At 46.2% G+C, this 71,345-nt stretch overlaps 2 protein-coding genes and 1 long non-coding RNA gene across 6 annotated transcripts; all 3 read left to right on the top strand.

The window, feature by feature from the left end:
* The first annotated feature begins 44,660 nt into the window (after positions 1-44,660).
* On the top strand, positions 44,661-45,026 carry LOC139544669 (uncharacterized). Its single transcript, XR_011668915.1, has 2 exons — positions 44,661-44,754; positions 44,857-45,026. It is a non-coding gene; the product is annotated as an uncharacterized lncRNA (long non-coding RNA).
* Positions 45,027-48,629: 3,603 nt separating this feature from the next.
* LOC139544113 (tubulin-specific chaperone A-like) lies at positions 48,630-58,971 on the top strand. Its single transcript, XM_071350880.1, has 4 exons — positions 48,630-48,966; positions 55,118-55,244; positions 57,605-57,691; positions 58,576-58,971. The coding sequence occupies exons 1-4, from the start codon at positions 48,914-48,916 to the stop codon at positions 58,654-58,656; spliced, it is 348 nt and encodes a 115-aa protein (XP_071206981.1). The 5' UTR covers positions 48,630-48,913; the 3' UTR covers positions 58,657-58,971.
* A 5,116-nt stretch (positions 58,972-64,087) lies between these two features.
* On the top strand, positions 64,088-70,180 carry otpa (orthopedia homeobox a). Of its 4 annotated transcripts, none has more exons than XM_071350878.1 (3): positions 64,088-64,236; positions 64,801-65,222; positions 68,695-70,180. In XM_071350878.1, exons 1-3 carry the CDS (start codon positions 64,200-64,202, stop codon positions 69,220-69,222), a joined length of 987 nt encoding a protein of 328 aa, XP_071206979.1. In that variant the 5' UTR covers positions 64,088-64,199; the 3' UTR covers positions 69,223-70,180. The 4 variants fall into 4 exon arrangements, with proteins under 4 accessions (XP_071206979.1, XP_071206980.1, XP_071206978.1 ...); XM_071350879.1 differs by having other exon boundaries at positions 64,089-64,236; positions 64,801-65,201; XM_071350877.1 differs by having other exon boundaries at positions 64,089-64,275; positions 64,801-65,201.
* Positions 70,181-71,345: the final 1,165 nt, after the last annotated feature.

Raw genomic sequence — 71,345 nt, 5'->3', positions numbered from 1 at the left:
AGCAGGGGCCTTACCTCTCAGGGTAATGTGTGTATCAGCAGGGGCCTTACCTCTCAGGGTAATGTGTGTATCAGCAGGGGCCTTACCTCTCATGGTAATGTGTGTATCAGCAGGGGCCTTACCTCTCAGGGTAATGTGTGTATCAGCAGGTGCCTTACCTCTCAGGGTAATTTGTGTATCAGCAGGTGCCTTACCTCTCAGGGTAATGTGTGTATCAGCTGGAGCCTTACCTCTCAGGGTAATGTGTGTATCAGCAGGGGCCTTTACCTCTCAGGGTAATGTGTGTATCAGCAGGTGCCTTACCTCTCAGGGTAATGTGTGTATCAGCAGGGGCCTTAACTCTCAGGGTAATGTGTGTATCAGCAGGGGCCTTTACCTCTCAGGGTAATGTGTGTATCAGCAGGGGCCTTACCTCTTAGGGTAAAGTGTGTATCAGCAGGGGCCTTACCTCTCAGGGTAATGTGTCTATCAGCAGGAGCCTTACCTCTCAGGGTAATGTGTGTATCAGCAGGAGCCTTACCTCTCAGGGTAATATGTGTATCAGCAGGGGCCTTACCTCTCAGGGTAATGTATGTATCAGCAGGAGCCTTACCTCTCAGGTTAATGTGTGTATCAGCAGGGGCCTTACCTCTCATGGTAATGTGTGTATCAGCAGGGGCCTTACCTCTCAGGGTAATGTGTGTTTCAGCAGGGGCCTTACCTCTCAGGGTAATGTGTGTATCAGCAGGGGCCTTAACTCTCAGGGTAATGTGTGTATCAGCAGGGGCCTTTACCTCTCAGGGTAATGTGTGTATCAGCAGGGGCCTTACCTCTCAGGGTAATGTGTGTATCAGCAGGAGCCTTACCTCTCAGGGTAATGTGTGTATCAGCAGGGGCCTTACCTCTCATGGTAATGTGTGTATCAGCAGGGGCCTTACCTCTCAGAGTAATGTGTGTATCAGCTGGAGCCTTACCTCTCAGGGTAATGTGTGTATCAGCAGGGGCCATACCTCTCAGGGTAATATGTGTATCAGCAGGGGCCTTACCTCTCAGGGTAATGTGTGTATCAGCAGGAGCCTTACCTCTCAGGGTAATGTGTGTATCAGCAGGGGCCTTACCTCTCAGAGTAATGTGTGTATCAGCTGGAGCCTTACCTCACAGGGTAATGTGTGTATCAGCAGGGGCCATAACTCTCAGGGTAATATGTGTATCAGCAGGGGCCTTACCTCTCAGGGTAATGTGTGTATCAGCAGGAGCCTTACCTCTCAGGGTAATGTGTGTATCAGCAGGGGCCTTAACTCTCAGGGTAATGTGTGTATCAGCAGGGGCCTTACCTCTCAGAGTAATATGTGTATCAGCAGGGGCCTTACCTCTCAGGGTAATGTGTGTATCAGCAGGGGCCATACCTCTCAAGGTAATGTGTGTATCAGCATGGGCCTTACCTCTCATGGTAATGTGTGTATCAGCAGGGGCCTTACCTCTCAGGGTAATGTGTGTATCAGTAGGAGCCTTACCTCTCAGGGTAATGTGTGTATCAGCAGGGGCCTTACCTCTCAGGGTAATGTGTGTATCCGCAGGGCGCCTTACCTCTCAGGGTAATGTGTGTATCAGCAGGGGCCTTACCTCTCAGGGTAATGTGTGTATCAGCAGGGGCCTTACCTCTCAGGGTAATGTGTGTATCAGCAGGGGCCTTAACTCTCAGGGTAATATGTGTATCAGCAGGGGCCTTACCTCTCAGGGTAATGTGTTCATCAGCAGGAGCCTTACCTCTCAGGGTAATGTGTGTATCAGCAGGGGCCTTACCTCTCAGGGTAATGTGTGTATCAGCAGGGGCCTTTACCTCTCAGGGTAATGTGTGTATCAGCAGGGGCCTTACCTCTCAGGGTAATGTGTGTATCAGCAGGAGCCTTACCTCTCAGGGTAATGTGTGTATCAGCAGGGGCCTTACCTCTCATGGTAATGTGTGTATCAGCAGGGGCCTTACCTCTCAGAGTAATGTGTGTATCAGCTGGAGCCTTACCTCTCAGGGTAATGTGTGTATCAGCAGGGGCCATAACTCTCAGGGTAATATGTGTATCAGCAGGGGCCTTACCTCTCAGGGTAATGTGTGTATCAGCAGGAGCCTTACCTCTCAGGGTAATGTGTGTTTCAGCAGGGGCCTTACCTCTCAGGGTAATGTGTGTATCAGCAGGGGCCTTACCTCTCAGAGTAATATGTGTATCAGCAGGGGCCTTACCTCTCAGGGTAATGTGTGTATCAGCAGGGGCCATACCTCTCAGGGTAATGTGTGTATCAGCATGGGCCTTACCTCTCATGGTAATGTGTGTATCAGCAGGGGCCTTACCTCTCAGGGTAATGTGTGTATCAGTAGGAGCCTTACCTCTCAGGGTAATGTGTGTATCAGCAGGGGCCTTACCTCTCAGGGTAATGTGTGTATCAGCAGGGGCCTTACCTCTCAGGGTAATGTGTGTATCAGCAGGGGCCTTACCTCTCAGGGTAGTGTGTGTATCAGCAGGGGCCTTACCTCTCAGGGTAATGTGTGTATCAGCAGGGGCCTTAACTCTCAGGGTAATATGTGTATCAGCAGGGGCCTTACCTCTCAGGGTAATGTGTTCATCAGCAGGAGCCTTACCTCTCAGGGTAATGTGTGTATCAGCAGGGGCCTTACCTCTCAGGGTAATGTGTGTATCAGCAGGGGCCTTACCTCTCAGGGTAATGTGTGTATCAGCAGGGGCCTTACCTCTCATGGTAATGTGTGTATCAGCAGGGGCCTTACCTCTCAGGGTAATGTGTGTATCAGCAGGTGCCTTACCTCTCAGGGTAATTTGTGTATCAGCAGGTGCCTTACCTCTCAGGGTAATGTGTGTATCAGCTGGAGCCTTACCTCTCAGGGTAATGTGTGTATCAGCAGGGGCCTTTACCTCTCAGGGTAATGTGTGTATCAGCAGGTGCCTTACCTCTCAGGGTAATGTGTGTATCAGCAGGGGCCTTAACTCTCAGGGTAATGTGTGTATCAGCAGGGGCCTTTACCTCTCAGGGTAATGTGTGTATCAGCAGGGGCCTTACCTCTTAGGGTAAAGTGTGTATCAGCAGGGGCCTTACCTCTCAGGGTAATGTGTCTATCAGCAGGAGCCTTACCTCTCAGGGTAATGTGTGTATCAGCAGGAGCCTTACCTCTCAGGGTAATATGTGTATCAGCAGGGGCCTTACCTCTCAGGGTAATGTATGTATCAGCAGGAGCCTTACCTCTCAGGTTAATGTGTGTATCAGCAGGGGCCTTACCTCTCATGGTAATGTGTGTATCAGCAGGGGCCTTACCTCTCAGGGTAATGTGTGTTTCAGCAGGGGCCTTACCTCTCAGGGTAATGTGTGTATCAGCAGGGGCCTTAACTCTCAGGGTAATGTGTGTATCAGCAGGGGCCTTTACCTCTCAGGGTAATGTGTGTATCAGCAGGGGCCTTACCTCTCAGGGTAATGTGTGTATCAGCAGGAGCCTTACCTCTCAGGGTAATGTGTGTATCAGCAGGGGCCTTACCTCTCATGGTAATGTGTGTATCAGCAGGGGCCTTACCTCTCAGAGTAATGTGTGTATCAGCTGGAGCCTTACCTCACAGGGTAATGTGTGTATCAGCAGGGGCCATAACTCTCAGGGTAATATGTGTATCAGCAGGGGCCTTACCTCTCAGGGTAATGTGTGTATCAGCAGGAGCCTTACCTCTCAGGGTAATGTGTGTATCAGCAGGGGCCTTAACTCTCAGGGTAATGTGTGTATCAGCAGGGGCCTTACCTCTCAGAGTAATATGTGTATCAGCAGGGGCCTTACCTCTCAGGGTAATGTGTGTATCAGCAGGGGCCATACCTCTCAAGGTAATGTGTGTATCAGCATGGGCCTTACCTCTCATGGTAATGTGTGTATCAGCAGGGGCCTTACCTCTCAGGGTAATGTGTGTATCAGTAGGAGCCTTACCTCTCAGGGTAATGTGTGTATCAGCAGGGGCCTTACCTCTCAGGGTAATGTGTGTATCAGCAGGGCGCCTTACCTCTCAGGGTAATGTGTGTATCAGCAGGGGCCTTACCTCTCAGGGTAATGTGTGTATCAGCAGGGGCCTTACCTCTCAGGGTAATGTGTGTATCAGCAGGGGCCTTAACTCTCAGGGTAATATGTGTATCAGCAGGGGCCTTACCTCTCAGGGTAATGTGTTCATCAGCAGGAGCCTTACCTCTCAGGGTAATGTGTGTATCAGCAGGGGCCTTACCTCTCAGGGTAATGTGTGTATCAGCAGGGGCCTTACCTCTCAGGGTAATGTGTGTATCAGCAGGGGCCTTACCTCTCATGGTAATGTGTGTATCAGCAGGGGCCTTACCTCTCAGGGTAATGTGTGTATCAGCAGGGGCCTTACCTCTCACGGTAATGTGTGTATCAGCAGGAGCCTTACATCTCAGGGTAATGTGTGTATCAGCAGGGGCCTTTACCTCTCAGGGTAATGTGTGTATCAGCAGGGGCCTTACCTCTCAGGGTAATGTGTGTATCAGCAGGGGCCTTACCTCTCAGGGTAATGTGTGTATCAGCAGGTGCCTTACCTCTCAGGGTAATGTGTGTATCAGCAGGGGCCTTAACTCTCAGGGTAATGTGTGTATCAGCAGGGGCCTTTACCTCTCAGGGTAATGTGTGTATCAGCAGGGGCCTTACCTCTCAGGGTAATGTGTGTATCAGCAGGGGCCTTACCTCTCAGGGTAATGTGTCTATCAGCAGGAGCCTTACCTCTCAGGGTAATGTGTGTTTCAGCAGGAGCCTTACCTCCCAGGGTAATATGTGTATCAGCAGGGGCCTTACCTCTCAGGGTAATATGTGTATCAGCAGGGGCCTTACCTCTCAGGGTAATGTGTGTATCAGCAGGGGCCTTACCTCTCAGGGTAATGTGTGTATCAGCAGGAGCCTTACCTCTCAGGGTAATGTGTGTATCAACAGGGGCCTTACCTCTCATGGTAATGTGTGTATCAGCAGGGGCCTTACCTCTCAGGGTAATGTGTGTATCAGCAGGGGCCTTACCTCTCAGAGTAATGTGTGTATCAGCAGGAGCCTTACCTCTTAGGGTAATGTGTGTATCAGCAGGGGCCTTACCTCTCAGGGTAATGTGTGTATCAGCAGGGGTCTTACCTCTCATTGTAATGTGTGTATCAGCAGGGGCCTTACCTCTCAGGGTAATGTGTGTATCAGCAGGGGCCTTACCTCTCACGGTAATGTGTGTATCAGCAGGAGCCTTACATCTCAGCGTAATGTGTGTATCAGCAGGGGCCTTTACCTCTCAGGGTAATGTGTGTATCAGCAGGGGCCTTACCTCTCAGGGTAATGTGTGTATCAGCAGGGGCCTTACCTCTCAGGGTAATGTGTGTATCAGCAGGTGCCTTACCTCTCAGGGTAATGTGTGTATCAGCAGGGGCCTTAACTCTCAGGGTAATGTGTGTATCAGCAGGGGCCTTTACCTCTCAGGGTAATGTGTGTATCAGCAGGGGCCTTACTTCTTAGGGTAATGTGTGTATCAGCAGGGGCCTTACCTCTCAGGGTAATGTGTCTATCAGCAGGAGCCTTACCTCTCAGGGTAATGTGTGTATCAGCAGGAGCCTTACCTCTCAGGGTAATATGTGTATCAGCAGGGGCCTTACCTCTCAGGGTAATGTATGTATCAGCAGGGGCCTTACCTCTCAGGGTAATGTGTGTATCAGCAGGAGCCTTACCTCTCAGGGTAATGTGTGTATCAGCAGGGGCCTTACCTCTCATGGTAATGTGTGTATCAGCAGGGGCCTTACCTCTCAGGGTAATGTGTGTTTCAGCAGGGGCCTTACCTCTCAGGGTAATGTGTGTATCAGCAGGGGCCTTACCTCTCAGGGTAATGTGTGTATCAGCAGGTGCCTTACCTCTCAGGGTAATGTGTGTATCAGCAGGAGCCTTACCTCTCAGGGTAATATGTGTATCAGCAGGGGCCTTACCTCTCAGGGTAATGTATGTATCAGCAGGAGCCTTACCTCTCAGGGTAATGTGTGTATCAGCAGGGGCCTTACCTCTCATGGTAATGTGTGTATCAGCAGGGGCCTTACCTCTCAGGGTAATGTGTGTTTCAGCAGGGGCCTTACCTCTCAGGGTAATGTGTGTATCAGCAGGGGCCTTAACTCTCAGGGTAATGTGTGTATCAGCAGGGGCCTTTACCTCTCAGGGTAATGTGTGTATCAGCAGGGGCCTTACCTCTCAGGGTAATGTGTGTATCAGCAGGAGCCTTACCTCTCAGGGTAATGTGTGTATCAGCAGGGGCCTTACCTCTCATGGTAATGTGTGTATCAGCAGGGGCCTTACCTCTCAGAGTAATGTGTGTATCAGCTGGAGCCTTACCTCTCAGGGTAATGTGTGTATCAGCAGGGGCCATAACTCTCAGGGTAATATGTGTATCAGCAGGGGCCTTACCTCTCAGGGTAATGTGTGTATCAGCAGGAGCCTTACCTCTCAGGGTAATGTGTGTTTCAGCAGGGGCCTTACCTCTCAGGGTAATGTGTGTATCAGCAGGGGCCTTACCTCTCAGAGTAATATGTGTATCAGCAGGGGCCTTACCTCTCAGGGTAATGTGTGTATCAGCAGGGGCCTTACCTCTCAGGGTAATGTGTGTATCAGTAGGAGCCTTACCTCTCAGGGTAATGTGTGTATCAGCAGGGGCCTTACCTCTCAGGGTAATGTGTGTATCAGCAGGGGCCTTACCTCTCAGGGTAATGTGTGTATCAGCAGGGGCCTTACCTCTCAGGGTAATGTGTGTATCAGCAGGGGCCTTACCTCTCAGGGTAATGTGTGTATCAGCAGGGGCCTTAACTCTCAGGGTAATATGTGTATCAGCAGGGGCCTTACCTCTCAGGGTAATGTGTTCATCAGCAGGAGCCTTACCTCTCAGGGTAATGTGTGTATCAGCAGGGGCCTTACCTCTCAGGGTAATGTGTGTATCAGCAGGGGCCTTACCTCTCAGGGTAATGTGTGTATCAGCAGGGGCCTTACCTCTCATGGTAATGTGTGTATCAGCAGGGGCCTTACCTCTCAGGGTAATGTGTGTATCAGCAGGTGCCTTACCTCTCAGGGTAATGTGTGTATCAGCAGGAGCCTTACCTCTCAGGGTAATATGTGTATCAGCAGGGGCCTTACCTCTCAGGGTAATGTATGTATCAGCAGGAGCCTTACCTCTCAGGGTAATGTGTGTATCAGCAGGGGCCTTACCTCTCATGGTAATGTGTGTATCAGCAGGGGCCTTACCTCTCAGGGTAATGTGTGTTTCAGCAGGGGCCTTACCTCTCAGGGTAATGTGTGTATCAGCAGGGGCCTTAACTCTCAGGGTAATGTGTGTATCAGCAGGGGCCTTTACCTCTCAGGGTAATGTGTGTATCAGCAGGGGCCTTACCTCTCAGGGTAATGTGTGTATCAGCAGGAGCCTTACCTCTCAGGGTAATGTGTGTATCAGCAGGGGCCTTACCTCTCATGGTAATGTGTGTATCAGCAGGGGCCTTACCTCTCAGAGTAATGTGTGTATCAGCTGGAGCCTTACCTCTCAGGGTAATGTGTGTATCAGCAGGGGCCATAACTCTCAGGGTAATATGTGTATCAGCAGGGGCCTTACCTCTCAGGGTAATGTGTGTATCAGCAGGAGCCTTACCTCTCAGGGTAATGTGTGTTTCAGCAGGGGCCTTACCTCTCAGGGTAATGTGTGTATCAGCAGGGGCCTTACCTCTCAGAGTAATATGTGTATCAGCAGGGGCCTTACCTCTCAGGGTAATGTGTGTATCAGCAGGGGCCATACCTCTCAGGGTAATGTGTGTATCAGCATGGGCCTTACCTCTCATGGTAATGTGTGTATCAGCAGGGGCCTTACCTCTCAGGGTAATGTGTGTATCAGTAGGAGCCTTACCTCTCAGGGTAATGTGTGTATCAGCAGGGGCCTTACCTCTCAGGGTAATGTGTGTATCAGCAGGGGCCTTACCTCTCAGGGTAATGTGTGTATCAGCAGGGGCCTTACCTCTCAGGGTAATGTGTGTATCAGCAGGGGCCTTACCTCTCAGGGTAATGTGTGTATCAGCAGGGGCCTTAACTCTCAGGGTAATATGTGTATCAGCAGGGGCCTTACCTCTCAGGGTAATGTGTTCATCAGCAGGAGCCTTACCTCTCAGGGTAATGTGTGTATCAGCAGGGGCCTTACCTCTCAGGGTAATGTGTGTATCAGCAGGGGCCTTACCTCTCAGGGTAATGTGTGTATCAGCAGGGGGCTTACCTCTCATGGTAATGTGTGTATCAGCAGGGGCCTTACCTCTCAGGGTAATGTGTGTATCAGCAGGTGCCTTACCTCTCAGGGTAATGTGTGTATCAGCAGGGGCCTTTACCTCTCAGGGTAATGTGTGTATCAGCAGGTGCCTTACCTCTCAGGGTAATGTGTGTATCAGCAGGGGCCTTAACTCTCAGGGTAATGTGTGTATCAGCAGGGGCCTTTACCTCTCAGGGTAATGTGTGTATCAGCAGGGGCCTTACCTCTTAGGGTAAAGTGTGTATCAGCAGGGGCCTTACCTCTCAGGGTAATGTGTCTATCAGCAGGAGCCTTACCTCTCAGGGTAATGTGTGTATCAGCAGGAGCCTTACCTCTCAGGGTAATATGTGTATCAGCAGGGGCCTTACCTCTCAGGGTAATGTATGTATCAGCAGGAGCCTTACCTCTCAGGGTAATGTGTGTATCAGCAGGGGCCTTACCTCTCATGGTAATGTGTGTATCAGCAGGGGCCTTACCTCTCAGGGTAATGTGTGTTTCAGCAGGGGCCTTACCTCTCAGGGTAATGTGTGTATCAGCAGGGGCCTTAACTCTCAGGGTAATGTGTGTATCAGCAGGGGCCTTTACCTCTCAGGGTAATGTGTGTATCAGCAGGGGCCTTACCTCTCAGGGTAATGTGTGTATCAGCAGGAGCCTTACCTCTCAGGGTAATGTGTGTATCAGCAGGGGCCTTACCTCTCATGGTAATGTGTGTATCAGCAGGGGCCTTACCTCTCAGAGTAATGTGTGTATCAGCTGGAGCCTTACCTCACAGGGTAATGTGTGTATCAGCAGGGGCCATAACTCTCAGGGTAATATGTGTATCAGCAGGGGCCTTACCTCTCAGGGTAATGTGTGTATCAGCAGGAGCCTTACCTCTCAGGGTAATGTGTGTATCAGCAGGGGCCTTAACTCTCAGGGTAATGTGTGTATCAGCAGGGGCCTTACCTCTCAGAGTAATATGTGTATCAGCAGGGGCCTTACCTCTCAGGGTAATGTGTGTATCAGCAGGGGCCATACCTCTCAAGGTAATGTGTGTATCAGCATGGGCCTTACCTCTCATGGTAATGTGTGTATCAGCAGGGGCCTTACCTCTCAGGGTAATGTGTGTATCAGTAGGAGCCTTACCTCTCAGGGTAATGTGTGTATCAGCAGGGGCCTTACCTCTCAGGGTAATGTGTGTATCAGCAGGGCGCCTTACCTCTCAGGGTAATGTGTGTATCAGCAGGGGCCTTACCTCTCAGGGTAATGTGTGTATCAGCAGGGGCCTTAACTCTCAGGGTAATATGTGTATCAGCAGGGGCCTTACCTCTCAGGGTAATGTGTCCATCAGCAGGAGCCTTACCTCTCAGGGTAATGTGTGTATCAACAGGAGCCTTACCTCTCAGGGTAATGTGTGTATCAACAGGGGCCTTACCTCTCATGGTAATGTGTGTATCAGCAGGGGCCTTACCTCTCAGGGTAATGTGTGTATCAGCAGGGGCCTTACCTCTCAGAGTAATGTGTGTATCAGCAGGAGCCTTACCTCTTAGGGTAATGTGTGTATCAGCAGGGGCCTTACCTCTCAGGGTAATGTGTGTATCAGCAGGGGTCTTACCTCTCATTGTAATGTGTGTATCAGCAGGGGCCTTACCTCTCAGGGTAATGTGTGTATCAGCAGGGGCCTTACCTCTCACGGTAATGTGTGTATCAGCAGGAGCCTTACATCTCAGCGTAATGTGTGTATCAGCAGGGGCCTTTACCTCTCAGGGTAATGTGTGTATCAGCAGGGGCCTTACCTCTCAGGGTAATGTGTGTATCAGCAGGGGCCTTACCTCTCAGGGTAATGTGTGTATCAGCAGGTGCCTTACCTCTCAGGGTAATGTGTGTATCAGCAGGGGCCTTAACTCTCAGGGTAATGTGTGTATCAGCAGGGGCCTTTACCTCTCAGGGTAATGTGTGTATCAGCAGGGGCCTTACTTCTTAGGGTAATGTGTGTATCAGCAGGGGCCTTACCTCTCAGGGTAATGTGTCTATCAGCAGGAGCCTTACCTCTCAGGGTAATGTGTGTATCAGCAGGAGCCTTACCTCTCAGGGTAATATGTGTATCAGCAGGGGCCTTACCTCTCAGGGTAATGTATGTATCAGCAGGGGCCTTACCTCTCAGGGTAATGTGTGTATCAGCAGGAGCCTTACCTCTCAGGGTAATGTGTGTATCAGCAGGGGCCTTACCTCTCATGGTAATGTGTGTATCAGCAGGGGCCTTACCTCTCAGGGTAATGTGTGTTTCAGCAGGGGCCTTACCTCTCAGGGTAATGTGTGTATCAGCAGGGGCCTTACCTCTCAGGGTAATGTGTGTATCAGCAGGTGCCTTACCTCTCAGGGTAATGTGTGTATCAGCAGGGGCCTTAACTCTCAGGGTAATGTGTGTATCAGCAGGGGCCTTTACCTCTCAGGGTAATGTGTGTATCAGCAGGGGCCTTACCTCTCAGGGTAATGTGTGTATCAGCAGGAGCCTTACCTCTCAGGGTAATGTGTGTATCAGCAGGGGCCTTACCTCTCAGGGTAATGTGTGTATCAGCAGGGGCCTTACCTCTCAGGGTAATGTGTGTATCAGCAGGTGCCTTACCTCTCAGGGTAATGTGTGTATCAGCAGGGGCCTTAACTCTCAGGGTAATGTGTGTATCAGCAGGGGCCTTTACCTCTCAGGGTAATGTGTGTATCAGCAGGGGCCTTACCTCTTAGGGTAAAGTGTGTATCAGCAGGGGCCTTACCTCTCAGGGTAATGTGTCTATCAGCAGGAGCCTTACCTCTCAGGGTAATGTGTGTATCAGCAGGAGCCTTACCTCTCAGGGTAATATGTGTATCAGCAAGGGCCTTACCTCTCAGGGTAATGTATGTATCAGCAGGGGCCTTACCTCTCAGGGTAATGTGTGTATCAGCAGGAGTCTTACCTCTCAGGGTAATGTGTGTATCAGCAGGGGCCTTACCTCTCATGGTAATGTGTGTATCAGCAGGGGCCTTACCTCTCACGGTAATGTGTGTATCAGCAGGGGCCTTACCTCTCAGGGTAATGTGTGTATCAGCAGGGGCCTTACCTCTCAGGGTAATGTGTCTATCAGCAGGAGCCTTACCTCTCAGGGTAATGTGTGTTTCAGCAGGAGCCTTACCTCTCAGGGTAATATGTGTATCAGCAGGGGCCTTACCTCTCAGGGTAATGTGTGTATCAGCAGGGGCCTTACCTCTCAGGGTAATGTGTGTATCAGCAGGGGCCTTACCTCTCAGGGTAATGTGTGTATCAGCAGGAGCCTTACCTCTCAGGGTAATGTGTGTATCAGCAGGGGCCTTACCTCTCATGGTAATGTGTGTATCAGCAGGGGCCTTACCTCTCAGGGTAATGTGTGTATCAGCAGGGGCCTTACCTCTCAGAGTAATGTGTGTATCAGCAGGAGCCTTACCTCTCAGGGTAATGTGTGTATCAGCAGGGGCCTTTACCTCTCAGGGTAATGTGTGTATCAGCAGGGGCCTTACCTCTCAGGGTAATGTGTGTATCAGCAGGGGCCTTACCTCTCAGGGTAATGTGTGTATCAGCAGGGGCCTTACCTCTCAGGGTAATGTGTGTATCAGCAGGGGCCTTACCTCTCATGGTAATGTGTGTATCAGCAGGGGCCTTACCTCTCAGGGTAATGTGTGTATCAGCAGGGGCCTTACCTCTCACGGTAATGTGTGTATCAGCAGGAGCCTTACATCTCAGGGTAATGTGTGTATCAGCAGGGGCCTTTACCTCTCAGGGTAATGTGTGTATCAGCAGGGGCCTTACCTCTCAGGGTAATGTGTGTATCAGCAGGGGCCTTACCTCTCAGGGTAATGTGTGTATCAGCAGGTGCCTTACCTCTCAGGGTAATGTGTGTATCAGCAGGGGCCTTAACTCTCAGGGTAATGTGTGTATCAGCAGGGGCCTTTACCTCTCAGGGTAATGTGTGTATCAGCAGGGGCCTTACCTCTCAGGGTAATGTGTGTATCAGCAGGGGCCTTACCTCTCAGGGTAATGTGTCTATCAGCAGGAGCCTTACCTCTCAGGGTAATGTGTGTTTCAGCAGGAGCCTTACCTCTCAGGGTAATATGTGTATCAGCAGGGGCCTTACCTCTCAGGGTAATATGTGTATCAGCAGGGGCCTTACCTCTCAGGGTAATGTGTGTATCAGCAGGGGCCTTACCTCTCAGGGTAATGTGTGTATCAGCAGGAGCCTTACCTCTCAGGGTAATGTGTGTATCAACAGGGGCCTTACCTCTCATGGTAATGTGTGTATCAGCAGGGGCCTTACCTCTCAGGGTAATGTGTGTATCAGCAGGGGCCTTACCTCTCAGAGTAATGTGTGTATCAGCAGGAGCCTTACCTCTCAGGGTAATGTGTGTATCAGCAGGGGCCTTACCTTTCAGGGTAATGTGTGTATCAGCAGGGGTCTTACCTCTCATTGTAATGTGTGTATCAGCAGGGGCCTTACCTCTCAGGGTAATGTGTGTATCAGCAGGGGCCTTACCTCTCACGGTAATGTGTGTATCAGCAGGAGCCTTACATCTCAGCGTAATGTGTGTATCAGCAGGGGCCTTTACCTCTCAGGGTAATGTGTGTATCAGCAGGGGCCTTACCTCTCAGGGTAATGTGTGTATCAGCAGGGGCCTTACCTCTCAGGGTAATGTGTGTATCAGCAGGTGCCTTACCTCTCAGGGTAATGTGTGTATCAGCAGGGGCCTTAACTCTCAGGGTAATGTGTGTATCAGCAGGGGCCTTTACCTCTCAGGGTAATGTGTGTATCAGCAGGGGCCTTACTTCTTAGGGTAATGTGTGTATCAGCAGGGGCCTTACCTCTCAGGGTAATGTGTCTATCAGCAGGAGCCTTACCTCTCAGGGTAATGTGTGTATCAGCAGGAGCCTTACCTCTCAGGGTAATATGTGTATCAGCAGGGGCCTTACCTCTCAGGGTAATGTATGTATCAGCAGGGGCCTTACCTCTCAGGGTAATGTGTGTATCAGCAGGAGCCTTACCTCTCAGGGTAATGTGTGTATCAGCAGGGGCCTTACCTCTCATGGTAATGTGTGTATCAGCAGGGGCCTTACCTCTCAGGGTAATGTGTGTTTCAGCAGGGGCCTTACCTCTCAGGGTAATGTGTGTATCAGCAGGGGCCTTACCTCTCAGGGTAATGTGTGTATCAGCAGGTGCCTTACCTCTCAGGGTAATGTGTGTATCAGCAGGGGCCTTAACTCTCAGGGTAATGTGTGTATCAGCAGGGGCCTTTACCTCTCAGGGTAATGTGTGTATCAGCAGGGGCCTTACCTCTCAGGGTAATGTGTGTATCAGCAGGGGCCTTACCTCTCAGGGTAATGTGTGTATCAGCAGGTGCCTTACCTCTCAGGGTAATGTGTGTATCAGCAGGGGCCTTAACTCTCAGGGTAATGTGTGTATCAGCAGGGGCCTTTACCTCTCAGGGTAATGTGTGTATCAGCAGGGGCCTTACCTCTCAGGGTAATGTGTGTATCAGCAGGGGCCTTACCTCTCAGGGTAATGTGTCTATCAGCAGGAGCCTTACCTCTCAGGGTAATGTGTGTTTCAGCAGGAGCCTTACCTCTCAGGGTAATGTGTGTTTCAGCAGGGGCCTTACCTCTCAGGGTAATGTGTGTATCAGCAGGGGCCTTACCTCTCAGAGTAATATGTGTATCAGCAGGGGCCTTACCTCTCAGGGTAATGTGTGTATCAGCAGGGGCCATACCTCTCAGGGTAATGTGTGTATCAGCATGGGCCTTACCTCTCATGGTAATGTGTGTATCAGCAGGGGCCTTACCTCTCAGGGTAATGTGTGTATCAGTAGGAGCCTTACCTCTCAGGGTAATGTGTGTATCAGCAGGGGCCTTACCTCTCAGGGTAATGTGTGTATCAGCAGGGGCCTTACCTCTCAGGGTAATGTGTGTATCAGCAGGGGCCTTACCTCTCAGGGTAATGTGTGTATCAGCAGGGGCCTTAACTCTCAGGGTAATATGTGTATCAGCAGGGGCCTTACCTCTCAGGGTAATGTGTTCATCAGCAGGAGCCTTACCTCTCAGGGTAATGTGTGTATCAGCAGGGGCCTTACCTCTCAGGGTAATGTGTGTATCAGCAGGGGCCTTACCTCTCAGGGTAATGTGTGTATCAGCAGGGGGCTTACCTCTCATGGTAATGTGTGTATCAGCAGGGGCCTTACCTCTCAGGGTAATGTGTGTATCAGCAGGTGCCTTACCTCTCAGGGTAATGTGTGTATCAGCAGGGGCCTTTACCTCTCAGGGTAATGTGTGTATCAGCAGGTGCCTTACCTCTCAGGGTAATGTGTGTATCAGCAGGGGCCTTAACTCTCAGGGTAATGTGTGTATCAGCAGGGGCCTTTACCTCTCAGGGTAATGTGTGTATCAGCAGGGGCCTTACCTCTTAGGGTAAAGTGTGTATCAGCAGGGGCCTTACCTCTCAGGGTAATGTGTCTATCAGCAGGAGCCTTACCTCTCAGGGTAATGTGTGTATCAGCAGGAGCCTTACCTCTCAGGGTAATATGTGTATCAGCAGGGGCCTTACCTCTCAGGGTAATGTATGTATCAGCAGGAGCCTTACCTCTCAGGGTAATGTGTGTATCAGCAGGGGCCTTACCTCTCATGGTAATGTGTGTATCAGCAGGGGCCTTACCTCTCAGGGTAATGTGTGTTTCAGCAGGGGCCTTACCTCTCAGGGTAATGTGTGTATCAGCAGGGGCCTTAACTCTCAGGGTAATGTGTGTATCAGCAGGGGCCTTTACCTCTCAGGGTAATGTGTGTATCAGCAGGGGCCTTACCTCTCAGGGTAATGTGTGTATCAGCAGGAGCCTTACCTCTCAGGGTAATGTGTGTATCAGCAGGGGCCTTACCTCTCATGGTAATGTGTGTATCAGCAGGGGCCTTACCTCTCAGAGTAATGTGTGTATCAGCTGGAGCCTTACCTCACAGGGTAATGTGTGTATCAGCAGGGGCCATAACTCTCAGGGTAATATGTGTATCAGCAGGGGCCTTACCTCTCAGGGTAATGTGTGTATCAGCAGGAGCCTTACCTCTCAGGGTAATGTGTGTATCAGCAGGGGCCTTAACTCTCAGGGTAATGTGTGTATCAGCAGGGGCCTTACCTCTCAGAGTAATATGTGTATCAGCAGGGGCCTTACCTCTCAGGGTAATGTGTGTATCAGCAGGGGCCATACCTCTCAAGGTAATGTGTGTATCAGCATGGGCCTTACCTCTCATGGTAATGTGTGTATCAGCAGGGGCCTTACCTCTCAGGGTAATGTGTGTATCAGTAGGAGCCTTACCTCTCAGGGTAATGTGTGTATCAGCAGGGGCCTTACCTCTCAGGGTAATGTGTGTATCAGCAGGGCGCCTTACCTCTCAGGGTAATGTGTGTATCAGCAGGGGCCTTACCTCTCAGGGTAATGTGTGTATCAGCAGGGGCCTTAACTCTCAGGGTAATATGTGTATCAGCAGGGGCCTTACCTCTCAGGGTAATGTGTCCATCAGCAGGAGCCTTACCTCTCAGGGTAATGTGTGTATCAACAGGAGCCTTACCTCTCAGGGTAATGTGTGTATCAACAGGGGCCTTACCTCTCATGGTAATGTGTGTATCAGCAGGGGCCTTACCTCTCAGGGTAATGTGTGTATCAGCAGGGGCCTTACCTCTCAGAGTAATGTGTGTATCAGCAGGAGCCTTACCTCTTAGGGTAATGTGTGTATCAGCAGGGGCCTTACCTCTCAGGGTAATGTGTGTATCAGCAGGGGTCTTACCTCTCATTGTAATGTGTGTATCAGCAGGGGCCTTACCTCTCAGGGTAATGTGTGTATCAGCAGGGGCCTTACCTCTCACGGTAATGTGTGTATCAGCAGGAGCCTTACATCTCAGCGTAATGTGTGTATCAGCAGGGGCCTTTACCTCTCAGGGTAATGTGTGTATCAGCAGGGGCCTTACCTCTCAGGGTAATGTGTGTATCAGCAGGGGCCTTACCTCTCAGGGTAATGTGTGTATCAGCAGGTGCCTTACCTCTCAGGGTAATGTGTGTATCAGCAGGGGCCTTAACTCTCAGGGTAATGTGTGTATCAGCAGGGGCCTTTACCTCTCAGGGTAATGTGTGTATCAGCAGGGGCCTTACTTCTTAGGGTAATGTGTGTATCAGCAGGGGCCTTACCTCTCAGGGTAATGTGTCTATCAGCAGGAGCCTTACCTCTCAGGGTAATGTGTGTATCAGCAGGAGCCTTACCTCTCAGGGTAATATGTGTATCAGCAGGGGCCTTACCTCTCAGGGTAATGTATGTATCAGCAGGGGCCTTACCTCTCAGGGTAATGTGTGTATCAGCAGGAGCCTTACCTCTCAGGGTAATGTGTGTATCAGCAGGGGCCTTACCTCTCATGGTAATGTGTGTATCAGCAGGGGCCTTACCTCTCAGGGTAATGTGTGTTTCAGCAGGGGGCTTACCTCTCAGGGTAATGTGTGTATCAGCAGGGGCCTTACCTCTCAGGGTAATGTGTGTATCAGCAGGTGCCTTACCTCTCAGGGTAATGTGTGTATCAGCAGGGGCCTTAACTCTCAGGGTAATGTGTGTATCAGCAGGGGCCTTTACCTCTCAGGGTAATGTGTGTGTCAGCAGGGGCCTTACCTCTCAGGGTAATGTGTGTATCAGCAGGAGCCTTACCTCTCAGGGTAATGTGTGTATCAGCAGGGGCCTTACCTCTCAGGGTAATGTGTGTATCAGCAGGGGCCTTACCTCTCAGGGTAATGTGTGTATCAGCAGGTGCCTTACCTCTCAGGGTAATGTGTGTATCAGCAGGGGCCTTAACTCTCAGGGTAATGTGTGTATCAGCAGGGGCCTTTACCTCTCAGGGTAATGTGTGTATCAGCAGGGGCCTTACCTCTTAGGGTAAAGTGTGTATCAGCAGGGGCCTTACCTCTCAGGGTAATGTGTCTATCAGCAGGAGCCTTACCTCTCAGGGTAATGTGTGTATCAGCAGGAGCCTTACCTCTCAGGGTAATATGTGTATCAGCAAGGGCCTTACCTCTCAGGGTAATGTATGTATCAGCAGGGGCCTTACCTCTCAGGGTAATGTGTGTATCAGCAGGAGTCTTACCTCTCAGGGTAATGTGTGTATCAGCAGGGGCCTTACCTCTCATGGTAATGTGTGTATCAGCAGGGGCCTTACCTCTCACGGTAATGTGTGTATCAGCAGGGGCCTTACCTCTCAGGGTAATGTGTGTATCAGCAGGGGCCTTACCTCTCAGGGTAATGTGTCTATCAGCAGGAGCCTTACCTCTCAGGGTAATGTGTGTTTCAGCAGGAGCCTTACCTCTCAGGGTAATATGTGTATCAGCAGGGGCCTTACCTCTCAGGGTAATGTGTGTATCAGCAGGGGCCTTACCTCTCAGGGTAATGTGTGTATCAGCAGGGGCCTTACCTCTCAGGGTAATGTGTGTATCAGCAGGAGCCTTACCTCTCAGGGTAACGTGTGTATCAGCAGGGGCCTTACCTCTCATGGTAATGTGTGTATCAGCAGGGGCCTTACCTCTCAGGGTAATGTGTGTATCAGCAGGGGCCTTACCTCTCAGAGTAATGTGTGTATCAGCAGGAGCCTTACCTCTCAGGGTAATGTGGGTATCAGCAGGGGCCTTTACCTCTCAGGGTAATGTGTGTATCAGCAGGGGCCTTACCTCTCAGGGTAATGTGTGTATCAGCAGGGGCCTTACCTCTCAGGGTAATGTGTGTATCAGCAGGGGCCTTACCTCTCAGGGTAATGTGTGTATCAGCAGGGGCCTTACCTCTCATGGTAATGTGTGTATCAGCAGGGGCCTTACCTCTCAGGGTAATGTGTGTATCAGCAGGGGCCTTACCTCTCACGGTAATGTGTGTATCAGCAGGAGCCTTACATCTCAGGGTAATGTGTGTATCAGCAGGGGCCTTTACCTCTCAGGGTAATGTGTGTATCAGCAGGGGCCTTACCTCTCAGGGTAATGTGTGTATCAGCAGGGGCCTTACCTCTCAGGGTAATGTGTGTATCAGCAGGTGCCTTACCTCTCAGGGTAATGTGTGTATCAGCAGGGGCCTTAACTCTCAGGGTAATGTGTGTATCAGCAGGGGCCTTTACCTCTCAGGGTAATGTGTGTATCAGCAGGGGCCTTACCTCTCAGGGTAATGTGTGTATCAGCAGGGGCCTTACCTCTCAGGGTAATGTGTCTATCAGCAGGAGCCTTACCTCTCAGGGTAATGTGTGTTTCAGCAGGAGCCTTACCTCTCAGGGTAATATGTGTATCAGCAGGGGCCTTACCTCTCAGGGTAATATGTGTATCAGCAGGGGCCTTACCTCTCAGGGTAATGTGTGTATCAGCAGGGGCCTTACCTCTCAGGGTAATGTGTGTATCAGCAGGAGCCTTACCTCTCAGGGTAATGTGTGTATCAACAGGGGCCTTACCTCTCATGGTAATGTGTGTATCAGCAGGGGCCTTACCTCTCAGGGTAATGTGTGTATCAGCAGGGGCCTTACCTCTCAGAGTAATGTGTGTATCAGCAGGAGCCTTACCTCTCAGGGTAATGTGTGTATCAGCAGGGGCCTTACCTTTCAGGGTAATGTGTCTATCAGCAGGAGCCTTACCTCTCAGGGTAATGTGTGTATCAGCAGGAGCCTTACCTCTCAGGGTAATATGTGTATCAGCAAGGGCCTTACCTCTCAGGGTAATGTATGTATCAGCAGGGGCCTTACCTCTCAGGGTAATGTGTGTATCAGCAGGAGTCTTACCTCTCAGGGTAATGTGTGTATCAGCAGGGGCCTTACCTCTCATGGTAATGTGTGTATCAGCAGGGGCCTTACCTCTCACGGTAATGTGTGTATCAGCAGGGGCCTTACCTCTCAGGGTAATGTGTGTATCAGCAGGGGCCTTACCTCTCAGGGTAATGTGTCTATCAGCAGGAGCCTTACCTCTCAGGGTAATGTGTGTTTCAGCAGGAGCCTTACCTCTCAGGGTAATATGTGTATCAGCAGGGGCCTTACCTCTCAGGGTAATGTGTGTATCAGCAGGGGCCTTACCTCTCAGGGTAATGTGTGTATCAGCAGGGGCCTTACCTCTCAGGGTAATGTGTGTATCAGCAGGAGCCTTACCTCTCAGGGTAATGTGTGTATCAGCAGGGGCCTTACCTCTCATGGTAATGTGTGTATCAGCAGGGGCCTTACCTCTCAGGGTAATGTGTGTATCAGCAGGGGCCTTACCTCTCAGAGTAATGTGTGTATCAGCAGGAGCCTTACCTCTCAGGGTAATGTGTGTATCAGCAGGGGCCTTTACCTCTCAGGGTAATGTGTGTATCAGCAGGGGCCTTACCTCTCAGGGTAATGTGTGTATCAGCAGGGGCCTTACCTCTCAGGGTAATGTGTGTATCAGCAGGGGCCTTACCTCTCAGGGTAATGTGTGTATCAGCAGGGGCCTTACCTCTCATGGTAATGTGTGTATCAGCAGGGGCCTTACCTCTCAGGGTAATGTGTGTATCAGCAGGGGCCTTACCTCTCACGGTAATGTGTGTATCAGCAGGAGCCTTACATCTCAGGGTAATGTGTGTATCAGCAGGGGCCTTTACCTCTCAGGGTAATGTGTGTATCAGCAGGGGCCTTACCTCTCAGGGTAATGTGTGTATCAGCAGGGGCCTTACCTCTCAGGGTAATGTGTGTATCAGCAGGTGCCTTACCTCTCAGGGTAATGTGTGTATCAGCAGGGGCCTTAACTCTCAGGGTAATGTGTGTATCAGCAGGGGCCTTTACCTCTCAGGGTAATGTGTGTATCAGCAGGGGCCTTACCTCTCAGGGTAATGTGTGTATCAGCAGGGGCCTTACCTCTCAGGGTAATGTGTCTATCAGCAGGAGCCTTACCTCTCAGGGTAATGTGTGTTTCAGCAGGAGCCTTACCTCTCAGGGTAATATGTGTATCAGCAGGGGCCTTACCTCTCAGGGTAATATGTGTATCAGCAGGGGCCTTACCTCTCAGGGTAATGTGTGTATCAGCAGGGGCCTTACCTCTCAGGGTAATGTGTGTATCAGCAGGAGCCTTACCTCTCAGGGTAATGTGTGTATCAACAGGGGCCTTACCTCTCATGGTAATGTGTGTATCAGCAGGGGCCTTACCTCTCAGGGTAATGTGTGTATCAGCAGGGGCCTTACCTCTCAGAGTAATGTGTGTATCAGCAGGAGCCTTACCTCTCAGGGTAATGTGTGTATCAGCAGGGGCCTTACCTTTCAGGGTAATGTGTGTATCAGCAGGGGTCTTACCTCTCATTGTAATGTGTGTATCAGCAGGGGCCTTACCTCTCAGGGTAATGTGTGTATCAGCAGGGGCCTTACCTCTCACGGTAATGTGTGTATCAGCAGGAGCCTTACATCTCAGCGTAATGTGTGTATCAGCAGGGGCCTTTACCTCTCAGGGTAATGTGTGTATCAGCAGGGGCCTTACCTCTCAGGGTAATGTGTGTATCAGCAGGGGCCTTACCTCTCAGGGTAATGTGTGTATCAGCAGGTGCCTTACCTCTCAGGGTAATGTGTGTATCAGCAGGGGCCTTAACTCTCAGGGTAATGTGTGTATCAGCAGGGGCCTTTACCTCTCAGGGTAATGTGTGTATCAGCAGGGGCCTTACTTCTTAGGGTAATGTGTGTATCAGCAGGGGCCTTACCTCTCAGGGTAATGTGTCTATCAGCAGGAGCCTTACCTCTCAGGGTAATATGTGTATCAGCAGGGGCCTTACCTCTCAGGGTAATGTATGTATCAGCAGGGGCCTTACCTCTCAGGGTAATGTGTGTATCAGCAGGAGCCTTACCTCTCAGGGTAATGTGTGTATCAGCAGGGGCCTTACCTCTCATGGTAATGTGTGTATCAGCAGGGGCCTTACCTCTCAGGGTAATGTGTGTTTCAGCAGGGGCCTTACCTCTCAGGGTAATGTGTGTATCAGCAGGGGCCTTACCTCTCAGGGTAATGTGTGTATCAGCAGGTGCCTTACCTCTCAGGGTAATGTGTGTATCAGCAGGGGCCTTAACTCTCAGGGTAATGTGTGTATCAGCAGGGGCCTTTACCTCTCAGGGTAATGTGTGTATCAGCAGGGGCCTTACCTCTCAGGGTAATGTGTGTATCAGCAGGGGCCTTACCTCTCAGGGTAATGTGTGTATCAGCAGGTGCCTTACCTCTCAGGGTAATGTGTGTATCAGCAGGGGCCTTAACTCTCAGGGTAATGTGTGTATCAGCAGGGGCCTTTACCTCTCAGGGTAATGTGTGTATCAGCAGGGGCCTTACCTCTCAGGGTAATGTGTGTATCAGCAGGGGCCTTACCTCTCAGGGTAATGTGTCTATCAGCAGGAGCCTTACCTCTCAGGGTAATGTGTGTTTCAGCAGGAGCCTTACCTCTCAGGGTAATATGTGTATCAGCAGGGGCCTTACCTCTCAGGGTAATGTGTGTATCAGCAGGGGCCTTACCTCTCAGGGTAATGTGTGTATCAGCAGGGGCCTTACCTCTCAGGGTAATGTGTGTATCAGCAGGAGCCTTACCTCTCAGGGTAATGTGTGTATCAGCAGGGGCCTTACCTCTCATGGTAATGTGTGTATCAGCAGGGGCCTTACCTCTCAGGGTAATGTGTGTATCAGCAGGGGCCTTACCTCTCAGAGTAATGTGTGTATCAGCAGGAGCCTTACCTCTCAGGGTAATGTGTGTATCAGCAGGGGCCTTTACCTCTCAGGGTAATGTGTGTATCAGCAGGGGCCTTACCTCTCAGGGTAATGTGTGTATCAGCAGGGGCCTTACCTCTCAGGGTAATGTGTGTATCAGCAGGGGCCTTACCTCTCAGGGTAATGTGTGTATCAGCAGGGGCCTTACCTCTCATGGTAATGTGTGTATCAGCAGGGGCCTTACCTCTCAGGGTAATGTGTGTATCAGCAGGGGCCTTACCTCTCACGGTAATGTGTGTATCAGCAGGAGCCTTACATCTCAGGGTAATGTGTGTATCAGCAGGGGCCTTTACCTCTCAGGGTAATGTGTGTATCAGCAGGGGCCTTACCTCTCAGGGTAATGTGTGTATCAGCAGGGGCCTTACCTCTCAGGGTAATGTGTGTATCAGCAGGTGCCTTACCTCTCAGGGTAATGTGTGTATCAGCAGGGGCCTTTAACTCTCAGGGTAATGTGTGTATCAGCAGGGGCCTTTACCTCTCAGGGTAATGTGTGTATCAGCAGGGGCCTTTCCCTCTCAGGGTAATGTGTGTATCAGCAGGGGCCTTACCTCTCAGGGTAATGTGTGTATCAGCAGGGGCCTTACCTCTCAGGGTAATGTGTCTATCAGCAGGAGCCTTACCTCTCAGGGTAATGTGTGTTTCAGCAGGAGCCTTACCTCTCAGGGTAATATGTGTATCAGCAGGGGCCTTACCTCTCAGGGTAATATGTGTATCAGCAGGGGCCTTACCTCTCAGGGTAATGTGTGTATCAGCAGGGGCCTTACCTCTCAGGGTAATGTGTGTATCAGCAGGAGCCTTACCTCTCAGGGTAATGTGTGTATCAACAGGGGCCTTACCTCTCATGGTAATGTGTGTATCAGCAGGGGCCTTACCTCTCAGAGTAATGTGTGTATCAGCAGGAGCCTTACCTCTCAGGGTAATGTGTGTATCAGCAGGGGCCTTACCTTTCAGGGTAATGTGTGTATCAGCAGGGGTCTTACCTCTCATTGTAATGTGTGTATCAGCAGGGGCCTTACCTCTCAGGGTAATGTGTGTATCAGCAGGGGCCTTACCTCTCACGGTAATGTGTGTATCAGCAGGAGCCTTACATCTCAGCGTAATGTGTGTATCAGCAGGGGCCTTTACCTCTCAGGGTAATGTGTGTATCAGCAGGGGCCTTACCTCTCAGGGTAATGTGTGTATCAGCAGGGGCCTTACCTCTCAGGGTAATGTGTGTATCAGCAGGTGCCTTACCTCTCAGGGTAATGTGTGTATCAGCAGGTGCCTTACCTCTCAGGGTAATGTGTGTATCAGCAGGGGCCTTAACTCTCAGGGTAATGTGTGTATCAGCAGGGGCCTTTACCTCTCAGGGTAATGTGTGTATCAGCAGGGGCCTTACTTCTTAGGGTAATGTGTGTATCAGCAGGGGCCTTACCTCTCAGGGTAATGTGTGTATCAGCAGGAGCCTTACCTCTCAGGGTAATATGTGTATCAGCAGGGGCCTTACCTCTCAGGGTAATGTATGTATCAGCAGGGGCCTTACCTCTCAGGGTAATGTGTGTATCAGCAGGAGCCTTACCTCTCAGGGTAATGTGTGTATCAGCAGGGGCCTTACCTCTCATGGTAATGTGTGTATCAGCAGGGGCCTTACCTCTCAGGGTAATGTGTGTTTCAGCAGGGGCCTTACCTCTCAGGGTAATGTGTGTATCAGCAGGGGCCTTACCTCTCAGGGTAATGTGTGTATCAGCAGGTGCCTTACCTCTCAGGGTAATGTGTGTATCAGCAGGGGCCTTAACTCTCAGGGTAATGTGTGTATCAGCAGGGGCCTTTACCTCTCAGGGTAATGTGTGTATCAGCAGGGGCCTTACCTCTCAGGGTAATGTGTGTATCAGCAGGAGCCTTACCTCTCAGGGTAATGTGTGTATCAGCAGGGGCCTTACCTCTCAGGGTAATGTGTGTATCAGCAGGGGCCTTACCTCTCAGGGTAATGTGTGTATCAGCAGGTGCCTTACCTCTCAGGGTAATGTGTGTATCAGCAGGGGCCTTAACTCTCAGGGTAATGTGTGTATCAGCAGGGGCCTTTACCTCTCAGGGTAATGTGTGTATCAGCAGGGGCCTTACCTCTTAGGGTAAAGTGTGTATCAGCAGGGGCCTTACCTCTCAGGGTAATGTGTCTATCAGCAGGAGCCTTACATCTCAGGGTAATGTGTGTATCAGCAGGGGCCTTACCTCTCAGGGTAATGTGTGTATCAGCAGGAGCCTTACCTCTCAGGGTAATGTGTGTATCAGCAGGGGCCTTACCTCTCATGGTAATGTGTGTATCAGCAGGGGCCTTACCTCTCAGGGTAATGTGTGTATCAGCAGGGGCCTTACCTCTCAGAGTAATGTGTGTATCAGCAGGAGCCTTACCTCTCAGGGTAATGTGTGTATCAGCAGGGGCCTTTACCTCTCAGGGTAATGTGTGTATCAGCAGGGGCCTTACCTCTCAGGGTAATGTGTGTATCAGCAGGGGCCTTACCTCTCAGGGTAATGTGTGTATCAGCAGGGGCCTTACCTCTCAGGGTAATGTGTGTATCAGCAGGGGCCTTACCTCTCATGGTAATGTGTGTATCAGCAGGGGCCTTACCTCTCAGGGTAATGTGTGTATCAGCAGGGGCCTTACCTCTCACGGTAATGTGTGTATCAGCAGGAGCCTTACATCTCAGGGTAATGTGTGTATCAGCAGGGGCCTTTACCTCTCAGGGTAATGTGTGTATCAGCAGGGGCCTTACCTCTCAGGGTAATGTGTGTATCAGCAGGGGCCTTACCTCTCAGGGTAATGTGTGTATCAGCAGGTGCCTTACCTCTCAGGGTAATGTGTGTATCAGCAGGGGCCTTTAACTCTCAGGGTAATGTGTGTATCAGCAGGGGCCTTTACCTCTCAGGGTAATGTGTGTATCAGCAGGGGCCTTACCTCTCAGGGTAATGTGTGTATCAGCAGGGGCCTTACCTCTCAGGGTAATGTGTCTATCAGCAGGAGCCTTACCTCTCAGGGTAATGTGTGTTTCAGCAGGAGCCTTACCTCTCAGGGTAATATGTGTATCAGCAGGGGCCTTACCTCTCAGGGTAATATGTGTATCAGCAGGGGCCTTACCTCTCAGGGTAATGTGTGTATCAGCAGGGGCCTTACCTCTCAGGGTAATGTGTGTATCAGCAGGAGCCTTACCTCTTAGGGTAATATGTGTATCAGCAGGGGCCTTACCTCTCAGGGTAATGTGTGTATCAGCAGGGGCCTTACCTCTCAGGGTAATGTGTGTATCAGCAGGGGCCTTACCTCTCAGGGTAATGTGTGTATCAGCAGGAGCCTTACCTCTCAGGGTAATGTGTGTATCAGCAGGGGCCTTACCTCTCATGGTAATGTGTGTATCAGCAGGGGCCTTACCTCTCAGGGTAATGTGTGTATCAGCAGGGGCCTTACCTCTCAGAGTAATGTGTGTATCAGCAGGAGCCTTACCTCTCAGGGTAATGTGTGTATCAGCAGGGGCCTTTACCTCTCAGGGTAATGTGTGTATCAGCAGGGGCCTTACCTCTCAGGGTAATGTGTGTATCAGCAGGGGCCTTACCTCTCAGGGTAATGTGTGTATCAGCAGGGGCCTTACCTCTCAGGGTAATGTGTGTATCAGCAGGGGCCTTACCTCTCATGGTAATGTGTGTATCAGCAGGGGCCTTACCTCTCAGGGTAATGTGTGTATCAGCAGGGGCCTTACCTCTCACGGTAATGTGTGTATCAGCAGGAGCCTTACATCTCAGGGTAATGTGTGTATCAGCAGGGGCCTTTACCTCTCAGGGTAATGTGTGTATCAGCAGGGGCCTTACCTCTCAGGGTAATGTGTGTATCAGCAGGGGCCTTACCTCTCAGGGTAATGTGTGTATCAGCAGGTGCCTTACCTCTCAGGGTAATGTGTGTATCAGCAGGGGCCTTTAACTCTCAGGGTAATGTGTGTATCAGCAGGGGCCTTTACCTCTCAGGGTAATGTGTGTATCAGCAGGGGCCTTACCTCTCAGGGTAATGTGTGTATCAGCAGGGGCCTTACCTCTCAGGGTAATGTGTCTATCAGCAGGAGCCTTACCTCTCAGGGTAATGTGTGTTTCAGCAGGAGCCTTACCTCTCAGGGTAATATGTGTATCAGCAGGGGCCTTACCTCTCAGGGTAATATGTGTATCAGCAGGGGCCTTACCTCTCAGGGTAATGTGTGTATCAGCAGGGGCCTTACCTCTCAGGGTAATGTGTGTATCAGCAGGAGCCTTACCTCTCAGGGTAATGTGTGTATCAACAGGGGCCTTACCTCTCATGGTAATGTGTGTATCAGCAGGGGCCTTACCTCTCAGGGTAATGTGTGTATCAGCAGGGGCCTTACCTCTCAGAGTAATGTGTGTATCAGCAGGAGCCTTACCTCTCAGGGTAATGTGTGTATCAGCAGGGGCCTTACCTTTCAGGGTAATGTGTGTATCAGCAGGGGTCTTACCTCTCATTGTAATGTGTGTATCAGCAGGGGCCTTACCTCTCAGGGTAATGTGTGTATCAGCAGGGGCCTTACCTCTCACGGTAATGTGTGTATCAGCAGGAGCCTTACATCTCAGCGTAATGTGTGTATCAGCAGGGGCCTTTACCTCTCAGGGTAATGTGTGTATCAGCAGGGGCCTTACCTCTCAGGGTAATGTGTGTATCAGCAGGGGCCTTACCTCTCAGGGTAATGTGTGTATCAGCAGGTGCCTTACCTCTCAGGGTAATGTGTGTATCAGCAGGGGCCTTAACTCTCAGGGTAATGTGTGTATCAGCAGGGGCCTTTACCTCTCAGGGTAATGTGTGTATCAGCAGGGGCCTTACTTCTTAGGGTAATGTGTGTATCAGCAGGGGCCTTACCTCTCAGGGTAATGTGTCTATCAGCAGGAGCCTTACCTCTCAGGGTAATGTGTGTATCAGCAGGAGCCTTACCTCTCAGGGTAATATGTGTATCAGCAGGGGCCTTACCTCTCAGGGTAATGTATGTATCAGCAGGGGCCTTACCTCTCAGGGTAATGTGTGTATCAGCAGGAGCCTTACCTCTCAGGGTAATGTGTGTATCAGCAGGGGCCTTACCTCTCATGGTAATGTGTGTATCAGCAGGGGCCTTACCTCTCAGGGTAATGTGTGTTTCAGCAGGGGCCTTACCTCTCAGGGTAATGTGTGTATCAGCAGGGGCCTTACCTCTCAGGGTAATGTGTGTATCAGCAGGTGCCTTACCTCTCAGGGTAATGTGTGTATCAGCAGGGGCCTTAACTCTCAGGGTAATGTGTGTATCAGCAGGGGCCTTTACCTCTCAGGGTAATGTGTGTATCAGCAGGGGCCTTACCTCTCAGGGTAATGTGTGTATCAGCAGGAGCCTTACCTCTCAGGGTAATGTGTGTATCAGCAGGGGCCTTACCTCTCAGGGTAATGTGTGTATCAGCAGGGGCCTTACCTCTCAGGGTAATGTGTGTATCAGCAGGTGCCTTACCTCTCAGGGTAATGTGTGTATCAGCAGGGGCCTTAACTCTCAGGGTAATGTGTGTATCAGCAGGGGCCTTTACCTCTCAGGGTAATGTGTGTATCAGCAGGGGCCTTACCTCTTAGGGTAAAGTGTGTATCAGCAGGGGCCTTACCTCTCAGGGTAATGTGTCTATCAGCAGGAGCCTTACATCTCAGGGTAATGTGTGTATCAGCAGGGGCCTTTACCTCTCAGGGTAATGTGTGTATCAGCAGGGGCCTTACCTCTCAGGGTAATGTGTGTATCAGCAGGGGCCTTACCTCTCAGGGTAATGTGTGTATCAGCAGGTGCCTTACCTCTCAGGGTAATGTGTGTATCAGCAGGGGCCTTAACTCTCAGGGTAATGTGTGTATCAGCAGGGGCCTTTACCTCTCAGGGTAATGTGTGTATCAGCAGGGGCCTTACCTCTCAGGGTAATGTGTGTATCAGCAGGGGCCTTACCTCTCAGCGTAATGTGTCTATCAGCAGGAGCCTTACCTCTCAGGGTAATGTGTGTTTCAGCAGGAGCCTTACCTCTCAGGGTAATATGTGTATCAGCAGGGGCCTTACCTCTCAGGGTAATGTGTGTATCAGCAGGGGCCTTACCTCTCAGGGTAATGTGTGTATCAGCAGGGGCCTTACCTCTCAGGGTAATGTGTGTATCAGCAGGAGCCTTACCTCTCAGGGTAATGTGTGTATCAGCAGGGGCCTTACCTCTCATGGTAATGTGTGTATCAGCAGGGGCCTTACCTCTCAGGGTAATGTGTGTATCAGCAGGGGCCTTACCTCTCAGAGTAATGTGTGTATCAGCAGGAGCCTTACCTCTCAGGGTAATGTGTGTATCAGCAGGGGCCTTTACCTCTCAGGGTAATGTGTGTATCAGCAGGGGCCTTACCTCTCAGGGTAATGTGTGTATCAGCAGGGGCCTTACCTCTCAGGGTAATGTGTGTATCAGCAGGAGCCTTACCTCTCAGGGTAATGTGTGTATCAGCAGGGGCCTTACCTCTCATGGTAATGTTTGTATCAGCAGGGGCCTTACCTCTCAGGGTAAAGTGTGTATCAGCAGGGGCCTTACCTCTCAGGGTAATGTGTGTATCAGCAGGAGCCTTACCTCTTAGGGTAATGTGTGTATCAGCAGGGGCCTTTACCTCTCAGGGTAGTGTGTGTATCAGCAGGGGCCTTACCTCTCAGGGTAATGTGTGTATCAGCAGGGGCCTTACCTCTCAGGGTAATGTGTGTATCAGCAGGAGCCTTACCTCTCAGGGTAATGTGTGCATCAGCAGGAGCCTTACCTCTCAGGGTAATGTGTGTATCAGCAGGGGCCTTAACTCTCAGAGTAATGTGTGTATAAGCTGGAGCCTTACCTCTCAGGGTAATGTGTGTATCAGTAGGGGCCTTAACTCTCAGGGTAATATGTGTATCAGCAGAGGCCTTACCTCTCAGGGTAATGTGTGCATCAGCAGGAGCCTTACCTCTCAGGGTAATGTGTGTATCAGCAGGGGCCTTACCTCTCAGGGTAATGTGTGTATCAGCAGGGGCCATACCTCTCAGGGTAATGTGTGTATAAGCAGGGGCCTTACCTCTCAGGGTAATGTGTGTATCAGCAGGGGCCTTACCTCTCAGGGTAATGTGTGTATCAGCAGGAGCCTTACCTCTCAGGGTAATGTGTGTATCAGCAGGGGCCTTTACTTCTCAGGGTAATGTGTGTATCAGCAGGGGCCTTACCTCTCAGAGTAATGTGTGTATCAGCAGGAGCCTTACCTCTCAGGGTAATGTGTGTATCAGCAGGGGCCTTTACCTCTCAGGGTAATGTGTGTATCAGCAGGGGCCTTACCTCTCAGAGTAATGTGTGTATCATCAGGAGCCTTACCTCTCAGGGTAATGTGTGTATCAGCAGGGGCCTTACCTCTCAGGGTAATGTGTGTATCAGCAGGAGCCTTACCTCTCAGGGTAATGTGTGCATCAGCATGAGCCTTACCTCTCAGGGTAATGTGTGTATCAGCAGGGGCCTTTACCTCTCAGGGTAATGTGTGTATCAGCAGGGGCCTTACCTCTCAGAGTAATGTGTGTATCAGCAGGAGCCTTACCTCTCAGGGTAATGTGTGTATCAGCAGGGGCCTTAACTCTCAGGGTAATATGTGTATCAGCAGGGGCCTTACCTCTCAGGGTAATGTGTGCATCAGCAGGAGCCTTACCTCTCAGGGTAATATGTGTATCAGCAGGGGCCTTACCTCTCAGGGTAATGTGTGTATCAGCAGGGGCCTTACCTCTCAGGGTAATGTGTGTATCAGCAGGGGCCATACCTCTCAGGGTAATGTGTGTATCAGCAGGGGCCTTACCTCTCAGGGTAATGTGTGTATCAGCAGGAGCCTTACCTCTCAGGGTAATGTGTGTATCAGCAGGGGCCTTTACCTCTCAGGGTAATGTGTGTATCAGCAGGGGCCTTACCTCTCAGGGTAATGTGTGTATCAGCAGGGGCCTTACCTCTCAGGGTAATGTGTGTATCAGCAGGGGCCTTAACTCTCAGGGTAATGTGTGTATCAGCAGGGGCCTTAACTCTCAGGGTAATGTGTGTATCAGCAGGAGCCTTACCTCTCAGGGTAATGTGTGTATCAGCAGGGGCCTTAACTCTCAGGGTAATATGTGTATCAGCAGGGGCCTTACCTCTCAGGGTAATGTGTGCATCAGCAGGAGCCTTACCTCTCAGGGTAATATGTGTATCAGCAGGGGCCTAACCTCTCAGGGTAATGTGTGTATCAGCAGGGGCCTTACCTCTCAGGGTAATGTGTGTATCAGCAGGGGCCTTACCTCTCAGGGTAATGTGTGTATCAGCAGGGGCCTTACCTCTCATGGTAATGTGTGTATCAGCAGGGGCCTTACCTCTCAGGGTAATGTGTGTATCAGCCGGGGCCTTACCTCTCTGGTTATTTGTGTATCAGCAGGAGCCTTACATCTCAGGGTAATGTGTGTATCAGCACTGGCCTTTACCTCTCAGGGTAATGTGTGTATCAGCAGGGGCCTTACCTCTCAGGGTAATGTGTGTATCAGCAGGGGCCTTACCTCTCAGGGTAATGTGTGTATCAGCAGGGGCCTTACCTCTCAGGGTAATGTGTGTATCAGCAGGGGCCTTAACTCTCAGGGTAATGTGTGTATCAGCAGGGGCCTTTACCTCTCAGGGTAATGTGTGTATCAGCAGGGGCCTTACCTCTCAGGGTAATGTGTGTATCAGCAGGGGCCTTACCTCTCAGGGTAATGTGTGTATCAGCAGGGGCCTTACCTCTCAGGGTAATGTGTGTATCAGCAGGGGCCTTACCTCTCAGGGTAATGTGTCTATCAGCAGGGGCCTTACCTCTCAGGGTAATGTGTGTATCAGCAGGAGCCTTAACTCTCAGGGTAATGTGTGTATGCATATTACAGGTTGGATCACTTCTATTTCAACTCAGCCCATTTAGGAAATGAACCGAAATGCAATTCATCAGCTGCAGAGATTGCCCATTATTTTCATTGAGTTTTGTTTTTCAGCTCAGGAATTGGATTTTCATTGTTTGACCCCAAGCCGGGTAGGGAGAGAGCGGGTATGTTAAAGGCCTCAAATTGTAGTCATTACTGAATAGGACTAATTCACAAAAGGTTTTGGAATAATGCCTACCATTAATATGATTTGTTAATTATTCATTAATTGTGACTTTTTTTTCCTTACAAACTTTAGTAGTCGGGGCCTGGGAGTCTTAGTGTACGTCTAGGTGTTTATGTCTATTTATGACATGACCTCTGAAATCCTTATTTGACTCATACTTTGACTCTGTCTATACAGTCATTGGTCACACTCAGACAGAACAGTGACAACTCTTCTGTATGTATAAAAACCCCACTGGGCCAGAGATGACAACATGTCGCTCTGTCCTGACCGAGTATGTGTGTGTCTCAGATCTGGAGCGAGACAAGTGGACGGACACGGACCACTGCACACAGCCCTGTCAATCACACACACATTGCAGAATAACCTTATGACAGAGACAACTGTGTCTGCTTTGGGGTGAAAACTAGACTTGCTGAACAGTTGTTTGACTCTCATTTGCTTGCCTCTCGTGGGGATTTGTATTTTTAAGAAGTAGGCAACTGTTGCAGTCATGATGTCAAATATGTATATTAAATCCACATATTTTTGTAGTCTTAAAAAATACGTCTTTACCTTGTCGTAATCTTGTCATCTGACGTTGCTCTAAAACAGTTTTAACTACAAAATCTAATCATTGTGATGTCTCTTCTGTGTTCCTTCTACCTGCATCATATCCTGTCCCTAGCACCGTCACTTCCTGTCTCTGTCCTGGCACTCTGAGAGGCTCCTTTAACTAACTAACCAGGCTTCTAATAGACACAACCCTATTAGAGACCGGCTGGTTGGCTGGGCCTGAGCGTGTGTGCTAATCAGAAAATGAATTTCCACACACACACCTCTTCCTGTATGAGGGACCTGAAGCAGGAGGATGACCCCCCCCCCTTTTTTCTCCTCCTTCCCACTGGAAAAGAGAAAAGTGAGGGAGTGCAGAGGGAGAGGCGAGGATAACAGGGTGGGAGGGAGTGTAGGGAGTAGAGGGTGGGAGAGAGGGAGCCAGGGAGTGGAGGGAGGGAGGGAGGGAGGGAGGGAGGGAGGGAGGGAGGGAGGGAGGGAGGGAGGGAGGGAGGGAGGGAGGGGGGGGGGAGGGAGGGAGGGAGTGTAGGGAGGGAGGGAGAGAGGCAGTGTAGGGGGGAGGGAGAGAGGGAGACAGTGAGTGTAGGGAGAGAGGGAGTGTAGGGTGGGAGGGAGAGGGGGAGACAGTGAGTGTAGGGTGGGAGGGAGAGGGGGAGACAGTGAGTGTAGGGAGGGAGGGAGAGAGAGAGGGAGTGTAGGGAGAGAGGGATACAGTGAGGGTAGGAGGGAGAGAGGGAGACAGTGAGGGAGAGAGAGAGACGGAGTGTTGGGAGAAAGGGAGACGGAGTGTAGAGAGGGAGTGTAGGGAGGGAGACAGGGAGTGTAGAGAGGGAGTGTAGGGAGGGAGGGAGACAGGGAGTGTGGGGAGAGAGTGAGACAGGGAGTGTAGAGAGTGAGACAGGGAGTGTAGGGAGGGAGGGAGACAGGGAGTGTAGGGAGGGAGGGAGACAGGGAGTGTAGGGAGAGAGGGAGACAGGGAGTGTAGGGAGACAGGGAGTGTAGGGAGAGAGGGTGACAGGGAGTGTAGAGAGCGAGACAGGGAGTGTAGAGAGGGAGACAGGGAGTGTAGGGAGAGAGGGAGACAGGGAGTGTAGGGAGACAGGGAGTGTAGGGAGAGAGGGAGTGTAGGGAGAGTGGGAGAGAGGGAGTGTGGAGAGGGAGAGAGGGAGTGTGGAGAGGGAGAGAGGGAGTGTAGGGAGAGAGGGAGTGTAGGGAGAGAGGGAGACAGTGAGTGTAGGGAGAGAGGGAGACAGGGAGTGTAGGGAGAGAGGGTGACAGGGAGTGTAGAGAGCGAGACAGGGAGTGTCGGGAGAGAGGGAGTGTAAGGGGAGAGGGAGACAGGGAGTGTAGGGAGAGAGGGAGACAGGGAGTGTAGGGAGACAGGGAGTGTAGGGAGAGAGGGAGTGTAGGGAGAGAGGGAGTGTGGAGAGGGAGAGAGTGAGTGTAGGGAGAGAGGGAGACAGTGAGTGTAGGGAGAGAGGGAGACAGTGAGTGTAGGGAGAGAGGGAGACAGGGAGTGTAGGGGGAGAGGGAGACAGGGAGTGTAGGGAGAGAGGGTAACAGGGAGTGTAGGGGGAGAGGGAGACAGGGAGTGTAGGGAGAGAGGGAGAGACGGAGTGTGGAGAGGGAGAGAGGGAGTGTAGGGAGGGCAGGAGCAGCCAGCTGGGTTGTAGGAGTAATAAAGAAGGAGAATCAATAGGCCATGCAATGGAGCCAAGGTGCTGCCATCTATCACGCCGCCTCCCTGACTCCCATCATTCATCATGCTCAATGAGGCAGCAAATAGGAAAATGACTATTTGTATCAAACACATCTGCACTCATCCACCAAGGTATTTCATTCCTATTAACTCCCGGAGTAAAATACGCACACGGTTCAGGCTTTTCTGTGTTCTTGTTGCTTGTGATTGTGATTGTGTGTGTTGGGGTGTGTGTTGTCTTTGTGTTGTGGTGTGTGTTTTTGTTTGTAGAGAAAATGTATCTGGCAAAGAACACATTTATGGCCGCGTAGTTTTTTTGTGTCTTTGTGGAGGTACATTTTTACAACTATCCCTCCCCCATTCCTCCCTCCTTCTTCCTCCCTCACCCCTCCCTTTTGCTCACCCACCACCCAGACCCACCCCCCAGTCATCTCTTATGGCCTGTCATTGGTGAGTTTTTGTGTATGTCTTCATCGACATCTATCCTTTCAACTCCTCTCTGCTTTGTCTTCATGCAGACACACTCACACACACACGGCTGCTCTGTTTGCGTTTTGGGTTTGAGAGCGCTGTAATAAATGTAGGTGGTTGACTGTAAGTATGGCTTGTATTACTCCAGGACAGTGTCTTCATGTCCTCAGCACTATAAATCCCCCAGGCTGCCAGGTAAGACAGAGGTGCTTCTCTTCCCAGCAGCCAAAGGAAGCAGGCAGGATGGGATGCAAATGTGCAGGGCTATCATCATTATAGAGTAATACCCCATGAAATGGCTGGATCATTACTGTCCATGGCAGCATCATTATCATCTACCGGCTTTATGGGCTGCTGGGGAGTGGTAGAGGGCCTGTATAGGAAAGAGAGATGGACGTGTGTGTGTGTGTGCGTGTGTGTGTTACTGTAATCTAGCCCCTCTCTAACTCTTTACATTAAGCCAGTAGTGTTTGTTTGGATGCTTCTCCCCTGGTGGTAGTCCCATCACATCAACAACAGACACTGTTTTAATAACATGTCAAATTCTGATTAATGTGGACCATCTTCAAAACAAAAACATAAACAACTAAATACTAATTTAAAACGGAATTATGAGACTGGAGAGCTTTTGTAATATAATGGAAAGATCAAACAATGCTTTGCTTTGCCAGATAGCCGACACATTCAATCAAAAGCTGTATTCTCAAGTTTCTACCGATTATGCAAAATAAGATACCTCCCACTATTTGACTAAAACAAACATGTTACATTGCCATGTGAGTGTATTTCTGGAGTGCTTTCTGGATATATAATACTGTCAGTGTTGTGGAAGCTACTCTGAAAATATAGTTTACCAAGCTACCAATTACTTCACACTGGAAGAAGTTTTAAGCTACATTAAAGCTACTCTTAAGACAAATATAGTTTACTGAACTAAAGTTACTTTGAAAAAGTAGTTCACTACATCCAAACTACTACGTGATAAATGATCATAGTGTATCTAAATCTGACATGTCATAGACTACAAAATGCAAGAACAGATCCCTCTGGAGTCCGATGTTAACAGAATGTGTAATTTAGCCTAATAATACAAACAAAAACGATTTTTCAAGTGAGAATTAGGCAGGTCTGATGGCGAACAAGAAAGGACATTTTTGCCTACTTCACCCATATTTTATTGTATTTTTACTAAACCCGTAATGTGTAGTTCCTGTAGCTACACCTCTACATGGCAGAAAAGTAAACAAAATAAAAACAAAATAATAAGATTAGAATTGAGTTCAACTACCACTAAGCTACTGCAAAATGTAGTTGAACTACATGTAGTTCACTACTCCCCAACACTGAATACTGTATATATATATAACAGTTTGATCTCAACACTTCTGCTATGTTGCGTGTGAATGGACACACTTCACAATCCAGAATAAACATGTGTCCAGATATGTAATTAAATCATAAAGATAATATATACATCTATTTGTACGATTTGTTAGGCCTTATTACATATCAAAACATGCAGCCTAATTGTTATGTTCGTATATCCAGGCGTATATCAGGTGTTTGGGCTCTTGCTGAAAGATGAGGCAATGTAGTATTTGAATAATACATGTTTTCCTTACAGCTCTCCCTTTAAAATAGTCTAAAAAAATAGCAGGGTACTCTAAACTCAGTGTAAGTTTGCTCTAATTTGCTTGTTGTCAACTAAACATGAGATACAAATACTCCCTCTAAGTTCTAAATCACAGTTGGAGGTAAAGAATGTGTGCATTGCTACAAACCACCACTATCAGTCATTCTTGCATAGAGTGGGAGAGTATTTGCAGGCAAGGTTAATAGCACTGTAATTTAGGATTTAGTTGAACGAAAAATACTGTGATTTTGCAAATGACTGAAATTAGATTCTTTATTACCAATTACCCACACCTCACTTCGCCTCCTATGGCCTCATTCACTACAGTGTCATTCATTGCACTATGTTCATAGCTAATTGAGGTTCCTAAAGACTATTTAGACCATGGCATTGAAGAGGTGACGGTATGGGATTTTGAAACAACTTTAACTGCATTGTAAGTGGCAGTGTGTCTGCTCTGCACCTTATAACCGTATAACGGTCTATAGCCTACCTGCCATCTGGTACATTAACCCTCCAGCAATGTAGCCAGGACTAAATAGACAACATTCAATCGAAAGAGATCCACGAGTTTTTTGGGGTGACAAAAAATAACATTCCTTTGTGCTGCGAGAGAGCATGTTATAATTTTCATATTGACTAGTTTATTTTGATATCACACTATAAACATGAATTGATACATGGACCCCAAAACGTGCATTCCAACACAGAGAATTGCATGAGTCCACGTATCTACAATATAAATCAAATCATGAAACCTAAAATCAATAGGCCCTACTATTTCGAAAGTTCCACCTGACAAGACAGTCTTGGCTTGACGGGAGAAAAGGTCCGTATCACATAGTTGCACGGTAAGCGTGCATTTCCCTCTTGATCGCGAGTTGAAAATGTCATGTTCCACTCTTTGCACTTCTCCTCTCTTCTCTTCCCCCTCTCCTTCTTCTCCTCCACACTTGGCGACGTGCCTGCGCCTACTTTCCAGTTGACTCCTCAGGGATCATTTAGCCAAAGTCACAGGCTACGGGAACAGACCTTTCAAATTCATAAAATTCATAGGATTTTTCACAAATGAATGAACACAATTTTCTACCACTTTCCTCATTATGCAAATATGCAAAATATCACATTTAGGCCAATTACGGTCCCGCACAGTTCCAAATTCACCCGTTTAAGCCTTAATTGCAGAAACTATCAAATAATTACTGAAGCTAATTGGGGATATTTGTGACAGATACAACAAATTCTCCCCCAAATTACATTTTATTCAAGGAGCCACTGAATGACACTGCGATGTTTTATTATCGAAGTCTAATTTAACTTAGCCTACATAACGAAGTGAATTGAGTGCTTGTTATCAATTTTGAACAATTCATAAGTCTCTAATGCGGAATGATGAAATAAATCGGTTCAAGATTCCATACAATATTTTCCTGATCTCTTTCCTCCGCCTCACTATTTGCGGAAAATTAGCCTATCCCCTGCTATGATTTTAGGTGTGATAAAACCTCCCATCTAACTATCGTGAAAGCCGATTAAAGATGATGGCACACATTTCCTTTTATAACTAAATGGTTTCTCCTCTAACTTGGGCTGCGTGGATTTAACTTTGAAACGGCGTTTTTCTACATATTTGGCTCTTTGTTCGTAATAAAAGCAGACCTGATATTGAAGGAAGAAACAAGAGGCAACAGAACATCCCTCTATCATGTCACCACCTCTCTCTTTACCTGAAAGGACCGGTGTTGTGCGCCCGGGAAGGTCATCTTTGGACACGGACATCTATCCCACCTAACCAGCAGCAGACAGCAGCATTTATAACTGTCTGGCTGGTGACCCGTTAGCGGGTTATGGATGTCCCCTCGGGTAGTGATTAGTTTCATCCAGGGGATGGTCCTGGCACTATGTAAACAAGCCCAGGGCGGAATGAAGGTGCCACCCAAGCATAGCGCGGAGGACTATTTGTCAGAGAACCTTCATAAATAGGATTGGAGAGGTGATGTCTCCATTTTTACGCAGAGGTTACTAAAAAGAGGCTCAGAGGGTAGACTGTTAAAGGACAACATTTACCCTGGGGCATATTCCATATCCATTTTTTGAAATAGGCCAAACCGTAAGTTATTGGGAAAAAACAACAACAACAACAATCAAAGTATAGCCTAATGTGATATTAATCCTAAAGTTTGACATGCAGGCCTGTATAACCAAATAAACAGGAGTTTGGATTCGACTGAGGCAAGGCATACTAGGCCAAAGGTTTAGTAACCGCCTAATTAAGAACTCAAAACTTATCAAACAGTAGAAGTATTAATCATCCTTTCACAGCATATGGACATTTAAATGCATGCACGTGCATAAGGTATTTAATTCACAACCATAGTCGGTAAGTAATTTCTAATTAAAAAATTACTAAGTTCTAATAAACTGAAATTCATTCATAATGATTGAAGTGGTTGCGTAGGTTAAGAAATGACTATTTTCATTAGAAGGTCAATTTATTATTTGTTCGAAATGTTCCAGATCTATTCAAATATAACGGCCTATTTGTCACAGCGGCTCACCTTTGACTCGTCTCGCGTTGTTTGGTTTAGCAATTATAAATCCACTTTGATACTAATATAGGAATGATTTGATCTGTAATGATTGTAATAATCTCCTTAATGTTTATTACCAACATCACGTCTCTGCTAATCACTTGCTATAGGATATCTTATATCAAAGCATAAAGTCATGGCATGGGTTATATTCTCCCTGTTTATTCAAAACACCGAAGACATAGGCTATGTATGCCTTTTGTTTGACTTGGTAAAATATAAATGTTCTTGAGACAAGACAATAGGGTACCGATTTTCACCGCATTAATAATTTCTCATTTTTTCATTTGCAAGCCATAGGCCTCTCTCTAGTGGGCCAATATTTTAATGCAAACTATAAACTGTCTGTCTGGACCTGTTCCTCTTCACTTTGTGTTTCATTTTTTAAAGCTCGAGTCCAATCAGTCCGTTACGTCGAAATAAAGTGCATATGCATTTACGTCTTGTCAAATATCTGAAATGACTGTTTCTGAGTCTCTCTCTCTCTCTGTTTTTTGGGGTGTCTGCGTGCAGACTCTATTGCTCCCCGCCCAGTCCAGACCGTATCGCTGGCCCTTGTGGAGAGTCCAGACCGTATCGCTGGCCCTTGTGGAGAGTCCAGACCGTATCGCTGGCCCTTGTGGAGAGTCCAGACCGTATCGCTGGCCCTTGTGGAGAATCATTCTGGGAGTGAATAGAGATGAAGGAAGAGATATTAAGTGACTCTATATAACATCCAGGACACAATGGCGGAGTGATTGATGGCGGACAAAGTGGTAACAGCAGGACAGGAGGGACCCTTGGAGACAGCGGGCGCTGTCAACACGGGGGAAAAAGGAGGAGCGGAGAGAGGAAGGGGAAAGAGGGAGAAAAAACGCATCTCAGAAGGGGCAGGAAGGCAGGTGCGTCCTGGTGGAGTTTGCAGTCTATTTGTATGAGTAATCAGCGGCGCCCCCCCTCTCTGTCAGCCGTGTTTACTCACTGATTTTCTCAACAAGACAGGCAGTGACACTGGATGGATGGGGCTAATCCGCCACAGAGAGAGACGGCTCTGCCGAGGTTACAGGTCTGAGATAGAGCACCACCGACACACTCCCCTCACCTAATCTTCCGGCAAATATTTATCACTATCAATTTAGCTGACTCCCTGACATTAAAATACCGCGTATAGATAACCTCTTGCTGGGAGAATCGATCGGGCTTCAACCAGTCCAGCAGCCAGCCAGCCAGGCGGCTAGCTCTCACTGCCCAGCCGTGGTGGAGGGAGAGAGGCAGGGGAAGAGGGGAAGAAAGAGGTCACTTAGAGAAGCGTGGAATACAAACGCGCAGATGAAAGGCATCCATACGTTGATATTAACAGAGGAAGTAAGAACAGAAAGCCGTGGTCTGCATTTAAATTAGATGGACTGGTCTATGACGTTATAAAGATATAATGTAGCTTACATTTGTATTCAAATGGGAGGCTATCATTATGTATTTTATTTTGTAAAAAGCATTTTAGTGAATAATCCACATGTAAAAAAACAGATGGTGGTTAATAGTCAAATTAACACTTTTTAATTTTCGTGGCAGCCCGTAAGAAATGTCTGTTATTCACCTGTCATATCTTCAACTTTATTTATTTTGAAGTGGATAGAGAGGGAATGAGAGAGAGAGAGAGAGAGCAGTAGAGAGCAGTAGATGAGGGGAGAGAGGGGAGGAGGGAGATAGAGAGCGAGAGAGATAAACGACAGCAGGTGCCAGTGTCCTCGCGGCTCCACCGGCAGATGCGCCATGGCGCGAGCAAACAGCTGATTTGCTCGCCCCTTCCCTTCCATTCCCTCTCTCTCTCTCTCTCTCGCGCGCTAATTGGCCTTCCACGTTCATACACACATTCTCACTAATTTCACATTTGCTATTCCTGAGGTAACTGAGGCACGTCTCAAGGAATATATCCCACCCTCAGTCACCGCAGACTCCATCAACGATTTTTCAGATAAATTAGCTGCTTTGTTTGATAATCAAATCTCCGTGATTCAGTCTAGTTCCCCTTACCGAATGTGTCCCCACGCTAGCAAACGAGAGTGAACACACACACACACACACACACACACACACACACACACACACACACACACACACACACACACACACACACACACACACATACACACATACACCACATCAATATAAACGTATACAATGATAAAAATATATTTCCTTCTGTAACAAACATAAACGTGAGAGTAGACTTATCTTTAGGCCTAGGCCATCATGCATAACCTAATAATTCAGCAGTGTATTGGTTGGAGCTCGTTCGAAAAACCGCTGTCCATGGTGCTGAAATGCTTGGCCGCAATACAGGTAGGCTGTTTTGTTTCAACGCTTGGAGAACAATCGCTAATACACATTCTAGATGATATACCTGACATATATTATGCATTCCGATGATGTCAGGGGTTGTAGGGCTACATTTTTGCTTATATACACACACTATATACTGTATACATCACATCAGTCAACAGTAGGCTAGCATCATGCATGTGGGTGAATGAGTATGCCTAGCTTTTCTTTTTTGCTTTACTTCACATAAATCACGATGGCTAAACACACACACACACACACACACACACACACACACACACACACACACACACACACACACACACACACACACACACACACACACACACACACACACACACACACACACACACACACCGTATTAGAAAACTCCAAAGTCATCCAGTTTGCTCTAATCATTACAATTAGTCCTGAATTATCACCGGACTCTGACAGACGTTCCTTGTAACTCTCTTTTATTTCCACCCCGTGCTAATCAGCCGCTCTCATTACAAACGCTGATTAAACTGCAAATTACCCAGCAGTGGCCTCCATCCGCGCCTACCAGCGCCCCGCTCAATATCAATTAAGTCTAGCAGCCCTTCGGTAGTCTCCCAGCGCTTCTAAATTCTTGATAGCGCCACTTATTAGTTTGGAAAACTCGGAAAATACCAATAATCAACGGTCATGGAGCTAAAGGGAAAAGCGCCAACGGATTTTCTTTCTTCCCCCTTGCAGTTCGAATAGATTAGGCCTACAGTAAAGCCTGGCTCTCTTTTTCGTAGCGCATTAGCATCATGCACCACTATGCTGCAGGCCTCAGTAATAACCACTATCACCTACACTGGCGGGCATGTATGAGTTAGCGCATTCGTTCCATTTTTATTTTTTACATTTTTTTATTCTCCCAAAACGTGTCAGTGGCCATTGCAAAGGAGGAAAAATGTATTCGACAAGGTAATATCTATGGGTTTTGGGAGTCACTTTTGGAATTAATAAATCGTATTAATGCTTGACAAATCTGAAATATTATATAATTAGGGCGTTACGGAGGCAGGGTGAATGAATATATGTGTTTTCACTGGCTTTATTTAACCTCTTTAGTTCGCTGGAACAATCCTGGCTGATTTTATTTATTTAATTAGAGAGGGATTTCATGTTCTTAATATGACTACAATTATTTCTCTCTCTCTCTCTCTCTCTCTCTCTCTCTCAATTCAATTCAATTCAAGGGGCTTTATTGGCATGGGAAACATGTGTTAACATTGCCAAAGCAAGTGAGGTAGATATTATACAAAAGTGAAATAAACAATACAAATTAACAGTAAACATTACACATACAGAAGTTTCAAAACAATAAAGACATTACAAATGTTATATTATATATATACAGTGTTGTAACAATGTACAAATGGTTAAAGCACACAAGTTAAAATAAATAAGCATAAATATGGGTTGTATTTACAATGGTGTTTGTTCTTCACTGGTTGCCCTTTTCTTGTGGCAACAGGTCACAAATCTTGCTGCTGTGATGGCACACTGTGGAATTTCTCCCAGTAGATATGGGAGTTTATCAAAATTGGATTTGTTTTCAAATTCTTTGTGGATCTGTGTAATCTGATGGAAATATGTCTCTCTAATATGGTCATACATTGGGCAGGAGGTTAGGAAGTGCAGCTCAGTTTCCACCTCATTTTGTGGGCAGTGTCTCTCTCTCTCTCTCTCTCTCTCTCTCTCTCTCTCTCTCTCGCTCTCTCGCTCTCTCTCTCTCTCTCTCTCTCTATGTAAACCTGTCCAACCGGTGAAAGTGGACATGAAATGGAGGGATAGAGGCACAACCAAATGTTGTACAATCCTCTGAATCATGGTTTTGATTGCGATTGTTTTAGGCTACAATAACATAATCCTGAATTGTTCTACTATGTAGCCTAACATTGTTGTTATTAAATTATTATTTGTAGTTACCTCGTAATATTTCTTTATTTTGAATGCTTTCATGAAAATATGATAGTCCTATAACAAAAGGAGCATAGTAAACTAGTTGTAGTAGTTTAAATTGTATATTATTATTGTTATTATCAAGTGAGCCTGCTTAGGAATGATACAACTAATCAAATTTATCAGAACAGATTGCATTGATGATATAGTTCAGGTTATGTTCTGTCTCAGAAATGATTCATTCTTTTTAAAACATTATACAGGCCGTATTTGAGTGCCTTCACTGCAACTAATAAACAATAACAAAAAGTGCAAAATATACAGTACGATAACAGATTGCATTGAGAGGTTTAGAGAATGCATTCTTTGAAGTTTGACATACATTTCAACGCACACATTTTAACTGGTAGGTTATAATAAAATATTTGATGACTTGCTTGTATTTGTGATGCAAGTCAAGGGGACCTTGAAGAATGCCATGAAATTAAATAATTTTTCACAACACAAATCAATACCACCAGACTAGGACGCAGAGATCCAAATGGCATAGAATGGGCTGTCTTTGGAAGATACACAACCATTTGCTTATGCCCCTTTGCTTATGCCCCAACTAATCAACTAGCTGTGCAGAAATATTTGCAACACATCATGGTGGATCTTGAATTACTATTCACAGTGTCCTAGGTTCTCAAATTAAGGTCTTCGAGAATCTAGGCTATAGAGTCCAGAACATGTAGTATAGGCTAATTCATTATTACAATAATTTATAATACACATATAAACAACTCAAAAATGTATTTAGACTAAATGCATTTGAACGAAGCGCATGGAGCAACATGGAAGCAAGCCAATATCCCATATCATGCTTAATAATTCAGCAGTATATTGTGAGGGTTTCGTTAAATCTCCATATGTACACTTAAAACCGCTCTGTAAATGGTCAACATGTTTTATTGACACACGCACGCACACAGGCGAACACACACACAGTTTTAAAATCAAATAAAAAAATCGAAGGAGGCAAATTCTGTCTCTTTGGGGCATTTGTTGACTACAACCTGGGAGTATAAATGAGCAAGACTCACTGTGGTCAATACTACTTTACTGAACAGACATGGACCTATTCGGGTATTTTCTGAATGCTTCCTTCCTTCATTCCTTCCTCCCTAATCCGAGCCCATCCGTTTTCAATGATCTGACATCATGACTGAATATGTGAAATCAGTAGAAATGTTGCTTTTGCTTTCACGTGTCCAATAGCGTAAAACCAGTCATTTGAATCCCACATTTCTCGATATAATTTCCTCTTGTTTGACATTATTTCAGTAGATCTTGTATCATCACAATACAAGTAGGCCTACAATTTTATTTCTAGCTACATCGTCGATTCATTAGACACATCAAATGCTTAGCCTTTCTGTCCCAAATTCTTGGAATTACTCCAAGTGGGACTTCAGCCCCAAAATAAATTTAAAAAAAGTCTCTACTGCCCCCATTGTAAATTGAAATTTAAAATGTGCTCTTGAATTTCTGGTGCAGAGGACTGAAGTGCGATGACGCGAGGGTGTAACATGCTGACAAGAACGGGCACGCGTGTGCATCCGCCATCGTTCGCATGTTGATTTTGTTCATCCACACCAGATCCATTTTGAGTCACAGAAATCCTGTGTTCTCTATTCCAATAATTCATCCACAGATAAAAGGGGCAAACATAGTTAGTTTCTAGTAATCTCTCCTCCTTCAATCTTCTTCTTCTTATTCTGTGAACTTTATATGGCAGTTGGCAACCAACTTTAATGTGCATTACCACCACCAACTGGTCTGGAGTGTGGACCTCAGTTCATCTTTCAATCAGTTCAATTTAAATTCAATTCAAAGGGCTTTATTGGCATGGGAAGCATATGTTTACATTGCCAAAGCAAGTGAAATAGATAATAAACAAAAGTGAAATAAACAATCAAAAGTAAACATTACACTCACAAAAGTTTTGGAGGAATAAAGACATTTCCAATGTCATATTATAGCTATGTACAGTGTTATAATGATGTGCAAATCACCCACATGGGTATATGCTTCTAAAAACCAATGACGAGATGGGAGATGCAGGACTTGTAGCGCATCAAGCATAAAAAATTGTCACGAATCCCGTTTCCTGAGTCGGGTTTTTGCCTGTGTTCTGTCCTGGAGTGTTTTTTCCGGCGTCCTGGAACGCACCCTGTCTGGTTGCCGGGCAATGTAGCCAGTTGGGAGTTTTGATTACCCGCACCTGTATCCCATCAGCTATCTGCACACCTGGTCCTGATCATCATCTCTCCTCTTCATAAGCCCGGACCTGACATCCATTCCCTGCCGGATCGTTAGCCATGAACAGTATGTTGTGCCATAGTATCAGCCTCAAGTTGGATAGAATTTGTTTTGTGTTTTTTTACGTATTGCTTGCCTTAAACTTACCTCCGTTTGTTTTGTCTTCAGTTACTCACCCGGATCATTTACCCCATTCCCGCCTGGTCGTCGGAGGATTCCGCTACCCCATTGGATTCACCTATTTACTCCCATCAACTCACCACCGCTGCCCGCTACGCCACCTGGATATATCTACCCATTCACATTCACTTGTAAATAAATACTCACCTTCTTCCTACTCTCCTTGTCCTGGTCTGCTTCTGGGTTCGATTTTGAAAGATCGTGACAAAGTTCTATTTTAGTGCCTGGCTATGCAGACTCTTGTTGACACGCGCCAGCAGTTTGGATGAAATTAGTGAATGACATATATGTGTATGCCATCGCGCACATGTTAATGTTTGAGACACTGCAAATAAAGGTGGCTTAATTCATTTCAGTGAGAAACACAATTGTCACGTTGTATAATGATAGGAGACAGGCGCAGGAATACGAAATAGGGGCTTTTATTTCTCTACCCAAAATAGCGTACATCATGAACATGATCCTCACAATCAAATGTCGACCGCATTATCTACCAAGGGAATTCTCTTCGATTATAATCACAGCCGTATATATTCCCCCCCAAGCAGACACATCGATGGCCCTGAACAAACTTTATTTGACTCTATGTAAACTGGAAACCACATATCCTGAGGCTGCATTCATTGTAGCTGGGGATTTTAACAAGGCTAATCTGAAAACAAGACTCCCTAAATTCTATCAGCATATCGATTGCGCAACCAGGGCTGGTAAAACCCTGGATCATTGTTATTCTAACTTCCGCAACGCATATAAGGCCCTCCCCCGCCCTCCTTTCGGAAAAGCTGACCACGACTCCATTTTGTTGCTTCCAGCCTACAGACAGAAACTAAAACAAGAAGCTCAGGTCTGTTCAACGCTGGGCCGACCAATCTGATTCCACGCTTCAAGACTGCTTCGATCACGTGGATTGGGATATGTTCCGCATTGCGTCCAACAACAACATTGACGAATACGCTGATTCGGTGAGCGAGTTCATTAGAAAGTGCATCGGCGATGTCGTACCCACAGCAACTATTAAAACATTCCCAAACCAGAAACCGTGGATTGATGGCAGCATTCGCGCGAAACTGAAAGCGCGAACCACTGCTTTTAACCAGGGCAAGGTGACCGGAAACATGACCGAATACAAACAGTGTAGCTATTCCCTCCGCAAGGCAATCAAACAAGCTAAGCGTCAGTATAGAGACAAAGTAGAGTCGCAATTCAACAGCTCAGACACAAGAGGTATGTGGCAGGGTCTACAGTCAATCACGGATTACAAAAAGAAAACCAGCCCCGTCGCGGACCAGGATGTCTTACTCCCAGACAGACAAAATAACTTTTTTGCTCGCTTTGAGGACAATACAGTGCCACTGACACGGCCAGCTACCAAAACCTGCGGGCTCTCCTTCACTGCAGCCGAGGTGAGTAAAACATTTAAACGTGTTAACCCTCGCAAGGCTGCAGGCCCAGACGGCATTCCCAGCCGCGTCCTCAGAGCATGCGCAGACCAGCTGGCTGGTGTGTTTACGGACATATTCAATCAATCCTTATCCCAGTCTGCTGTTCCCACATGCTTCAAGAGGGCCACCATTGTTCCTGTTCCCAAGAAAGCTAAGGTAACTGAGCTAAACGACTACCGCCCTGTAGCACTCACTTCCGTCATCATGAAGTGCTTTGAGAGACTAGTCAAGGACCATATCACCTCCACCCTACCTGACACCCTAGACCCACTCCAATTTGCTTACCGACCCAATAGGTCCACAGACGACGCAATCGCAACCACACTGCACACTGCCCTAACCCATCTGAACAAGAGGAATACCTATGTGAGAATGCTGTTCATCGACTACAGCTCAGCATTTAACACCATAGTACCCTCCAAACTCGTCATCAAGCTCGAGACCCTGGGTCTCGACCCCGCCCTGTGCAACTGGGTCCTGGACTTCCTGACGGGCCGCCCCCAGGTGGTGAGGGTAGGTAACAACATCTCCACCCCGCTGATACTCAACATTGGGGCCCCACAAGGGTGCGTTCTGAGCCCTCTCCTGTACTCCCTGTTCACCCACGACTGCGTGGCCATGCACGCCTCCAACTCAATCATCAAGTTTGCGGACGACACTACAGTGGTAGGCTCGATTACCAACAACGACGAGACGGCCTACAGGGAGGAGGTGAGGGCCTCGGAGTGTGGTGTCAGGAAAATAACCTCACACTCAACGTCAACAAAACAAAGGAGATGATTGTGGACTTCAGGAAACAGCAGAGGGAGCACCCCCCTATCCACATCGACGGGACAGTAAGTTTTAAGTTCCTCGGTGTACACATCACGGACAAACTGAATTGGTCCACCCACACAGACAGCGTTGTGAAGAAGGCGCAGCAGCACCTCTTCAACCTCAGGAGGCTGAAGAAATTCGGCTTGTCACCAAAAGCACTCACAAACTTTTACAGATGCACAATCGAGAGCATCCTGTCGGGCTGTATCACCGCCTGGTACGGCAACTGCTCCGCCCACAACCGTAAGGCTCTCCAGAGGGTAGTGAGATCTGCACAACGCATCACCAGGGGCAAACTACCTGCCCTCCAGGACACCTACACCACCTGATGTCACAGGAAGGACATAAAGATCATCAAGGACAACAACCACCCGAGCCACTGCCTGTTCACCCCGCTATCATCCAGAAGGCGAGGTCAGTACAGGTGCATCAAAGCAGGGACCGAGAGACTGAAAAACAGCTTCTATCTCAAGGCCATCAGACTGTTAAACAGCCACCACTAACATTTAGTGGCCGCTGCCAACATACTGACTCAACTCCAGCCACTTTAATAATGGGAATTGATGGAAATTATGTAAAAATTCATCACTAGCCACTTTAAACAATGCCACTTAATATAATGTTTACATACCCTACATTACTCATCTCATATGTATATGTATATACTGTACTCTATATCATCTACTGCATCTTGCCATCTTTATGTAATACATGTATCACTAGCTACTTTAAACTATGCCACTTTATGTTTATATAGCCTACATTACTCATCTCATATGTATAGACTGTACTCTATACCATCTACTGCATCTTGCCTATGCCGTTCTGTACCATCACTCATTCATATATCTTTATGTACATATTCTTTATCCCTTTACACTTGTGTGTATAAGGTTGTAGTTGTGGAATTGTTAGATTAGATTACTTGTTGGTTATTACTGCATTGTCAGAACTAGAAGCACAAGCATTTCGCTACACACCATGTGTATGTGACAAATAAAATTTGATTTGATTTGAAGTAGTATTTTACTGGGTGACTTTCACATTTTCTTGAGTCATTTTCAATGAAGATATCTTTACTTTTACTCAAGTAAAATTGTTAATGTTTCCGCCACTGCCTGCTATGGTGCTATAGGTGCCAAGGATTCGAACATGTTGCAGCAGTATGTAGAAAGGAGATCCCTCGATGTGAGAAATGTGCAGGAGGACATAGTCTGAGAGAGTGTACAGTTGGGATGGAGAAAGCACTTTCTTGCATTTATAGCCAAGGTGATCAACTGCACTGCGCTGATGGAGCAGAAAATAACACAAGATAGATGTGGTAGTTGCAGCAGCAGATAAATATATGGGTATGAAAGATTTTAGTGCAGAAGATCTACAGGACGTTTTGAGAGAAGGGATTCCATCCTCCCAGGCCAACGTTTTTTGGGGGGGATATTGTATAGGTGCAGGATAAGATAGTGCAGCAATTTAAGATTTTCTCGTTCCCATTTTACCTTTTTTGTTTGTGACCACAATTTGCAACCATCATTCCGACCTGAGAAAGGAAGCCATACGCAACACAGCGTCTAGTCTGCCGGGAAGTCAAACAAAGAAGAGGAAGAAGAAGAAAACGTGCTCAATGACTGTGATGTGCCCTACTTCTCCCGCAGCACGTAGTGCGCATGCTCACTCACAGTAATCTGCCCAGGATTTCGTGATATTATTGTGCTGTGTTGGATAGCAGTATTTTCACCGTTTTTCGATTGACTATTCACTTATTGTTTCTTTTGAGAATATCAGTTAACATGGCAGATCCAAGAATACGACAGATCAAAATCAAGACTGGTGTAGTAAAGCGGTAAGTGCAGTTTTTACTTAATAAAATATTTAAAAGATAGCTTGCTAACTGCCTAACATGCTACACCCACAAGGCCGCGGATATCTACTTCGGCTCGAGACAGAAGTCAGGCTGTGCTTCGAGAGTACTTCGCCGGCATATATTTAACTATACAACGGTGCTTTAGGGAGGTGCGTGAATTGTCAGTCAAAATAAGGCAGTAACGACACAATAACCTGTAATTCATAACATATTTGAATAATCTAAATTGTATGTTGTTGAGTGACATTTTCGCATTTCATACAACGTGTTTATAACAAGTGCGCTTGTGCTAAGGTTAGCAAGTCATCCCTGTTGTGTTGCCTGTAACTGTTAACAGCTAGCATACAAGCTAACATACAACATGCTTTGCATTCACTTAGCAGGTGCGCAATAAGCAGAGGCTATCTGGCCTTATTATACTACTAGCTTGCTAGCTAGCTGGCAGGATGGATAGTACTGCTACCATTGTTTTCTCTTGTCACTCATCAGAGCCATATAGATCAGGCGTTGTAGCTACGTTTTCATGTGAATGTTGGCTACAGGCCTATTAATGATCAGTGACGGTATAGTTGTAAACAGGCCTAAATGCAGGCATTTGATGCACTGAAGCTAATTTTCTGCAAACTCATTCTCATCTGAGCCAGCCTCTTTTTGTTGAAAAGGCAATCATGGTTTTAGCTTAGTTGCACAAATCAAGTTGTGGTCACATGCACATTAAGCAGATGTTATTGCGGTTGTAGCGAAATACTTGTGTTCTTACCTCCAACAATGCAGTATTATCTAACAATTCACAAAAATACACAAGTCTAAAAGTAAAAGAATGGAATTAAGAAATATATCAATATTACGATGAGCAATGTCGGAATGGCATTGACTAAAATACAGTATATCCATATGAAATTAGTAAAACAGTATGTAAACATGATTAAAGTGACCAGTGATTACATGTCTATGTACTTAGCGCAGCAGTCTCTAAGTTGCAGGGTTGAGTAACCGGGTGGTAGCCGGCTAGTGATGGCTATTTAACAGTCTGATTGCCTTGGGATAGAAGCTGTTTTTTAGTCTCTCTGTCCCAGCTTTGATGCACCTGTACTGACCTCGCCTTTTGGATGACAGTGGGCTGAACAGGCCGTGGCTCAGGTGGTTGATGTCCTTGATGATCTTTTTGGCCTTCCTGTGACATCGGGTGCTTTAGGTATCCTGGAGGGCAGGCAGTGTGCCCCCAGTGATGCGTTGGGCAGACTGCACCACCCTCTGGAGAGCCCTGCGGTTGCGGGCGGTGGAGTTGCCCTAGCAGGCAGTGATACAGCCCAACAGGATTCTCTCAATTGTACATCTGTAAAAGTTTGTGAAGGTCTTTGGGGCCAAGCCAAATTTCTTCAGCCTCCTGTTGAAGAGGCACTGTTGCACCTTCACAACACAGTCTGTGTGGGTGGACCATTTCAGATTGTCAGTGATGTGTACTTTGACGAACTTGAAGCTTTTCACCTTCTCCACTGCGTGTCGTCGATGTGGATAGGGGCGTGCTCCCTTTGCTGTCTCCTGAAGTCCACGATCAATTCCTTTGTTTTGTTGACGTTGAGGGAGAGGTTATTTTCCTGGCATCACTCCGCCAGGGCCCTCACCTCCTCCGTGAAGGCTGTCTCGTCATTGTTGGTAATCAGGCCTACTACTGTTGTCGTTTGCAAACTTGAGGATTGAGTTGGAGGCGTGCGTGGCCACGCAGTCACGGGTGAACAGGGAGTACCCTTGTTGTTTCCTGCCTTCACCACATGGGGGCGCCCCGTCAGGAAGTCCAGGACTCAGCTGTACAGGGCAGGGTTCATACCCAGGGTCCCAAGCTTAATGATGAGCTTGAAGGGTACTATGGTGTTGAAGGCTGAGCTACAGTCAATGAACAGTATTCTTACATAGGTATTCCTCTTTTCCAGATGGGATAGGGCAGTGAGCAGTGCGATTGCATCGTCTGTGGATCTATTGCGGTGGTATGCAAATTGGTGTGGGTGTAAGGTGGAGGTGATATGATCCTTAACTAGCGTCTCAAAGCACTTCATGATGACAGAAGTGAGTGCTACGGGGCGATAGTCATTTAGTTCAGTTACCTTAGCTTTCTTGGGTACAGGAACAATGGAGGACATATTGAAGCAAGTGGGGACAGCAGACTAGGATAGGGAGAGATTGAATATTTCCGTAGACACTCCAGCCAGCTGGTCTGAGTATGCTCTGAGGACGCGGCTAGGGATGCCACCTGGGCCTGCAGCCTTGCGAGGGTTAACACGCTTAAATGGCTTACTCACATCGGCCACAGAGAGCGAGAGCCCACAGACCTTGGGAGCGTGCCGCGTCGGTGGCACTGTGTTATCCCCAAGCGGGCAAAGAAGGTGTTTAGCTTGTCCGGGAACAAGACGTCAATGTCCGCGACGTGGCTGGTTTTCCTTTTGTAATCCATGATTTTCTGTAGACCCTGCCACATATGTCTCGTGTCTGAGCCGTTGTATTGTGACTCTACTTTCTCTGCACTGATGTTTTGCCTATTGATTGCCTTACAGAGGGAATAACTACACTGTTTGTAATCAACCATATTCCCAGTCACCTTGTTGGTAAATGCGGTGGTTTGCACTTTCAGTTTTGCGTGAATGCTACCATCTATCCATGGTTTTTGGTTTGGGTAGGCTTTAATAGTCACAGTGGGAACAACATCCCCTATACCACACATGTCTCTCGTCTGAGCCGTTGAATTGCGACTCCACTTTCTCTGTACTGATGTTTTGCCTATTTCTGACTCCCGAGTGGCACAGTGGTCTAAGACACTGCATCTCAGTGCAAGAGGCATCACTGCAGTACCTGGTTCGAATCCAGGCTGCATCACAACCGGCTATGATTGGGAATCCCATAGGGCGGCACACAATTGGCCCAGCATCGTCCGGGGTAGGCCGTCATTGTAAATACGAATTTGTTATTGACGGACTTGCGTAGTTAAATAAAGGTTAAATAAAAATATATATACACTTTCTGATGAACTCGGTCACAGTGTCCGTGTATATGTCAATGTTATTCTCAGAGGCAACCTGGAACATATCCCAGTCCATGTGATCAAAACAAGCTTGAAGCATGGATTCCAATTGGTCAGACCAGCGTTGAATAGACCTTAGCACGGGTACTTCCTGTTTGAGTTTCTGCCTATAGGAAGGGAGGAGCAGGATGGAGTCATGATCTGATATGTCTAAGGGAGGGCGGGGGAGAGCCTTGTAGCCGTTCCGGAAGGGGGAGTAACAATGGTCGAGAGTTTTTAATGCACGAGTACTATAGAACTTTGGTAGCGTTTTCCTCAAAATTGCTTTGTTAATATCCCCAGCTACAATAAATGCGCCCTCAGGATATGTGGTTTCCAGTTTCCACAAAGTCCAGTGTAGTTCCTTGAGGGCCGTTGTGGTATTGGCTCGAGGGGGAATATACACCGCTGTGACTATAACCAAAGATGATTCTCTTGGGAGGTAATACGGTCGGCATTTGATTGTGAGGTATTTTAGGTCGGGTGAACAAAAGGACTTGAGTTGCTGTACGTTATCACAACCACACCATAAGTAGTTGATCTTAAAGATAGACCACTGCCTTTCTTCTTCCTGGAGAGTTTTTTATTCCTGTCTGCGCAGTGTACTGAGAACGCAGATGGCTGTATGAACGGGGACAGTATTTCCGGAGAGAGCCACGATTTCGTGAAACAGAGTATTAGGTTCTGGGTGCAATTATTATTATATCCTGGGTGCAAATGACTGATGTTTTTCCTGACAGGGCATTCAGTCCCCACAGTCCAACATCTGACCATAATCTGTTGTTTTTTCAGTTGAACAAACAAAAGCAGTCAGGATAAGATCTAATTCTCTAATCACTGTTATTATACTTTTAATTCCAGCATACTTTTCTTTCTGTTGCAGACATTTGATATTTTCATTCAGGCTGATCTCCTGAAAGTTACTCAGTGGCTTCTATTAATTGAAAGAATTCTGTCATAATGCACTGGGTGTCATAATAGATCTATTTGCTAATCCATAAATAGTAAAGTAGGTCTAAGTATGAAGAGGATTTATCTCGGTCTTGCTCTCCCCCCTGGTTCCCTCTGTCCCTGGCCCTTTGTGTAAATGTGCTATCGATCTTATTTTGATTAGGGTCACATTACTAACGGGGCTCCCTGATGAGTGTGGGTAATGGCGGTACCGGCTTAGAACTCTCCCTCAGAAGGTGATGTCACAGAGAGGGTGTCTGATGCAGTGGAGAAACTGTAGGCCCGCTGGTGTAATGAGAGGTGGTGCAGGTTCAAACACAACTCCATTCTAGAATGGCTTCCTTTACATTATAAAACATCTCCATTCTCAGTCCTTTCCCATTCAGAATAGGTTAATTTCATCATTAGCTGTCCTAGAAATGTAATATTTTACTGGGGTATAAAGTAAGGAGAGATCCATTACCCATTCAGTGGCCTCCAGCATGACCTTGATAAGGGAACCTGCAGCCTCTGTTCACAGTCAGATGGAACAGACTGCCTTTGCTTTCTCTGTACTCTACCCTACTATGTCTTCCTGTCTCTCTCCCACCCGCTCTCTCTCCCACCCGCTCTCTCTCCCACCCGCTCTCTCTCTCTCCCGCTCTCTATCACGCTCTCTTTCTCTCTCATTCCCCATGTTATTAAAACCCTAGTAGCAGCTCCCTGTCTGCTCTCTCCCAGTAAGGCCTGTTCCAGTGGCTTTGTGGCGTTGTACATTCCAGTCAGTACCTCTTCTCTGCCCTAGCGAGGCGGATGCCCTTAATAAAATGACAACAGTAATTTGGCTTTGTCATTCGGGCATTGGGCTAGGCCGGGGCTCAAAAATACAGTGCTGTTGGAGGAGGCAGCGGCCGAATGCGTGTCGGATCTCTAATTCCCTTTTCTTCCTTATTTTCCAGAGAGATGCCTTTTCCATTAAGTCCAGGGTGGCAGGTCTATTTAAAACCAGCCACGACCCCACCCCTCATTCACACACACAGCGCTCCTAGACCCAGCCTGAGAGAAATAAAACATTAACATCAGGCCTAGATGAGAGAAGGTGGGGGTGGACATTTTTATTAGACTGTCCTTCAGTTTTATTCAAATTATTTCAATCCCCCTTTCCTCTCCTTCCCCTCTCCCTCATTGCTGCCTTCTTTTCCTCTAAATAACCTCAGAGGTGACATCCTTCATTCGGTGTAAAGCCTGAGAGAGAGGAGGAGAGGAAAAGAGGGGTGGCGGGCTCCTCTGCTGTTCGTTGTTGCATATGCTGCCCGTTTAAACAGCATCTTGATGGAAACGTATTAAAATGAGCGATAATTGACGTAAAATATGACAGAGTGCCGTTGGCTTCCTCAGCTAAGCAAGGCGCCACGGCAACACCGAGGAGAGGCTGTTTCTGGCTAATGGACCTGATTAATGAAGGATCGCACACGAACCAACGCACGCAGCTGATTTTATGAAAAATGAATTCCACGTTGTCATCCCGACAAGCAAAGCTGCAGCCGGAAAAATACTATTAGTCGGGAATCATTATCAATAGCAATATTTTCAAACTCCATTATGCCAATGAAGGTCTGAATTGATTTAGTTCCATTTGGTCCGTAATTGATAAATAATCAACATTTATCAATGTACTCAAGCCCATTTTCACTAACAATCAAGGAAGAGTGGTCCATTTATCACCTGACTTGGTCCAAATTTGAAACTAAATTGATGATCAATTAATCGTAGAATGGGCCAGTAGAGTGTGTGTCCTGCTAGAGGTGGCAGTTAAGCAGAGACCGTCAGATAAGCGTGGTGATCAGGCAAAGAAGGAAGGCATGGGGCTGTACCGTAGTAGACCCACAGTTCTATTATACCCACACTGGACACATCTGGAAACAATGGAACATATTGGTTAGGTTACTATTACTTCACCTGGTGGTTAGTTGAATGAGAACTCCTCCTCCTTGACATCTTGAGGGCTTCAATGATACAGCTTTTGGTGTTTGTGTTTTTCTGTGTGTTTTTAACTTATCTAGTAGGCATGAACTTTGATTTGTTTTTATTGTGTGTTGTGTTTAACTAAACGGTGCTGTGTCTTGTCATCTGTTATTTACTCCCCAGGCTGGTGAAGGAGAAGGTCATGTATGTCAAGGAGACCAGTCAGCAGGAGGAGAAGATTGAACGACTGAAAGCAGAGGCCTGCGACGAAGAGGCCGACTCCGAGGCCAAGTATGTCATCAAGAAACAGGTGGGTGAAAACACAGGAGAATAAAGGATGTTTACATTCAGTTGTAAACATACTTTACATACATAGGCCAACCCATACTTTACATACATAGGCCAACCCATACTTTACATACATAGGCCAATCCATACTTTACATACATAGACCAACCGATACTTTACATACATAGGCCAACCCATACTTTACATACATAGGCCAACCCATACTTTACATACATAGGCCAACCCATACTTTACATACATAGACCAACCCATACTTTACATACATAGACCAACCCATACTTTACATTCATAGGCCAACCCATACTTTACATGAAGTTGCTTTTATAGCTGTATAGTAAAGATGTTATAACTATAGTAATGTTGCATTATTAAGTTGTTACATAGTAAGTTAGTATTGTTTTGTGGTTGCATATTGAATGGATTTTTGAGATACCTTACTACACAGGTATAAGAGCAACTTAATGGAAAGTGTTAGGACGTGGTTTAAAAGGGATGCATTATAGCTTAAATCACATTGAATGTTCTTCTTAGTCAACATTTTATTTGTCACCTTCATTGCTAAATGTGGAAGCTTTCTAATGTGCTTTATTTAACAAACCTATTATCAAATAGAATTCTAGTACAGTAGCGAACAGACATTGCCAGTAGCCCTACATTCACTTTAATGAGGTCAGCTTAGTATCATTATGAAGAATTAGTCTTGGAGGTGGGGGGGATCGTTAGCGATTTAGTCATTTGCTGATTTAATGACATTATGTAACTTTGGAGGAGTTTGATAATTACTGACACATGCTGGTAATTTACAGCCGCTAGGAGATCGCTGTTGCATATCCTCCTCGTCTCCCTTGCTCTATTTCGCTCTTAGTCCTTCTCTCCCTCCATCATTTTCCCTGCTTAGATTAGAATGAGAGGGTGATAGACAATAAAGACCCACGGTGGCAGGTGTCCTCTGTGTGCCCTACCTCACAACCTTTGTTTTAATCTCAGTTATTCGAGGGATTACACCTTGTGGAGAGGATCATCTGTCATGCTTTCATGCACAATAGGCGGATGGATGGATGGAGATCAGGATGGAGATCAGGATGGATGGATGGAGATCAGGATGGATGGAGATCTGGATGGATGGATGGAGATCTGGATGGATGGATGGAGATATGGATGGATGAGATCTGGATGGATGGATGAGATCTGGATGGATGGATGAGATCTGGATGGATGGAGATATGGATGGATGGAGATCAGGATGGATGGATGGAGATATGGATGGAGATCTGGATGGATGGATGGAGATATGGATGAGATCTGGATGGATGGATGAGATCTGGATGGATGGATGAGATCTGGATGGATGGATGGATGGAGATATGGATGGATGGATGAGATCTGGATGGATGGATGGAGATATGGATGAGATCTGGATGGATGGATGGAGATATGGCTGGATGGAGATCTGGATGGATGGATGGATGGAGGTCAGGGTGGGTGGATGGATGGAGGGCAGGGTGGGTGGATGGATGGATGGAGGGAGATCTGGATGGAGGGCAGGGTGGATGGATGGATGGATGAAGGGTAGGGTGGATGGAGGGCAGGGTGGATTAGTTATGTGTCTTTATCCTGCTGCTGATGGGATCATTCCACTGCACTGGTACTGGGAGGGCACCATGACCACTACCACCTCACCATGTCTGTGTGTGCATCACTGCCTGTGTCTCTCCACCTCACCTCTGGAATTTCTTAGCGGTGTGTCTGACTAACAGTGTTAGCTGAGTCTTCTGTTCTCTTTAGGTCCACCCTGTCAGTCAGGGGAATTTGCCTTTCCAGAGTATCTCAGACCCAGACATCTCAGGCTCTAACTTAGCTTCCCCACAGGCGTAGTAATACCTCTCCATGCATGATCACCGTGATGCTACCTGCCCTAGGCGTAGTAATACCTCTCCATGCCTGATCTTCATGCCACTACCTCTCTGCTCTGGTCTTCTCCACTCACCCAGGTGTGCTGGAGGCAGAGTGAGGTGAGGACCCCTGCTGCTGCCCAACTCCCTGCCCGATCAATAACTATATAACATTTTTCACGCAGGCAGAGAGCTTGTTGTGGGATGTTAACCTTAGCACAGCATATGTGGGATACTAAACCAAGACGAAACCTATTTCAAGGAACTGCACAGTGGAGCTATTGAAGCTGCAACACTTTGTTTTTCAACCTTTAATACATTACAATCTAAGGCAGTGTTTTTCAACTATTTTGAAAAACTTGTTTTGCTTGGGGGACCCCTTGAAGAAAATATAACACAACTTATATGTTTATAAATGGTGAAGATGGTGGTGTTGATGAATAATCTGTGTTTTCTCTGTGTGTTTCAGTTGGAGGTGCTACAGGAGTCCAAGATGATGATTCCAGACTGTCACAGGCGTTTGACCATAGCACACGCAGACCTGTCCCAGATACTAGTAAGCACGGCTCTGTTAGGAAGGAAAAACGTTGAGAGGAACCAGACCCATCCTCCTTTGTCTTTCTTGCTGCAGGTTTATCCATGATAGTGTTTTTGGCTTCCATGTCGGTGTGTGTGACTGTCTAAAGTGACACACTGATCGTGCAGGTGTGTCTGTCTAAAGTGACACACTGATCATGCAGGGGTGTGGATGGGTGTGTGTGTGTGACTGTCTATAGTGACACATTGATCATGCAGGTGTGTGACTGTCTAGTGACCGATATAAGAAGCCAGAGAGAGGAACACACACGCCGCCACCACACACATGCATGTCTCAGGGTCCTCACAATTAGCAGAGAGCAGGAGTCAGGCAGCCGTGGCCTCACTGAGAGACACGTGCGGAAGGGAGAGGAGGAGAGAGGAAATCACAGATGACTCCTCCGGGGGGGGGTCCCTCTCCACCTCCTACCAAAGCCCACTCTCACCCCTTCCAACACACACACACACACACACACACACACACACACACACACACATTACAGTTCATTAGCAGTTCTGTCACTGCGGTGGCCACCATAGGAACCCAGCAGCACTCGATTAGCACAGATGTGACCCTCACATATATATATTTTTTTTTACGGAACCGTTCCACTGTGAAATCAATATGTGGATTGTAAATGTTAATTTTATAAAAAATGGGCTAGGGTTAGGAAAGGGCTTTAGTATGATCATTTGGTGAATAGCCATGTGAATTGACTGTGGACTTTTTAATGGCTAGGTTAATTATGGGTTGATTGTAGATGGTAAGTTAGATTTCGTGTAATGCTATTTGATGGGTTGGTAATTTTAAAAGTGTTCGTGATAGTGTTAGTATTGATATCCTGTATGTGCTTGTGTTTGCAGGAAACAGAAGAGGACTTGGCTGAAGCAGAGGAGTACAAAGAGGCCAGGACCGTATTGGATTCAGTGAAGCTTGAAGGATGATGTTCTCACTCTGTAATGCACTACTTAAATGTCTATTTCATTCATCTGGGCTTGTTTGGAAACACAGACAAACAAAATCGTTCAGCATCTTTTTCTCTTTCTCACTCTTTTTTTATTTTTTATTTCTACATTTGAAAACAACATGCAGTCTGATCTCGACATCCTTCTCCAGAGTGTACAATCTCACACAAGCAGAAAATAAAAACGTATTTCTTTTCTTACCATGGGGGTTTGCTTGGTTTGTTTCTTCAACTATACAGCTGCAAATTAAGCCTGGTTGTATTGTTTAACTCATATTAAAGCTATACAATAGTACTGTAGTGTCTTGCATCAATTGATTTAGAAAGTGTTCCTCAATGTCTTGAATGGAGATATATTCTTCTTGATGATGACTGATTCAATATTTAGCCTAGTTTAATGTTTATTTGTTCTTAAGAATCAAGATAAGTCAAAATAAGTGATGGACCGAAGAACATCCGGATGAGAGACAGGAGCTAGCTACACCATATCAAATTACATCCAACTATATATCATCATATAACATCGTCCTAGTGTCTGTGTCATGGGATTGGATAGAGAGAAATTGGCATGATGTCTGTTCCTAGGGGTAAGAATCAGGACACCGACCTCCGCTGGTGAATGAAGTCCATGCAGCCTAGTGATATCATCAGCACTGTCATTGCTAACCAGACAGTCTACAGTGGATCTGACAGGCTGTCCGCGAATTGACCAGTAGACCTAGTTGGGCATCAAGTCACACTGTGGCTTGTCCACAAATTCACATTGCTTATTTTGGTCTGCAAATGTAGACATTTAAAAACTATAATTCAAGATTTTATTTGGGTTAACATATTTTTTATGTTCCACTGTGGAATTGGCTAAATAGTTTCTGTTTACCTGACCAAAATATGCCTACCGATATGCCAACCAAATAAAGGAAACACATTAATTTCGTACATGGCCTATTTAAGTTTAATTTCATTCCATTAGTTTGATTTGCTTTTTAAATTTAAGTCTTTATAAAACCCTAAACTGCTTGAAGATGTTTGGTGTAGGCCAATATATTTATTAAAGCCGACAAACATGTATTAGGTTGCTAAGCCTGTGTTAAAATCACTGCAAATTAATATAATTTGATTCTAAATGTTAAATCTCATGGCCTATTTTTTTTCTCTAAATTCACCCTCTTTCGAGGATAAGGCACCCAAGACACCTAAATGCCAGTCTAATAATACAAGACAAAAAACCTGACTGGGCAGACAAATTAAGGTTACATTTGTCTTATTTTACAGATTTCGATAATTATCGGGATCACCCCGAAGTCTTATTAACGCCCTAATGAGGCGCGCGTCTCTCCGTGACATCCAGCCGCTCCATCTCGTTAAGGAAATCGCTCTTCAATGCTGATTATTTTATTTGGAACCATAATTATATTTATTTCGGATAAATCACGGTCTAATCGAGTCCGCGCAGAGGGCAGCGGCGCTAATTGAAGCATGAGATGCGGTGGTGGTCCGCGGGCGCTACCTGGATTTGTGACCAAACGTCGAGGCAAAGCGACGCACCTGGTGGATGTAGCCCTGGCAAGCACAGCGCCTCTCTCTTTTCTCGCTCCTCTTTCCTCCCCAGAACTCAAAGACAACAATTTATTACTTCTAATCCCCCGACTGTCACCAAATCACCTGCACGAAACAAGAATCTAATTTGTTAAACTGGCATTTCTGCAAATGGAAGATCGATTTAGAATTCTCTAATTGAGGGAATACAGACGCCCGATGAATTAGATTTACCCTGGATGAAGAGGAGAGGAGAAGAATAGGAAGAAGGAAAAAGAGTGAACAAAAACCATCATCGGTGTTAGCTCTCTGCACCGTGCGTGGCCCGAGACAAGAATGCACGCGGGAGAGTGGTGACGGGCATTGGCGGTGGTGACGGGCAAAAGGTAACACGCTGTGTCTCTTGCATGAAACTCCCGGTGCGCCAGCGAATGCCCAAGGCCCCCGGTGGAAAGAGAGAGGTGCACTGGAAATCTCCAGCTCCAATAGGCCTACTGCGTATAGAATTACATTTGTTTTTCTTGTGGTTTTATTAAAAGTCACTCCTCATCTCCAGAGCGCGTGAAAATGTCTACTTTCCACTCAGATGCGCTGCATTAACTTGCAGGGGGCGAATTGGTTTGTTTGTCTATTTGTATTTCTATGCTGGATAAGATTGATGTGGGCTTGTTATGGGAATCTCAGCCAGGGAGAGAAGCCACTGCTTTGCTCCTTGTTGTTTACCCTAATTACAGCTTATTCAATTCAGCGAAATGAGGACCTTTATCTGACAAACACACGCACACACACACACATACACAGACACACTGTGTTAAATTATGGGTTACAATTTCGTTAGAGAAATAAATAGTAAAGGTGTTTACATAGCCTAACACCGAGAATCCTTCAAATAAAAAAATTAATAAAGTAATAACAACATCAATAAATACAATCAAAATAATCATGTTTCACTATGGCACCAAATTGAATTGCCTTATAGGCAGTTGGCAATTTTTTTTATCGGCCTATTGGCTTTCGAGTCCCTTATTTCAATATTTTGCAGCAGAGGTTGCTGTTTATTTGCAATATTTGTTCGTGATGAACTCGTGATTTTATTATATAAAATGTACTCAAAGGCTAATAATAAACAATAGCGTAGGCCTATTTGCCTATTTGAGAAATATTTTATAATTTCTGATGCTTTTGACTGATTGTATTAGGCCTATCATTATTATTATTATTGTTATTATTATAGAAAGGGGATATGCCTATGGTTACACAGTGTAGGCCTACTTGCAACATTCCACCGGAGTAAACATATACTGAAAATACCTTTTGTCGCACCAGGAAACGGTTACATTTCTTCCCACAAATGACTTTCATTAAAAAAAAAAGAAATCCACCATGTTTCGCCAATAAAGCTTAAAATCCATGTGCTTAGTTCTGGGGCAGGTATTGTCGTACAGAGATTCAATATATAGGTATGTACGAAGTAAACTAGGTGAATAAATTGCATTAATGTGTTTTCAGCCTAGTTGTTGTTTTTCTCCTCTGTCTTTGGGAAACAATCTGAAACCTATTTATAAGAGGGAAATCACTTCATCCGCCAAACAAAGTCCATCGTTTGCCCTTTACAGCACTGTAGAAAGATCAGACAAGGTGCATCAAAGAGCGTGGAATTCAATATAGGGTCACTTTCTGCACAAAGCATTTTAATAAAGCCTATGTGTATTTTTGTACATGATATATCCTTGAAAGTGCAGTTTTATTCCCATGCCTTGGAGCACCATGCCAATGCGCTTGCCTCTAGGCGTTTTCCCGGGTTAAATGTGAGCTGGCGAGCGGAGAGGAGTCATTCACTTTTGTTTGTACAGCCATAAAAGCCGTGAGCTATTGAAAACTCGTAAAATGAAGCGCGCAATCAATCACACCGCGCTATGCTGCTGTTCTGACTGAGCAGCGAAGACCAAACAAAGTAATGATTTTAAATGATCGTTATTGTTTCAGCGCACAACCGAAGACAGCTTAAACCGACACATATAAACTGGTAACATATTCAATAATTTTATAACGCTAATATGTTTACATCTCGTTGATGTTGAATATAGCAAATAAAAGATGTATGTTCTTCAAATAAAAAGTGGGAAAGAACAACACAAACCCGGACATCTTGAATTACGCACACATTCTCTGCTCCGGCGCTTTAATCCACGTTCTGTGACATTTGGGATATGAAAACGCAGAGGAACAGACAATTGTTTCCAAATCGAATCCACACTCTTCTCTCTTTTTTCATTTTCAGGACGCCGCAGTATAATAACCTACCCTGCGGTTGCGTGGCGCGTGAGCGATTGCCAGTGACCCCGTTGTGTCCGAGATTCTCTCGCGCTCCCCGGTCGGTCGTCCCACCAGATTGCCACTAGATAAAAGATGAGCCGAGCTAATTCAACTCGAGATGGGCTGGGAAAGGACCCCAAAGTGCCCCAAGTTTACGCTAGGACGCATCCTTTGTGTTACTTCCAAAAAGGCACCATTCACTCCACAACAAATGAACTAGCTTTCACAAAACCTTCCAACAGCTGTAGGGAGCCTGTTGGATTCTTTTGTGTCCCTTATATATTTTGGGAACATGATGTGTGACAAGAACCCAATGTGCTAATTGGTATAATGGCGGTATATTTATAGACTACATTGGATACCTGTTTATAGCCTACCTGCTTGGTCTGACTGAAATGAGTACGCTTAATTTGGGCAGATTGGATGAAAAATCAATACCATGAAAAGCAATTGGCCAACAGCAAAGTGTTTAAAGCATGATTGTGTCTGTTCTAGTGCAATCCACGCCTTCTGGGAGATCCGCTGTCTCCATGAAAGGGAAACATCCTCAGATCATGTTCAGCCACAACTCAGTTTCAACTTTCCGCTGAATTATGCACTTAATTTGCTCACATATCATGTACAATAAGTCCCACCCTGCATGACAGTCGAGCCTAAACAGTAGTAAATCAACTCTAATTTATACTGATTTTACTCTAATATTTGTAATAAAAATCGTATAGATTTGGCACGAATTACATAAAAGCCTAATGGTGTTGAAAATGACTCTGGTTAGAAATATATCGCTAATCTAAACGTTGTTGTTGGCTGAATGGGGAGTAAGAGGCATTAGCAGAGGTTCACTTCATCTCCAAAAGGCAGGACTGACTGGGACACGTTGGATAAAAGAGGTCGAACATGTCTGGGGAAACTAAGACTATCCACAGCCATTCACAGTTTCAAAATAACAAAGGGCCTTGCTATTAAAACACAAGTCATTGAGCCACTTCAACAGACACTTGATATAAACGTAACCTTGACTTGGCTATAAGATGTGGTATAAATGCACACTAAGAGCTTTCATACTCGGGCTATGTAGGTTTAACCTAATTTGAGGCAGTTAGTTGTGTAGGAAATATGTTCTGTCATTCACACGCCAGAAACGAGTCTAATATGTTTATGTAGCCACAGAGGCTGTTAACTTGGGTAAATTAGTCGTTGTTCAAACCTGGGGCTCATCCATTATAGAGAAAGGCAGCAACAGCACGCACAATTAAACAAATACTGCGCTGATCCAGTTTATCAAATGGGTCGAAGCTTTCACAGATATTAAATCAAGTGATTTTATTTGATATAATTTGGAGTTGAAATCAAAGCCAATTACAGAAATGAGGAGAAATGAACTTGTGAATTTGGCTGGATGGGAGAATTTGAGTGGCTGGCTGCTCTGGGGTCTCGAGGTTGTTGACATATCTCTAGCTTCAAATCTGATTGGCTCTCCTTTAAAGAAGCTCATGGGTTCATTGGGTTGTTAGGCGCCTCCCCGTTTCTCTAAAGGACATTATAATGCAAGGAACCTCCTTTTTTAACCACAAACAGAATTTGCTTTTATTTAGGCTATATATATTTTTTAAACAGGTTAAAGTCATAGAGATTTTTTTGAAATAGCATTTCGCACTGGAGAGGTGCGCAATGCTTTCACACGCCGACCTCCTGGATGCTCGCCTCGGTGAGTTATCGTCGCCAAACTCCGGTCTTCAACTCTACTGTAAGCTGGAGGCACTTCTAATCTAAATCAAGCAGAGAAAATTGACAATTTGTTTCTTATTTTATCTTAATGTCAGTTAAGTGAGATAATTCATTGGAAAAGTAATTATTATTATTATATTACTGCGTAATTTGATTTAACCGTTTTCTAAATTATTGATGTGATCAAATGGAATTAAGGAGTAGCCTAGATTAAACGCTGTAGCCTATGATAGTTATGTGCTTGTTTAAAAGACAGTTAGGGTCTGGTTTTATCCATAATGTAATGTCCACTTCGATGGTTTCACCATGTTTTTAGAGAGCATTTGTAAAGTGACAAAATGTTCAACCAATTATCTGCATGCATGACAAACTATTATCCCCTTGCCAGACTTCGTTAGATTCATAAAAGTGTCACTTTCGATAATCTAACTAAACAATGTATTTTAAAAATATATCATACTAATTTACATTTTTCCTATGCATTAGCCTATACAAAATAGTTGTGACATTGCCTTTAAATTCTGACCGGGTGTTGTCTATCCAGGGATGAAGGATGCCGCGGCAGAGCTGCTGGGTCACAGGGAGGCTCTGAAGTGCAGGCTAGGTGGTGGAGTTGGACCTGACCCCGGCCACTCCGGCGAGCTAGCCCCGGGGCCAGACACCGTGGAGGGGACCACCATGCTCCCTGGAGACGATATCAACAATGGTGGATCCAACCCTTCCGGCGTGCAGGCCAACAGTAAAGAGCAACAGGACAAGCAGCAGCAGAATAACTCCAGCCAATCCGGAGGAAGTCAGAGTCAGAAACAGAAGCGACACCGGACCCGATTCACCCCAGCCCAACTTAACGAACTGGAGCGCAGCTTCGCCAAAACGCATTACCCAGATATCTTCATGAGGGAGGAACTGGCCCTACGGATCGGCCTAACGGAATCTCGCGTTCAGGTAACGGAATCTCGCGTGCAGGTTTGTTTGTGATATGGATTGGGAAATGTATGTGTCATAGCAAATTATTTTGAAACAAATAGCCTATAATAACACTGTAAGAGTAGTGTACTAATACTGCGGGAAATGATGCGATGAAATGTGTATGTAATGTGTCCTCTTAACCCTCAAAAATAATGTAAATATTAACCGTCAGTGGGTGTTATTATTTCACTTCACGTGCACAATAACAATATTTCCTCAAGTAACTAGGCACCACGGCTAATTGGAAAGTACATCTTCATTACAGTCTAAATTACCACTCGGTGAAAATATCTAACTCACAGCTGTTCTCACAGAAGTGCCAATATAATATAGGCTAAGAAGCTTGAATCTAAAGAAGATGAAGTGTAGACTATTGAAGGGATTAAAATAGGCCTACCATACATCTTGATACTGCGTAAAAAGTTGGCCACTAGAAATGTATGATAACCTAAACTATTTGCCACTAATAGGCTATTCCCTTGGAGCTAAAACTACATTTAATCCATTAGCGATATACTATAGGAGTATAGCATATAGGCCACGCCTTGTGTTCCTCGAGGCAACCATCTTTTATTTCCTTGTGCCAAAAATAATAATAGCTTACACCTGAACCTCGATTGTATTTTTGGAGGGTCTTGTTTTTGTTGTTAAAAGTATCAGGAAATACAAAATGTATGCTAGACTAACCTAAATCTCTGACAAAAACTGCACTGGGTGCGCGAGCTGTTCATGGTTCTGAAAATAACGCGCAAGAGCCCTGGTAATAACGTTCTACAGCGATTTGGTTGAAACCAGATGCAAGAAACGTGTCCCAAAATTATGTTATTCAAGACAGAGCTGACAAAACCGGGATGTTATGAGATACAATTGTCCAGAATGAACGAACAGAACTAATAAAAATAAAATTTGAGATTAAAACAGCTTTTACCATAGGTGCACCTCCGTCACGCTGTCTCGTCGTTGTCATTGTTATCGACATTCTACAGATGCCGCAGAATATTGACATCTGATTGATGTTTAGGCCTAATGCCAAGTCTTTCTGAGCAGGGGCTAGTGACTGATTCGTCAAATTTACACTATAGTGGCCTGGAAATAAAATGACATTGCTAACGTAGACAAATAATTAGTAGAAAACAACTTTGCCGTTATTATAATGTCGTCATGTTTACTTTGCTAGCTCATGGCAACATTGCATCTCTCTCAAGTTCGTCAGAAATAGTTAGCAATGCTAACGTTAGCTAGCTAAAATTTGGTTGCTCTCCCATCAATATTAACTAGCTAGCGTTATACTGCATCTAAAGTCAATCTGGAGACATCACACTGATGACAAAAGCTTTTCCTACTAATCCTTTTGAAATGTCATCGTGTTTCCCATCCACAGTTATGCATTTAAGATTACATTTTCATCACCACCCATTGAGACGGCATTGAACAGAATTCTCAGCTGGGCATCATTCTTAAAACGAACGATCAAAACAAGATTGCTATAATTACTTACTATAATTTAAAATTCCATGAGTGTAAGTTTTCATAATATCTGAAAATTACAGATTGTACGTGGACATATTAAGGGCATCTTAATGTAGGACCTAGGTAGCCGATATAATTCATGAAAATAAGAATATCCTAAATATGAGTGTATGTTTTTCTACTCACTGTATCAAAATCAACATTCAGTTTTGCATGCATACATTTGACTGAATTATTATGCACTGTAAACTACACAAATTATCATGTGCAATGTGCATATGCAATAAGCCACACATACAACTCTCAATGGGCCAGATGAAATGATACAAGAGGTAGGCTATTTTATTAGGTAATGACTTTGGTCCTTAAAATCTAATAACGTTTCGTTTTGTTGTACTATTGGAGTGGGCCTATATTCATGCGTTCTCATGCAAAATAAAAATGGAATGATGATTTTATCTTTATTATACCCTCACTATTAAACTATATTTTACAACATAATTACTTCTATGTCGATATTAGGTGACAGCATGACCAATGGTAGGCCCTAATGGTTTATTTTGTTTCCCTTTACATTCGATATAGCTCAGTTGTCAAAATAGCTCACGAGATTAATTCAATAATAGCTCGACATAGCAGTTGGTTTGGGTCCTCTGATGCATCGTCGTTCATTACCATGTAGCCCTTCTCACGATGATAGTGCAATAAAACCAAATCCATTATTATCAACCAATTTCTGAATTATTTATTGCGATAAGGGCTTATTAAGCAGCAATGAAAAATGCAGAGGAGTCGTTCACATGTGAAACAGTAACTGCGGTAATCATTATTATTGCACGGATCAATTTGGTTTCAATATCTTATTTACATAAAATAAGAATTAGCGAAATGACGAGCCATTTATAAAGAGTATAGCCAATGATAATAATAATAGGAAGCCAGTGGGTAAAAATAGCCTATATCTGGGATGTTTCGAATGAGAAGGCGCATGCAGCTTGCACTGTTCTCTTCTGAAATGGGCCTGTCAGAGTTCCACGTCTTAATGGCGGAAGCGCTGAACGTGTACTCTGTCTTTTAAACAGAATGAGAAATTGCATTTTCTTTCCTTTGAAGTGTAATGCATTTGAGGCCTGATTTCACGGCTGGCTGCTCTGGGGGATAGACTGAGATTGGGCCTCTTAATACTACGGCACAGTTTCTCAACCAAATCTTCACATTAATCATCGGCGCTTACCGGTTTAGGCCTACTATGAGATCTATATAGACAGTCTCTCAAGGACCCGCAGAATAAACACTGCTTGTGCCATTTACAACTGAGGCCTGGGTCACATTAATAACGCCTTTATTTCCGAAATACTATTATTATTGCTGTTTTGTGTAGGCCAAAAGTATGTGTTTATATCCATGCTATGCAACAAATTATATAAGCTAAGTTTGATAGTACGAAAAAGCACGAAAAAGGTATGCACTCTACTGTAAGTCGCTCTGTATAATTTTTTATAATATTCTAAATAGTAAACGGGTTTCGGCTAGCATATTTAAAATGCATATCAAAATCATGGGCTATAGGGCTCATAACAGTTACAACACATATTGTCAGCTGACTGGACCACCTCCCGCATAGGGCTATTGTGTTTTCTGACGTAGCCATTTTTATTTTATGATATCCATGGACTAATGCAGGCATGCCACAGACCATTTACTGACATGGATTTTTGGCGTTATGTCATGTAAGATATCAAATCCTTCGTTTATGGCATATAATTTCATCCGTTGTATATCATATCTAGTGTTATTCATGGAATCCGCTGATATAAAGAAGATTTGTAATGGAAATATCTGTGTTATGGGCTTCCTTCTCTTCTAAGAACCTAAACCTCTTTCCCGTGCGTTAAAGTGACCGTATAGAGAAGTGTACAGTAGCCTACTCATTGTGTCTCACATTGATGACACTGTAACCAGATTCTAACCCATCTCTCTCCCTCTCTCTCTACTCCAGGTTTGGTTCCAGAACCGACGCGCCAAGTGGAAGAAGCGCAAGAAGACCACCAACGTTTTCCGCGCTCCGGGAACGCTGCTGCCCACCCACCACGGCCTGCACAGTCAGTTCAACTCTGCTGCTGCCGCCGCCGCGGCCATGGGGGACAGCCTGTGCTCCTTCCACGCCAACGACACCCGCTGGGCCACGGCAGGGATGCCAGGCGTCTCTCAGCTGCAGCTCCCTCCAGCCCTGGGTCGCCAGCACCAGCATGCCATGGCGCAGTCCCTGTCCCAGTGCAGTCTGTCCGGCCCGCCGCCCAACTCCATGGGGCTATCCAACATGTCGTCGAACGGATCCGGGCTCCAGTCTCACCTCTACCAGAACCCGTTCCCCGGGATGGTCCCGGCCTCCCTGTCCGGTCCCACCAACGTGACGAGCTCTCCCCAGCTGTGTAGCTCCCCGGAAAATGACGTCTGGAGAGGGACGAGCATCGCCTCCCTGCGGCGAAAAGCGCTGGAGCACACAGTATCCATGAGTTTTACTTAGTAGTAGGCCAACCACCACCAAGCCAAGCGCCACGTTTTAAGCGTTTTTCTTTTTTACTTTGTCATCTATAATTTTTTGTTTTGTTGTTGAACACATCCAGTCCAATACAGTTGGACAACGATGAGAATGTCTCCAAGCAAAAAAAGCAAGGCAGCAGCAAAACAACAGCCACAGTTTTGTTGGCACACTAATACTAAAACCAAACGATTTGAAGGTGGATAAATGGGTAAATGTTTAGCTTATTAATTTATGATGTGCATGTATTGATTTATAACTTTTATAACTTGATTTATTTTACATGTAGGCTATGTATATTTATTTATTTGTTTATCATTTTATTTATTAAAAAATATATATTTACCACCTCGTTTTCATTTCCTTTGTCTATAACAAAATACTGCTGATATTTGCTAGTGGAGTTTCTAACAGTTTCCACCGGCCGATGGTCGAGGGTGTAAAAACTCAACAAAAAAAAGAATAAAACTCGTTTTTAATGTCACCTGCTGCACAGCATGTAACCATGATTGGCCACGGGCATGCGCCGTGCACGTGCAGATATCACACACCTGGGAGTTTTTTTGTTTGAAAAGCATAAAAAGATTCATACAACGGAAGAGGAAGACAAGCGATAATCTCAAAGGAATCACACAACATGGAAACGAACTTGACTGCATGTGCTGGCCAAGGTAAATTTACGGAAACAGGCCTACTATAATTAAGACAAGAAAAATCGACTTGAATATAATCTGTTATATAGGATGTTTTGTGTAGAGGAAGCATTCTTGACTTGTTCCCATTTGGTCAGTTTGTGATATGTTCTAAATTATTGTCTGTGCTTATTATCATATCAGAATTTCTTAAATGTTTGATCTGATACTGAACAAACCATTTCGTTTCATGGCCATGTTTTTATCAATTGACTGTAAATGAACAAATTAAAATCATTTTCAATATGTCACATCACGAATCAACCTCCTTTTCTTGAACGTGACGCATGCACCCATCCTATCAGAATCAAATACTGACCTAATGTCTATTTGTATTTCCCTAAAATGCTTCATACCAGGACTCGGAGGCAGTCGCCGTTCTCCGGTGATATACGGTATACGGTATACGGTAGGCCTACAATAAATAGGAAAACCGATGATCAAAACATCAAACTATCTAACAACGAGCTGTAAATAGTCTACAGTATATCCGTCCAATATGTACTGCTACTGATATTTCACCGACGTAGGCTACTGATGGAATTCCACCCCCAGACTAGAGAAAAGCAATGTGGGTGTGTTATGGATATGAAAGCTCAAGGCAATGAATAATATATCTTTATATTTATAGATTTCTATAATTTCTATAACAGAAATACGTGTTAAGTCGTGCACATCTTTCAAAACAACAAACGTTTTTGCCGAATCGAATGACACATCCTATCCAGCCAAATATGTCAAGTAAATGCGACCCGTGCCATGAGTTCTGCCTTCTCTTCCCCCCGAGCTCCATTGACGGGTTTGACCTTAGATGTGATGGATACTATCGCGCTGTAACGTTGATTGTACAGGCCTATATTTTGTTTCGTCATGTCAATGTATATCACGGATTCATTCATCAAACCCATATTTGGAGCAATCTCGGCTGTATTAACGCACGTCCCTGAGGATAATCTCCCCAACAAAACGGCGACAAGCTCTAAATCGTGGTGCCGCAGCAGCATAATTTACACCGCCTCCGACAGAACATCAAACAGGCATGTGGAGCGAGCTATTAAACTCTACACATATCCCCCTCCCTCTCTCTCTCTCTGTGTGTGTGTTGGAACCACTGATCTATGTGACCTTCTCTGTTTATGACAGTAGGCCTATAGTGTGTCTATGGTTGGAGCATGGGACTACCTGAAGAGAGGATATAGGACAATGTCTCCACATGAGAGGCTTGGTAAATGCACTAATGTGTTTACAAATGAGTTAATTGAAATAATAATAATAATCATCATCATATTAGTAATGTTGTCTGGGGTTGGGCAACAGAAGATAGTTTGGTTAACGAAACCCACCGACACCCTGTTTTTCTTTGGCTGCCACTGCTACTTCTTTAGGTTACATTCTCAATAGTATTACATTCAAGAT

Source organism: Salvelinus alpinus, chromosome 18 (genome assembly GCF_045679555.1).
Source record: "Salvelinus alpinus chromosome 18, SLU_Salpinus.1, whole genome shotgun sequence".
Taxonomy (NCBI): Eukaryota; Metazoa; Chordata; class Actinopteri; order Salmoniformes; family Salmonidae; genus Salvelinus; species Salvelinus alpinus.
This window is presented reverse-complemented; position numbering and strand designations above follow the sequence as displayed.

What these genes read in the sequence shown, in the direction of transcription:
- LOC139544113 (XM_071350880.1), top strand. Translation starts at nt 48,914, where the DNA reads ATGGCAGATCCAAGAATACGACAGATCAAAATCAAGACTGGTGTAGTA. An exon ending in AAGACTGGTGTAGTAAAGCG is followed by an intron (nt 48,967 to 55,117) that starts GTAAGTGCAGTT and finishes TTTACTCCCCAG; the next exon opens with GCTGGTGAAGGAGAAGGTCA. An exon ending in CAGACCTGTCCCAGATACTA is followed by an intron (nt 57,692 to 58,575) that starts GTAAGCACGGCT and finishes TTGTGTTTGCAG; the next exon opens with GAAACAGAAGAGGACTTGGC.
- otpa (XM_071350876.1), top strand. Translation starts at nt 64,200, where the DNA reads ATGCTTTCACACGCCGACCTCCTGGATGCTCGCCTCGGTGAGTTATCG. An exon ending in CTCCGGTCTTCAACTCTACT is followed by an intron (nt 64,276 to 64,800) that starts GTAAGCTGGAGG and finishes TTGTCTATCCAG; the next exon opens with GGATGAAGGATGCCGCGGCA. An exon ending in TAACGGAATCTCGCGTGCAG is followed by an intron (nt 65,223 to 68,694) that starts GTTTGTTTGTGA and finishes TCTCTACTCCAG; the next exon opens with GTTTGGTTCCAGAACCGACG.